This window comes from Rhinopithecus roxellana, chromosome 1 (assembly GCF_007565055.1).
Source record: "Rhinopithecus roxellana isolate Shanxi Qingling chromosome 1, ASM756505v1, whole genome shotgun sequence".
Classification (NCBI taxonomy): Eukaryota; Metazoa; Chordata; class Mammalia; order Primates; family Cercopithecidae; genus Rhinopithecus; species Rhinopithecus roxellana.
The window spans coordinates 33290745-33351816 of record NC_044549.1 but is presented as its reverse complement, the minus strand read 5'-3'; the positions used below and the strand labels follow the sequence as shown (position 1 = coordinate 33351816).

Genomic DNA, 61072 nt, shown 5'->3' with positions numbered 1-61072 from the left:
GTGTTCTGGCCCTATACTGGGAGTAAAGTAAAAAGATATTTAAGATCCACCCTCTACCTTCAGGGAGGTTAGAGACCAAGAGAGGAGGAGAAATATGGAGACAAATTAGCATAAGACCATTCCAGGTGTAGTGATGGAAAAACGTATTACAAATGTGTACGTTGCAGCCTAGGTTTTTCATCTTTATACAGAAACAAAGAAGTGCTGGCCCCAAGTTTTATATCCAAGTCTATTTCTGATCAGGCACAGGTAATAATTATTCAAAAGGAATGGCTGGTAAAAGTTTAAATTATATAAATGTCTTGCAATAATTTTTCTGCCACCAGAATTGTAAAAGTTCTTTTCTAAATGGTAAGCATTCATGCTTATCAGTATGCTTACCCTTACTAAATCTGTTTGTGTCTATCTTTCTGAATTGACCCAGCTAGTAGGCAATTTCCTTTTACAATGCACACCATCAACTTCCCTCATACTATATGTCTACTGCTTTATCAATAATATTTCTAAACTATTTTTCAGCCTCCTCTTTAATACATTTTTAGCTAGAGTTCTCAAACCGATTATGTGTGTGCGTGAGATTATAGGTGGGATATAGCAGGTATATAAGATGATGTTGGTGTCCCTCCCAAATCACTTTTATCAGCAATTACACCCATCCCCAAGCTGTTGTAAGGGCTGGCAGCTAGTGGATCACAGGTGTCTACCCGTGTACTTTCCTGGAGAATAGCTCTCAGATGACGGGTCCCACCAGATGTTCACGCAACATAAGTGTTCTGGCCCTATACTGGGAATAAAGTGAAAAGATATTTAAGATCCACTCTCCCACCACAGCCTACAGCTAATGACTGACTAACTGATGCTACGTTATGATAGACCAACCCTTTGCGTCAAGGAGGAACCATCTCTGTTGGGCAATTTATGCTCCAGGGCACCCCTACCTGACTAATGTAATAAGAAACTGTAGCTTCATCTACAAAAACAGAAATCTCTTGGAATGGTTTCAGTAAGGTTGCTTGAGGACAGAGGCAAATACAAAGCTGGCAAGTGGATTACATTCTTTCATTACTGGTATTCCCCGGGGGCCACAGATAGGCTTTAACTGGATTGAGATGGCACTACAATGAGTTTGCTTGTCTGGTAAGAGAAGAAACCTCCAAGAATACTTTGTAAGGTTCTGGAAAAGCAAAGTGTCCATCAATTTTGTCCACTTGAATGTATTTCTTTTGATTAAGGTACATGCTTTTCTTCTACCAGTGTATAGAAGTGAACATCTCTACCCTGGGCAACAAGAGCGAAACTCCATCTCAAGAAAGAAAAATGTTATGTGGTTACACCACATTGTCTTTCATGCTCAGAGCAGTGATTTCACTGAAAAATTGGAGTGGGATTTAAATCCTTGTTTCTCAACAGGCATTGAAAAAATACTTTCAGAGTTATTCATTCAAATGACTGAATATTAGAGGAAATAAAGTGAAGACTTCACTGGAAATATTACCAAAGATCTGGAGATGAGAAGGAGGGGTGGGGGAAAATGAAATTACACAACTTTGTAAATTTCTCACTTCACAAAATTTTTTCATTTTGCCTTATCTACTGATACCAGGCCTGGGTTGAAATTTACATGTGCCCAAGAAAGGTGATATAAATGAATAAGACACAATATGCCATTTCTCTTGACAATATATAATTTTACAGGTATGCTTGGCTAGATCATAACTTTACCCCCATGTAGCCAAATTTGGGTAACTATAAATGTGATTCTGTTTCCAAGGGGCAGGGCTAAACCTATTTTTCTTTATCTTTCAAATACTATGAAGTCTTCTTGGTTGTGAGGCCAAAGAGAAAGATAGCATAGCTTCTGTTATTACTACCTATGTGGGTAAATGGTACATCTACTGAGAAAAAAAAAATTAGCTATGGAATGGGGAAACGTGTGTTTAGTTAAAAGGCAGTAGTTGGAAACAATGAGAGATCATAGTGGAAGGAAAGGGCGCTTGTCAATGGGTCACAATCCCAGGGAGAAGTGCAATCGTGCTATTTCCATAAGAGCATTTCAGAGTGAGAGAATAATACTCTTAGCTATCTCTTTCAGAACTAGCACTGGCTCATGCTGGGAAGGTTTAGCACATGGACTCTTTTATTTAAAAAGTAGAACTTTCTCAGAAGCCACTCAACAGAATTTCTTATAGCTCATGGCCCAAAATTGAGTGCTATAGTTATTACCACGTGCAAGGGAGTTGTGGGAACACAACTACATTCTGTAGTAAGTAGCATTAAGAAAAAAGAGTTGAAAATAGCTGTGGTTTTGCCCCATTGAAAACATCTTCCACCAGGGGTGGGAAGGGGTGGTGATCAGATGTACATTTTTGAAAGGTCATTGTATCTGTAGCATAGATGATGGACAAGAAACTTGCAGAACTGGAGTTAGGGAAACCAGTTAACAGACTTTTATGCGGGGAGAGGGTATGCAGTGATGGGTATTGAAAAGGAGGTAATATATGAGTGATATGGAGGTATACTTGTTAGAACTTGGCTGCTAGATATGTGGGACTAAGAAGAGGGAGAAATAAAGGAGGACTCCTCAGGTTTTGAACAAGGTAAGTGATGCTAATAGAAAAGGAGAATGTTGAGGATGGAAACGATTCATTCAGTTGTTTATGCTTATCTAATTTCACTTATTTCTCATTTTCTGCCTTTTGATACCTCTCATTATTTATGGACCATTGTGTCCTAAAATAAAGTAAAATGGGTCTGAAATGTTATGGCAAATGAGACATTTATTATAATAAAAAAAATCCTGTAACAGTAGTGTCATGAGAATCTTTATGTAGATTTTAGAATTACAAGGTTCATAGTTACTTCCAGGATTCCTGTTTTAGGCCCTGCAGCTTGCTACATCCCAGAAGGACCCTGTGAGGGTCAAATGAGATAATTATGAGAAAAATCTCTTGTAAGCTGCAAAATTCTATGCACATATACATGATTATAAGAAATCATTTTGGACAGATATCTAATGGGAGAAATACATAATCTCTGATTATTAATGTGCCTGAAAATGAAAGTGAATTTTTACTCCACTCCATTCAACATTGAATGTTACGTGAAAAATAATTATAATTCTCTACTCCTTTCTCACCAAAGGGGAAGAGAAGTGATACAACTGCCCAGTGAAGTTGTGACATGGAATCAAACTTCTGGGTTTGCTCTTACTTTGGATCTGTGACAGGATCATTCTGGTCTGCTCTCCTGTTCCTGGTGGTGATGGAGCAGACCTTGTCCCCTTCTTTCTCTCTCTCTCTCTGTGTGCACATGTGTCTGTGAGACAATATAGGAGGATCTCAGTTTAATTCTACATAAAGTATTAGAAAACTCATTGTGGCTCTGTATTAAGCTACATGCTCCAATCTAGCTTTTGATTGCAATAAATTAACCTTTTGATTTTTTTTTTTTTTTTTTCAGACGGAGTTTTGCTCTGTTGCCCAGGCTAGAGTGCAGTGGCGCAATCTCGGCTCACTGCAAGCTCTGCCTCCCTGGTTCAGGCCATTCTCCTGCCTCAGCCTTCTGAGTAGCTGGGACTACTGGTGCCCACCACCACGCCCGGCTAATTTTTTGTATTTTTAGTAGAGACGGGTTTTCATCGTTTTAGCCAGGATGGTCTCGATCTCCTGGCCTTGTGATCTGCCCGCCTCGGCTTCCCAATAGGCATGAGCCACCGCACCCGGCTGACCCTTTTGGTTTTTATCAGTCAAGCTATGAGTCTAACTCTAACTGCCCAACTTAAAAGGGAAAGAAGAGGGTTATCTATCTATCCTAGACCTCTATACTATCAAAAACATCTCTATTGGTGATTCTAAAAGCCTCAGCCAATAATTGGCTTTGAGTACAATCTACTTCATGTCTCTACAGATTAGCCTATTCTGGACATTTCATATAAATGAAATCATACAAGATATGACCTTTTAGTCTAGTTTCTTTCACTTAACACAATGTTTTCAAGGTTTATCTGTGCTGTAGCATACATCAGTCTTCTTTCCTCTTAATGACTGAATAATATTCTATTGCTTGGATCTGCCATATTTTGTTTATTCATTCATTAGTAGATGAACATTTGAATTGTTTCTACCTTTTAGCTATCCGAATATTGCTGCTTACAGCATATGTTGTCATTAACCTTAAACTATACTTGCATTATCACATATCTATCCATCCAACAATCAATTTATGTTACTGATATATTTCAAGGTAATTTGTAAATATCAATTTATCCATCAAAAATATTCTTCCAGTTAAATACTTTCATGTTGTCAACATTAACTAGATGTAACATTTTTTAGAGTTTTTAAATATAAAATTGCATGCAATAAAAGGTGCATTTGTTGAGTAGAAAAAATGCATAGACCTGGGTAAATGAATCTCATATTGAGATATGAACCACTACTCTCACTCCAGAAATTTCCTTATGTCCCCTCCCAGCCAATATTCCATACCCCCGGAGACAACTGTAGTTTTTATTTTTTTCACCATAAATATGAACTAGTACATACCAGGGTTTTTAAAAAATGAGTTTCTGTCTTGAAGCTATATAACTCCTTCATTTTTAATGTTTATTTATTTCACTGAACTTCTTTCTTATCTCTTACTTCATATTTAGCATGTTTTGTGTTTTCCCTTTTTTTGCCTTTTTTTCTATTCCCCTCAACTTATGTACATGTTTTGCATTCTCATTCTGTTCTATAAAATTAATTTTTTGGCCTACATAATTAAATGTATATTTTTTCTAAAAATGTCTAATCAGTAGCTACATCCACCAACTGAACAAAACAAGAAAATTGATGCATTTAAAAATGTATATTACATGGGTATACTGCACCCATGTAACAAACCTGCATATATACCAACCATACATATCTAAAATATAGGGAGGATAAGCCCAACAGGTAGTTTTTTAACACATGCCCCCTCCCTCTGTCTCCCCTCTAGTAGTCCATCGTGTCTATTGTTCCCATGTTTATGTCCCATGTATACTCAGTGTTTAGCTCCCACTTGTGAGAACATGCAGTATTTGGTTTTCTGCTCCTACATTAATTTGCTTTGAATTATGACCTCCAACTCTATCCATGTTGCTGCAGAGTACGTGATTTCATTCTTTTTTATGGCTGTATTCTGTGGTGTATATGAACCATGTTTTCTTTATCCAGCCCACCATTGATGGGGACCTAGGTTGACTGCATGTATTTGTGATTGTGAATAGCATGACGATAAACATATGAGTACCTGTGTCTTTTGGTATAATGATACATTTTCCTGTGGATATATACCCAGTAATGGAATTGCTGGGTATAATGGTAGCTCTGTTTTAACTTCTTTGAGAAATCTCCAAATTGCTTTCCACAGTGTCTGAACTAATTTACATTCCTATCAATAGTCTATAAGCATTCCCTTTTCTCTGCAGCCCCACCAACATCTGTTGTTTTTTGGACTTTAATAAAGCCATTCTGACTGGTGTGAGGTGGTATCTCATGGTTTTAATTTTTACTTCTCTAATAATTGGTACTGATGACAATTTTTCATGTTTATTGGCCACTTGTATGTCTTCCTTTGAGAAGTGTCTCTTCATGTCCTTTGCCAATTTTTTAATGAGGCTAATTTTTGCTTGTTGATTTGTTTAAGCTCCTTAGAAATTCTGGATATTAGATCTTTATCAGATGCACACTTTATGAATATTTTCTCCCACTCGGTAGGTTGTCTGTTTACTCTGTTGATAGCTTCCTTTGCTCTGCAGAAGCTCTTTAGTTTAATGAGGTTCCACTTGTCAATTTTTGGTTTTGTTGCAATTGCTTTAGAGGACTTAGTCAAAAATTATTTGCTCACACCGATATTGAGAAGAGTATTTCCTAGGATTTTTTTCCAGGATTTTTTTTTTTCTTTTTTTTTTTTGAGACAGAGTCTCGCGCTGTCGCCCAGGCTGGAGTGCAGTGGCCGGATCTCGGCTCACTGCAAGCTCCGCCTCCCGGGTTCACGCCATTCTCCTGCCTCAGTCTCCCGAGTAGCTGGGACTACAGGCGCCCGCCACCTCGCCCGGCTAGTTTTTTTGTATTTTTTAGTAGAGACGGGGTTTCACCGTGTTAGCCAGGATGGCCTCGATCTTCTGAACTCGTGATCCACCCATCTCGGCCTCCCAAAGTGCTGGGATTACAGGCTTGAGCCACCGCGCCCGGCCTTTTTTCCAGGATTTTTATACATTAAGATTTTACATTTCAACATTTAATCCATCTTGAGTTAATTTTGTATACAGTGAAAAGTAAGGGTCCAGTATGATTCTTCTGCATATAGGTAGCCAGTTAACGCCATTCATTGAATAGGGAATCCTTTCCCCATTGCTTGTTTTTGTCTACCTTGTTGAAGATCAGACTGTTGTAGGTGTGCAGCTTTATTTCTGAGTTTTCTATTCTGTTCCACTGGTCTATGTGTCAGTTTTTGTACCACTACCGTGGTGTTTTTGGTTGCTGTACTCTTGTAGTATAATTTCATGTTGTGATGCTTTCAGCTTTGTCCTTTTTGCTTAGGATTTCTTTGGCTATTCAGGCTCTTTATTGGTTTCCTGTGAATTTTAGAGTAGGTTTTTCTAAGTCTGTGAAAAATGACACTGGTTATTTGATAGAAATAGCATTGAATCTGTAAATGGCTTTGGGGAGAATGCCCATTTTAATAATATTGATTCTTCCAGTCTAGAGCATGGAAAGTTTCCCCATGTTTTTGTTTCATCTCTAATTTATTTCAGCAGTGTTTTATAGTTCTCCTTGTAGACATCTATCAACTCCTTGATTAACTATATTCCTAGGTATTTCATTTCCTTTGCGGCTTTTGTAAATGAGATTGCATTCTCAATTTGGTTCTCAGCCTGAATATTATTGGTGTATAGAAATGCTGCTGATTTTTTGTACGTTGATTTTGTATCCTGAAACCTTGCTAAATTAATTTTTCAGTTCTAGGAAATTTTTGGCAGAGTCTTTAGGGTTTCCTAAGTATAGAATAATGTTAGTGAAGAAAGATAGATTGACTTGTTCTTTTCCTATTTGGGTGCCTTTTATTTCTTGTTCTTTCTTGACTGCTCTGGCTAGGACTTCCAGTACTTGTTGAATAGGAGGGCATCCTTGTCTTGCTCCAGTTTTTAAGTGGAATGCTTCCAGCTTTTGCCTGTTCAGTATGGTGTTGGCTGTGGGTTTTTCATAGATGGTTCTTATTAATTTGAGGTATGTTCCTTTGGTGCCTAGTCTGTTGAGGGTTTTTACATGAAGGGATGTTTGAATTACCAAAAGCTTTCTCTGCATCTGTTGAGATAATCATATTTTTTTTCCTTTTAATTCCATTTATGTGGTCAATCACATTCATTGATTTGGATATGTTAAACCAACCTTGCATCCCAGGAATAAAGCCTACTCGATAGTGATGAATTAGCTTTTTGATATGCTGCTGGATTCAATTTGCTAGTATTTTGTGGAGGATTTTTTTAAACCTATGTTCATTAGGGATATTGGTCTGAAGTCTTCTTTTTCTATTGTATCTCTACCAGATTTTGGTATTAGAATGATGCTGGCTTCATAAAAGGAGTTAAGGAGGAGCTCTTTCTCCTCAAGTTTTTGGAATAGTTTCAGTAGAATTGGTACCACTTCTTTGTACATCTGGTAGAATTCAGCTGTAAACCTGTATGGCTTAGGGCTTTCTTTGCTTGGTAGGGCTTTTGGATTGTTGTTAATTTAAAATCTATTTATCTAGCATAAGAATAGTGACTCCTGCCATTCTTTGTTTTCAATTTGTGTGGTAGATCTTTCTCCTTCCCTTTACTTTGTGGCTGTGTCTGTTATTACATGTGAGATGAGCCTCTTAAAGACAGCAGAGAGTTAGATCTTGTCTTTTTATCCAACTTGTCACTCAATGCCTTTTAAGTGGGGCATTTAGACCATTTACATTCAAGGTTAGTATTGGTATGTAAGATTTTGACCCTGTCATCATGTTGTTATCTGGTTTTTAGCTGGCTGGGGGGGATAGTCTGTTCATTTGGAGGTCAGGGGACACTCTGTCTTTTAAATTGCCAGGATTCTTTGCTGATTCTTTCTCATTGAGAAGGTTGGTCTTCCTTTAACTGTGGCACCAAATAAGCATCATCATCTATCTTTGTTTCCGGGTGCTTTCAGAGGCTCAAGGCTCTGTATAGGATCTTTAATTGTGGCTGGATTTTTGCCTAGGGTCTGACAGGCTTTGTATACTGGCAAAATATTTTTGGTGTTGTAATTTCGAGTGTGAACCAGTAGATGGAGCTTAAGAGTGTTGGTCAGCAGATAGGCTCTTAGCCATACAGTTCTCTGTGTATTTCAGCACATTCACAGTAGTACTCTGTGATGGCAGTGAGAAAGATAGGTGACCCCCCAACAAGGTCTGCTCCAGGGCCTTGGAGAAGCCCTCTTTGATTACTGGCACCTCATTCATATTTCCTTTGTTAGGCACTCTGGGCAGCAGGGTTCCCTCAGGTACTGGTTGTGGCTGGCATTCAGGTCACACCCTTTTGGATTGGCCCTGTAGAAAGAGGCGCAACTCACTCCCCTGTCAGCCCACCAACCTGAGTGCCTCATCCCTCAAAGTGTTCTGGGAGTGGGGCACCTCTCCTGCTTGGGCACTGCCAAAGCCAGTGAGCCTTGTCTGGCTAGAGGCAGTGGGGGTGGGTGGAGTGGCATGGACTACCATCTGCATGTTTTCTGGGGGAATACAGGGCTGTGCCCACCTGCAGAATTCAGGCAGGAGAGGGGCTGCTGTGCTGGAAGCCCAAGCTGGTGAGTCCCCTCTGGCTAGCAGCAGTGTGGGTCGGAGGAATCTCCCAGTTCATCACCTGAGTGTTTCCTGGGGGGACACAGAGCTGTGCCCACTGGCAGAGTTCAGGCAGGGCTGGGTCTGCTGTACTGGAAGCAGGAGTCAAGCCTTGTCTGGCAGGGAGGAGTGAAGCAATCTGACTGCCCCCAGCACCACAACTGTGGCCTCTATTGGTGTTATGGCAGTTGGTGCCATGTTGTTCAGGTGTTTAAGGCCTAAGGGACCCCCCATGGTTTTGAGTGGTACCTCTGCAAAAATTCTGGCAACTTTCTATATCAGTCTAGAGGCCCAGGGTAGGGTGGGGGTGAAGGGGGTTCTCCTGTTTCCTGAATTACACAGGTTCCTGTGGTAAGTGTGGATTCCCTGGAAACTCTTACTCCCTCACCCTGTCCCTGTATAAGGAAGCTTCTCTTGGCTCCATGTTAGTCCTGGGTGGGCAGCTGCCCAGCTTCACTACTTTCTGTTCTCTGTGTGCCCTCTCTCTGACTTGATGGATCCTGACATGGATTCTTGGATGATCCACTTAAAGAGTCAGTATTTACTTGCTACTTTGTTTCTTCTCCATTAGAGTGGCACACACTAGCTGCTGCTAGTCAGCCATCTTGAACCACCTCAGAATTTTTTTTTTTCTGGTATAAATCTTCAGAAAATTCGTGCAGAAAGAGTTTTGGTGACAAATATTCTAAATTTTTACATATATATTTTTATTTTATCTTCCTAATTTGACTTTGATTAGAATTCTAGTATTAAATTCTAGTGTAGCTCTCTTGAAAATTTGAAGATATTTTTCATTATTTATTGCTCTCAGAGTTTCTGAGAAGATTGATGTCAATTCATTCTTATTCATTTGTAGGTAACTTTTCTTGTTATATGAAAACTCTTAGAATTTCTCCCCATAATTTTGTGTGTTCTGAAATAACACGATAGGTAGTGTGTTTCCATTTTTTCTTGTTTGGCTTTTAGTAGAACTTTTAAGTTTCAGGACTCATGTCTTTCCCTGCTCAAGGTAATTCTCTTCTATTATTTCTTTAAATAACATCTCCTCCTCATTTGGTCTATTCTTATTTTTGGTAGCTCCCATGAAATGGCTGTTGAAATTCTGTGTCTAGTCTGCAAAGTCTTTTAAGTTTTATTTCATATATTCCCTCTCTTTGTCTCTTTGTATGCATTCTAGGGCAATTCTTTGTCTCACTCTGCTAGCTTACTACATCAGCCTTCAGTTGGGTCTGCTCTACTTTTTAAACTGTCTCTTAAGGTTGTGATTTCAACAACCACATTTTTAATTTTCACAATAAATAATTTGTATTTTTTTTAACTTATTCTGAGAATGCTAAGTATGCTTCCTCCCCAGCCCCCTCCCCCCCAAAAAAAAGCTCTGTTTAGGTTGCTCTATTAATTCTATTTTTCCCTCTGTAGGTTCTTGGGTTAATTGACTTTACTCTTTCTCTATGTGTTGGCTTCCCTCAAACATCTCATTATTCCCGTAGTGAAGACTTTATCTTTGATTGTGTGTTATAGGTGTTTGTGCAGCCCACCAGGGCATTATTTTGTTGAAAGTGTGTGGGAAGGATAGCACGCTGAAAGGACAGCACCGCAGTATGTATTTTTCTGAGCGTGGCTGCTCTTCATTTCTTTTACAAATCACAGTCACTTGCACATTGTCCATTCTCCATTCTCTCTAATCTAATCTTCCTCATGTTTTAAGCAATCACTCCCATTGCATGACTAGTCAATAGGGTAGGGGTTGGTCAGCTTGGCTGTTCCTACTAATCACCATGTTTATTGCCTCTTCTACTCATCAATCTCCAGGTATAAAGTTTCTTTGTATAAAATCTCACATTTTTAATAGTTTAATCATATACAGATTTTGGATTATGGCTTTTTAAAAAATCAATTTGACTCCTATTACTTTTGTCCTTTAAGGATTTTTCCCAGTTCTGGTCCTCTGAGAGAGAGGGAGAGAGGGAGAGAGGGAAAGAGACAGAGAGAGAGAAAGACAGAGAGAGAGAGAAGGCGCATTCTTATTTTCAAGTGTAGCTATGGTGTACTCACACCCTTATAAACACATCTATCTATCTATCTATTATCTATCTATCTATCTATCTATCTATCTATCTATCTATCTATCTATCATCTTACCACTTCTTCTGGCAAGAACTATAATTCTTTTTTTTTTTCTTTTTTTTTTTGAGATGAAGTCTTACTCTGCTGCCCAGGCTGGAGTGCAGTGGTGTGATCTCGGCTCATTGCAACCTCTGTCTCCTGGATTCAAGCGATTCTCCTGTTTCAGCCTCCTGAGAAGCTGGGACTACAGATGCATGCTGCCACGCCTGGCTAATTTTATATTTTTAGTAGAAACAGGGTTTCACCATGTTGGCCAGGGTGGTCTTGATCTCCTGACCTCATGATCCCCCCGCCTCAGCCTCCCAAACTGCTGGGATTACAGGCATGAGCCACTGCGTCTGACCAAGAACTGTAACTCTTTTATCTCAGTATTTCTAGTTTCTTCCACAGTGACTCCTCAAAAGGTGGTTGTAGATTTGGAAATAAATATAATTGAGTGGGCCTGTCATTCTCTGTCATGGGAAATCAGGCCATTTACAAGATAAATGCTTTAAGGGAAGCTTTCAATTTGAATTCCAGTGATATAACTTTCCTATCTACCTACGTTTTGTCTTACCAACACAACATTCATATTGATAATACATGGAAACAAATTTACTTTAATGCTCAAAAGTTGTATTTTGATACACATGTTCTTATTTGGTCCTTACAACCACCATCTGAGGCAAAAGTCCCGACCTCCATCTTTCAGTTGAGTAAACCGAGGCTCAGAGGGGACTAGTACAAGAATATGTTTTGGAAAGCAGCTGATGAACACAGACGTTTGGGAGCAAATTAAGTGCACCATCTTCCATAGAAAGATGGATATGTGCTTTCCTATTCCTTAAAACACTGGCCTACTGCAGATAGCAAAAGTTTAATAAAATATTAAAAACAAAATTTTATCAATTTTAAAGTAAGAGGGAAAAGAGAAAGAAATCAGTAAATGGACAAAATAAAATATAATACATAGAGGCAATTTTAGATTTTTTGTTGTTCATTTTAATGTAGTATTCACTTGTGTGAAGTTTGTGGTCAAATCTCTACAAGATGTTTTTTTGGTTACTGAATGGAAATGTTTTTAATCTAAAATTTGCCATGGAAAATGGTTTCATTCTATCAGCATATTAACCGAATTATATCCTTGACTACTAGTACCTGATGTCAAGGGAAAATATTACAAAAGAAAGTAAAAATTCTCAGTTCAGTTGAGTTTCCATAACCCTCCTACTTATGTTAGTCATGTATTTTCCCTCTTTTAGAAGTGGTATACTTAGTATATTAGAGCCATTCCTAATTTTAACAGTTTATTAGCAGTTAAAGGCCTCATAAAGTATTTGAATGAGACATCAGAGAATTTGTCTCACATATGATTAAAAACTCAAAATTAGTGTGTTATCATCTTATGGTTTATGATCACCAAGTCCACTCTAATCATAAACTTAGAGTGAATCTTAGTTCTAATCATAAACTAAGTTTAGCTGAATAATTCACTTTCATGTTATCAACTACTAAACTACAAATAATATTTGCAAAGACTACCCATATTATATTTGTTTAGTCCATATTTTTATTAATTAGTTCACCAAATATTGAATAGCATGTAAAGATACTGTGCTTACAGTGGGGACACAGAAGTGAATAGGACAGTAGCTCTTCTTTAAGAATTTTGTTGTCTAGTGGGAAGAAGGTAGGACTGCCAGATTTAACAAATAAAAATGCAGGATGCCCAGTTAACTTTAAACTTAAAGATAAGGCCAGGCACAGTGGCTGATGCCTGTAATCCCAGCACTTTGGGAGGCCAAGGTGGGTGAATCACTTGAGGTCAGGAGTTCGAGACTAGCCTGACCAACATGGTGAAACCCCGTCTCTACTACAAATACAAAAATTAGCTGGGTGTGGTGATGTGTGCCTGTAGTTCCCAGCTACTCAGGGAGGCTGAAGCAGGATAATTGCTTGAACCCAAGAGGCAAAGTTTGCAGTGAACTGAGATCACGCCACTAGCTCCAGCCTGAGCAACAAAGTGAGACTCTGTCTCAAAAAATAAAAAAAAAAACAATAAACTTAAGGTTAAATAAATAAATGTTTAGTATGTGTATTAGTCTGTTTCATGCTGCTGATAAAGACATACCCATGACTGGGAAGAAAAATAGGTTTAATGGACTTACAGTTCCACGTGGCTAGAGAGGCTTCACAATGATGGCAGAAGGCAAGGCGGAGTAAGTCACGTCTTACATGGATGACAGCAGGAAAAGAGAGAGTTTGTGCAGGGGAACTCTTTATAAAATCATCAGATCTTATGAGACTTATTCACTATCGCAAGAACACCATGGAAGACTTCCCCCATGATTCAGTTACCTCCCACCAGGTCCCTCTTATGATATGTGGGAATTCAAGATGAGATGTGGGTGGAGACACAGCCAAACTGTATAATTCCACCCCTGGCCCCTCCCAAATCTCATGTCCTCACCTTTCAAAACCAATTATGCTTTCCCAACAGTCCCCCAAAGTCTTAAACTCATTTCAGCATTAACTCAAAAGTCCACAGTCCAAAGTCTCAACCAAGACAAGTTCTTCCATCCATGAGCCTGTAAAATCAAAAGCAAGTTAGTTACTTCTTAGATACAAAGGGGGTACAGGCATTGGGTAAGTACAACCATTCCAAATGGAAGAAATTGGCCAAAACAGAGGCTACAAGCCCCATGCAAGTCCAAAATCCAGCAGGGTAGTCAAATCTTAAAGCTCCGAAATGGTCTCCTTTGACTCCATGTCTCACATCCAGGTCACACTGATGCAAGAAGTGGGTTCCTATGGTCTTGGGCAGTTCCATCCCTATGGTACAGCTTTTTGCAAGGTACAACCTTCCTCCAGCTGCCTTCAGAGGCTTGTGTCAAATGTCTGCCACTTTTCCAGATGCACGGTGCAAGCTGTTGGTGGATCTACCATTCTGGGGTCTGGAAGAGAGTGATCATCTTCTCACAGCTCCACTAGGTGGTGCCCCAGTAGGGACACTGTGTGGGGGTTCCAATCCCACATTTCCTTTCTGCACTGCCCTAGCAGAGGTTCTGCATGAGGACCCCACCCCTGTAGAAAACTTCTGCCTGGGCATCCAGACGCTTCCATACAACTTCTGAAATCTAGGTGGAGGTTCCCAAACCTCAGTTCTTGACTTCTGTTCACTCACAGGCTCACCACCACATGGAAGCTGCCAAGGCTTGGGGCTTGTAGCCTCTGAAGCTATGGTCCAAGCACTATGTCGTCCCCTTTCAGCCATGGCTGGAGCAGCTGGGACACAGAGCACCAAAACCCCAGGCTGTCCACAGCACAGAAACCCTGGGACTGGGCCCACTAAACCACTTTTTCCTCCTAGGCCTCCAGGCCTGTGATGGGAGAAACTGCCATGAAGACCTCTGACATGCTCTGGAAGCATTTTCCCCGTTGTCTTGGGGATTCACATTCAGCTCTTCATTACTTATGCAAGTTTCTGCAGCAGGCTTAAATTTCTCATCAGAAAATGGGATTTTATTTTCTATCACATTGTCAGGCTGCAAATTTTCTGAACTTTTATGATCTACTTCTCTTATAAAACCAAATGCCTTTAACAGTACCTAAGTTATCTCTATAATGCTTTGTTGCTTAGAATTTTTTTCTACCAGATGCCTTAAAACATCTCTCTCAAGTTGAAGGTTCCACAAATCTATAGAGCAGGGGCAAGATGACACCAGTCTATTTGCTAAAACAGAACAAGAGTCTCCTTTGCTCCAGTTCCCAACAAATTCCTCATCTCCATCTGAGACTACCTCAGCCTGGATTTCATTGTCCATATCATTGTCAGCATTTTGGTGAAAACCATTCAACAAGTCTCTAGGGAGCTCCAAACTTTCTAACATTTTCCTGTCTTCTCCTGAGCCTTCCAAACTGTTCCAATCCCTGCCTGTTATCCAGTTCCCAAGTTGCTTACACATTTTTGGGTATCTTTTCAGCATCACCCCACTCTACTGGTAGCAATTTACTGTATTAGTCTGTTTTCACACTGCTGATAAAGCCATACCCAAGGCTGGGAAAAAAATAAGTTTAATAGCCAGTTTCATGTGGCTAGGGAGGCCTCACAATCATGGTGGAAGGCAAGGAGGGGCAAGTCATGTCTTACATGGATGGCAACAGGCAAAAAGAGAGTTTGTGCAGGGGAACTCCTCTTTATAAAATCATCAGATCTCATGAGACTTATTCACTATCATGAGAACAGCATGGGAAAGACTTGCCCTCATGATTCAGTTACCTCCCACTGGGTCCCTCCCATGACATGTGGAAATTCAAGATGAGATTTGGATGGAGACACAGCCAAACCATATCAGTATGTCTATGTAGAATTTGGAATATACTATAAACCTTTCTGTTCTTTTCCTGAAATTTGAATTTAACTCAGAAATTTGTATTTTATCTGGGAACCCTAGGAGAGAGTCAAGGAAAAAGATTGTTATACAACTCTTTTAATAAGTGATATAACATGGCTAAGTCTAAAGAATGGTAGAAATATATAGCTCTTTGATAATTAAGGGTTTTCTTTTCCTTTTTAGATTTTCATATATGCTAGAAGAGAATGTGATTTTTTTTCTGCAATTTGACAAGGTTAGTGATCTGCAAAATGTCCTGAGAAGAGAGCATCTTCTTAGATAAAAATGATGCACATATAAATATGTGTAGGAATTCTTCAACCATACTGAAATTGACTGCATTACAAGAACATCGAACCCAGTTTATAGTAATATGAGATGATTTTTCAGGATGAAGCCTGTTAAAAATGTTCCTTTAATGTGTTTCTATATGGCAATCATGGAAAAAAAACATGTTTTACTATTCTGAAAATACAATAGAAGATAAATTTCTTTCAGAGTGCTAATAGCACTCTCTGAAATTCTGGGCCTTGAACCTTTTAGAAATAATGTCCAGAGAAGGAATGTTAAAGCTAGAAGATCAACTGGGCTCACCTGGTTAATGCTTCTCATGCTACAGACAAGAGAGCCAAGGCTAGCTAGGCTTAAGAGATTGTGACTGCTGCAGAAACAAATTATTCTATATCATATACAATGCTACTTTTTTTTCCCTGGCAGGCAATTATTTAATGTGGATGAGAATCATAAAAAGACTCTGAAAAACTTTTGTAAAGTTGAGGAAGGAGTGGAAAAAGAAAATATAGAAGAGGGAAACAATAAGGAAGTGATACTAGGAAAGTAAATCCATGCTGTTTTCAGATTAATTAAAAGAGAAAAACTGTGTAGTAGTTTTCCCCACTCGTATCTCTTGTCTCTGTTTTGAGACACTTATAATTATCATAATTCATTGAAAAGGTAAAAGTCTTTGTCTACTTTTTGCTGCTATAACTGAATACCCAAGGCTGAGCTATTGATTAGTTAATTGTAGAGATGGGGGTGGTCTTGCTATTTTGCCCAGGGTGGTCTCAAACTCCTGGGCTCAAGTGATTCTCGTGCCTTGGCCTCCCACAGTTCTGAGATTAAAACTTCTACTCCTGACCCCTGGATTGGGTAATTATAATGAACAGTAATTTATTTCTTGAGTTCTGAAGACGGTGAAGTCCAAGATTGAGGGGCCAACATCTTCTGAAGGACTTCTTGCTACATGACAGAAGGGCAAGAGAGTATGCAAGAAAGAATAGCAAGGGTGCCCATCCTTTTATTGGAATCCACTCCCATAATAACTAATCTACTCTCAGGATAAAGGCATTAATCCATTCATGATGTCAGAGACCTTATGATCTAGCTGTTTGGATGAACGGAGGCAAGATGGCGCACTTCCGGGTTCTTCATCCCCCCAACTTTTCCCGCGCGCGCGAAAATCCAGCCGGCAACCCGGGATGGTGCAGACCAACTAGGCATGCGCCAGGTGATGTCAATCTGAAGAGACCAAGATTTACCTGGTCGCACCTGTGGAACGCCCCCTGACACGCCCATGCCCCGCCTATTGCCCTCCCACTCCTAGAAAAGCCGCTCCGGAGGCACGCCACGCACGGCCTTCCTCAGTCCTCCACTCCTGTCGGGATGTTAGGACTGCGGGAACTCCGTCCGAGAGCTGTACGGGTGACTCTGGGGGCCCCTTTTGTCGGGGGGCCAACAGACCTCTCCCTACCCACCTTCTTCCCTTGAAGCTAGGTGACCAAAATAAACTTGCAGTTTTGCTCCTACCCTTGCCTAGTCGCTGGTTCTTTTGTACCCGCTCTGGTGGTCTTAGAAAAACAAAACACTAGCCACCTCTTAAACATCCCACCTCTTTTTTTTTTTTTTTTTTTTTGAGATGGGTCTCGCTTTGCTGCCCAGGCTGGAGTGCAGTGGTGAGATCTCTCGCTCACTGCAAGCTCTGCCTCCTGGGTTCAGGCCATTCTCCTGCCTCAGTCTCCTAAGTAGCTGGGACAACAGGCACCTGCCACCACGCCCAGCTAATTTTTTTATATTTTTAGGAGAGACGGGGTTTCACCGTGTTAGCCAGGATGGTCTCGATCTCCTGACCTCATGGTCCACCTGCCTCGGCCTCCCAAAGTGCTGGGATTACAGGAGTGAGCCACCGTGCCCGGCAACATCCCACCTCTTAAAACTGTTGCATCGGGGATTAAGTTTCTAATATGTGAATGTCAGGAGACACATTCAAGCCATAGCATTCTGTCACCATTCCCCCAAATTTATGTCCTTTTCACATACGAAATACATTAATTCCATCCCAATAGCCCTGAAGTCTTAACAACTAGCTCCAGCACCAATTCAAATATCCTAAGTCCAGAGTCTCACCAAATGACATATGCTTAAGACTCAAAGCACAATAAAACCTCAGGCAAATTTTTCTCCAGCTATGAGCCTGTAAAATCAAAACAAGTTACATGCTTTCAAAGTACAATCGTGGAACAGGCATAATGGAGGGAACCAGCCCTTCCACACCGGTGGGCGTTTCTCATCAGGTGGAACGAGAGACTTGAGAAAAGAAAGAGACACAGACAAAGTATAGAGAAAGAAAAGTGGGCCCAGGGGACCGGTGCTCAGCATAGCCTTAGCATATGCTCACCATACGGAGGACCCAGAGGACCTGAGCCGGCACCAGTCTCTGAGTTCCCTCAGTATTTATTGATCTTTATCGTTACCATCTCTGAGAGGGGAATGTGGCAGGACAATAGGGTAATAGTCGGGAGAGGGTCAGCAGGAAAACATGTGAACAAAGATCTCTGTGTCATAAATAAGTTTAAAGAAAGGTGCTGTGCCTTGATGTGCATGTATACATCCATCTCCACAAACATTTCCGTGCATTAAAGAGGAGCATTACCGCTAGCACAGCTCACCTCCAGCCCTAAGGCGGTTTTCTCCTATCTCAGTAAATAGAACATACAATCGGGTTTTACACCAAGACATTCCATTGCCCAGGGACGAGCAGGAGACAGATGCCTTCCTCTATCTCAACTGCAAAGAGCTCACTACTCCTCCTCAGCACAGACCCTTTATGGGTGTCCCTGGGGGATGGTCAGGTCTTTCCCTTCCCACGAGGCCATATTTCAGACTATCACATGGGGAGAAACCTTGGACAATACCTGGCTTTCCTACGCAGAGGTCCCTGAGGCCTTCCCCAGTGTTTGTGTCCCTGCATACTTGAGATTAGAGAATGGTGATGACTTTTAACAAGCATACTGCCTTCAAGCACTTGTTTAACAAAGCACACCCTGCATAGCCCTAAATCCATTAAACCTTGAGGAAACACAGCACAAGTCTCTGCAAGCACAGGGTTGGGGGTAAGATTACAGATTAACAGCATCTCAAGGCAGAAGAATTTTTCTTAGTACAGAACAAAATGGAGTCTCTTATGTCTGGTTCTTTCTACATAGACACAGTAACAGTCTGATATCTCTTTCTTTTCCCCACAGCATAAGATAGACAATTCTATTCCAGAAGGGAGAAATAGCCAAGAAGAAATGAGTAACAGACCCCAAACAAGTCCCAGACCCCAAAAGTAGACATTAAATTTTAAGATTCCAGGACACACTGGGGTGGGGATTGAATTCCAGAGCCACAGACAGCCTGGTCCTATGGGTTTGCTGGGCTCAGCTCATGCAGCACCTCTCATGTCTGCAGCTTTCCCACACTGACATTGCATACTGGTAGGTCTACAGATCTACAGACTTGGAAGTGGTTGCACTCCCATGAATCCACTAGACATTACCCTGGTGAGGACTCCGCAGTAGCTTTGCCCCTCTAGCAAGTTTTTCTTGGGTTTACAGGCAGCCACAACATCCTTTGAAATCTAGATGGGGGCAGCCAGGGCCCCACAACTCATGTACTCTGCAAGCCTGAAGAATTAGCACTACATGGATGCTGCCAAGACCCATATATTGCGTCCTCCAGGGTGGCAGTTGAGCTCCACCTGGGCCAGCTTGAGCCATGACTGGGGCAGCCGAGGACACTGCACTGGGGAATGTGGGAGCAAAGTCCTAAAGTGGTTCTGGGCAGCAGATCCTGAGGTCCTGCTGGTGCTTCTCTTGACCTCAAGATTCTAGCTTGCTTAGAAGATCTCTGAAATGCCTTTGGGGTCACTCTCACATTATCTTGGTAAATAGAACCTGGATTCCTTCTATCAATATTAACGTCTTCAGCAAATGGTCAATTGGCCAAACCCTTAATATTCTCTCCTGAACACACTTTTTTATTCTGCACATGGCTGTGCTGAGAATTTTCCAAATCTTTCCTTTCTGCTTCCCTTTTAATGATAAATTCCTTCTTTAAACTATTTTTCTTTTTTATTCATTTTACTGCAAGCAGCCAAAAGAAGTCACATAGCACCTTGAATGCTCCGATGCTTAGATATTTCTTCTGTCAGGTATCATAGTTCATTTTTCTGGGAGTCAGACGTGCTACCACTGGGCCACGAGGTCACGTAGTTCATTGTTCTTAAGTTCTGTCTTCCACAAAGTCCTAAAACATGGACATAAATTCCACCAATTTCTTTGCAACTGTATAAGAAGGATGGTCTTTGCTCCATTTTCCAATACCTTGTTCCTTATTTCTATCTGAGACCTAACTGGAGTGGCCTTTGCTATCTATAGTTTTACCAGCATTCTGATCATGTCCAATTATGTAATTCCTAGGAAGATTTAGGCTCTCCCTACAGTGCTTATCTTCTTACAAGCCCTCATCAGAGCTGCCCTTAGCACTCCACTCACAGCAATCTAGGCTTTTTCTAGCCTGCTTCTCCAAATTACTTCAGCCTCTGCCCATTACCCAGTTCCAAAGCCACTTCCACATTTTCAGACTTTTTTTTGTAACAACAACCCCACTTTTCAGTGCCAGTTTCTTAGTCTGTTTCATGCTGCTGTAGCAGAATACTAAAGGCTAGGTAATTTATGATTAATAAAAATGTATTTTTCATAGTTCTGGAGGCTGACAAGTCTAAGACTGAGGGGCTAAAATCTTGTGACGGCTTTCTTAATGCATCACATGGTGGAAGGTAGAAAGGCAAGAGAGCATGCATGAGAGAGTGGGAAGAGGGTAGAACTGATCCTTTTATCAAAAGCCCACTCCCATGATAACTAGCTCACTCAGCAATATTTATCCACTGCCGAGGGCAAAACCCTCATGACCTAATCACCTTTTAAAGGACCCATCTCTCAACAGTGTTGCATTAGGAATTAATTTTCCAACACTTGAATTTGGGGGCTCACATTTAAACCAAAGTAGTAACCTGAACTGTTCTAAACCAGAAGATCTGTCAGGGGACATAGGGTACCAAGTTGGCAGAACTGAAAATATATTTTAAAAAATTTGTCCGGGTGCAGTGGCTCACGCCTGTAATCCCAGCACTTTGGGAGGCCGAGGCGGTTGGATCATGAGGTCCGGAGATTGAGACCATCCTGGCTAACACGGTGAAACTCCGTCTCCACTAAACAAAATATAAAAAATTAGCCAGGCGCCTGTAGTCCCAGCTACTCGGGAGGCTAAGGCAGGAGAATGGTGTAAACCCAGTAGGCGGAGTTGTACTGCAGACTGGGTGACAGAGTGAGACTCCATCTCAAAAAAAATAAATAAAATAAAATAAATGTATTATCTATATTTTGACTTAATGTAAAGAAATTTAGGAATTGCTGTTATTAACTCTGTGGAAATTTTCTATGATTTATTTCTGAATTTGATTAATTAATTATTATTATTTATTTTTCCCTCACCTATAATTGCATTATTTCCTAACTCCATTCCTACCCTGACTTTGGAGTGCTTTACAAATCCTGGGGATCTTTAAGAAATTTGATGCCCTCCACTAAGATTTGGATATAGTTTACTTGTCCCCTTCAAGTCTCATGTTGAAATTTGATCCCCAACATTGGAGGTGGGGACTGATGGAAGGTGTTTGGATCATAGAGGTGGATCCCTTGTGAATAGCTTTGTGCCATTCTTGTGAATGTCAGTGAGTTCTCATTCTTAATTTCTGCAAAAACTGGCTGTTGAAAGGAGTCTGGCACTTCCTCCTCTTTCTTGCTTCCTCTCTGTCATGTGATGCCTTCTCCACTTCACCTTCTCCCATTGAGGAGAAGCTTTCGGAGGCCCTCACCAGGTGCAAATGCTGATACCATGCTTGATACTGATACAATGCTTCTTGTACAACCTGCAGAACTGTGAGTCAAGTAAACCTCTTTTCTTTATTAATCGCCCAACCTCAGGTATTCTTTTACAGCAACATAAATGAACTAAGACACCCTCGTATTCTTGTTAGTTACTAGGTAATCTCATTTTATTTTATTTTCTCCCCATTTCTTTGGTATTCTAAACATCCATGAGGATATTGCATGGGCTTTCATTCATTTATTGTTTTTGGCATTCGATGGTAGCATTCAGTGTTTCACTTCTGCAAAATTAGTGTCTCAATTTTTTTGATGTTTTTTTCTTTGATAAGTTATTTCTGTCAATTTGTTTTTTGGAAATTTCTTTGCATCTCACTGGGTCTTCTAAATTAATTTTCTTTTTCTTTCATGTTTTGCTCAGTTTTAATCTCTTCTTTCTTCTTTCCAGATATATCTTAGGTTTTATCTTTCTATCTTTAATTGATTCTTTTATTTTTATTTCTTTTTGTTTTTATCATACTTTTAATTTCCAACAGTTTTTTGTCTTTCTTCGTGGCCTCCACTGCTTATTTTATGTAAATGAAAACTCTTCAAGTTTCTCTACAGAAGCTAACTAGAATTTTGTCTGTTCTTAAGTTTTCTTTTAAAAAAAAAAAAATCCTTCTTTCTCCTAAGTTAAATGATTAGAGGTTTTTCTTCTTTTTGTTTTTAGCTTTATCTTTCTTTCATGTTACCAAATTTCCTCTAATAGTTGGTAGTAATGCATGACACTTGGCTGCTCTGGAAAGGTAGGTGGGCTTATTAACTGATAGTCTTCACATTATAGAAACAGAAGGGAGCAGGCCATGTATGTTTCAAGACCCCCAGTACCCACATGTAGAGGTCTTTGCTCTGGAAAAATTGATGTCTGATTGCTCTGCCTTAGGTAGTCTCAGATACTTCATTAACCTCTTTGTGAAAGAACCCTTTGATTTAAAAAAAATTTTTATTTTATTTTTATGTTTTTACACAGGATACAGTTATCTGACTGTCCATGTTTCTACATGTGGTTGGAAAAGTTAGGGAATGTAGTATGAACTCAATTGTCCTGGACTCAGAGTTTCATTCAGACAACTTCATAGTTTGAATTCTGGGCCTCTCCAGAGTCCTGCCTCAAAACGTATTGCATTCCCCTCTTCTAGAGCCTCTCTCCTCTAGGCTACCTTTTCTTTATCCTGTTACATCATTTACTCCTTTATTTATTTTTTATCTGTCATAACTTTTTAAAAACTTTTTTTTTAACGTGCTCATCTTTTCTCCTTAATTGGTTGCATATTTATAATACTTTAAGTTATTTTATTTTTTCAGTGGAAACTCAGGGATTATGAAAGACAAGCATGTATGGCAAATCTTTCATCTTGAAATAGAAACCTATTATGAAATTTTTCTGAAGCCAGAATATTTGGAAAATATTAGTACAACAGTACATGGATACAGGATAAATCTACCAGTTATTTCAAAAGTTGGGCAAAGTGTTATGTTTTGAGGCACCTGGTTAACATAAAATATATTTTAAAATTTATCAATTTGTCATCAGACACAAATATTTCATTAAATATGTAGTATGCCAGTTCAGAGAAAGATTTTTCTATCCTGTTTGGCAAGTAGATTGTTTGGTTCACCTTTCAAACTGTGTCATCAGAGACTCCACTCTTTTTATTTATTTTCTTTGCTATACTTAGCTGCTCTGTAGGAAATTGCCTTCATGTGATGATTGCCTTTAAGTACAGTTTCAAGAAAGCTATTCCAGACCAGAAATACCAGAAAGCCTCATGGACCAGATTAAAATGCTTGGATTACATGGTTTATTAAATCAACTTAAAAACACACAGCAAGAAACAAGTGGAAAGAGTTAAGGTAAGTTAACATACTTAAGTTAGAAAAGTCCAAAAGAGAAGCTAAAAAAAGAACGATTGGGTTATTTTCAGACAATTTAATGCAACAGAAAATAATCCTAGGTATGATAATAGAGCCCTAGGATAACACTGTATTATGGTTTAAGCAAATCACTAATATTCATAATAGTGACCAGAAATGGAAATGAAAATATATGATTGTATTCTTTAGGTTTACAAGAAGGCAAAACAGGTTTATGATCTATTTTAGGAAGAATTCCATTCAATATGCTTTTTAAAAATCTAGGTGACTAAAACTTTGACTTTTTCATGAGAGTACAGACTAGGATTTCTTTTTTAGCTCTGTCACTCACTGTGTGACACTGCATAATCTAAATCATATATCTGAGCTCTCATTTCTTCAGCTATGAAATGGTAAAAGTAATAAATTTCTGATATACTTATGATAATTCAATAAAATTATTCATGTATGATGCTTAGGATAATATTATTTGCTATTATTAATATTACTAAAATGTTTTTCTTCAGTTTTTATGAGTTCATTGTATGTATAATTTTAATGGTTAAAAAATATTTTGTCATACAGTTTTAATTTAAACTACTCAATCAATCTCAATCAGATACTGGCAGGAGTTTTTGTCTGTTTTTGTTTTTCAGAAATGGGTGACATTAAGCTAAAATTTATAAGAAAATGTAAAAGTTTAGAAATGGGCAAGGCAAGCCTGAGGAAGAAGAAGAAAAAAAGCTAGAGGACTTGTACTAAACATAAAGATCTCTTAAAAACTATAATTAATTATATTCTCATGTGATGCATTATATTTAGCAGTTAAGACAGTGTGGCTCAAATATAGATTAAAATTACTAATGGCACAGAATAGAGAGTTCAGAAACAGATTCACCTGATTTATGAAAAATGTGATATTGCGGTGCAGTGAGAAGTGGATGGGACCATTGGATGTTCACATGGAAAAAGCATATATCAACTTCTTCCTCACAAAAATAAATTTCAGAACAATTACATATCAATGTGAGAGATAAACCTATAAGGCTTTTAGAATCATCAATGCTATATATGTGAATAAGTTTAATTTTTTTAATAGTAGAGTTTAATAGGTAAAGAGTAGAATAACCCCAGGCAGATGTTTTTTGAGAGATTAAAAGGTGTCAGGGATGGGAAGCCAGATACTCCTGGGCGACAAGTTCATGGAAATAATTAATGTGATTTTGTTACTGGGAAGAGCAGAGTCCTTGGTTCCTAGACTTACTTGCTAGAAAGAATTCCACCAAGAGACCACTTAGCCCAAAAAGAGAATTTATTGAAGCAAAATTAGAGCAGAGAGTTCATTTACAGAGACAGTACACTCTAAAAGATGGGGCATAGTGGGCTACTCACAGAGAATGAGCCATCAGTAGCCCCAAGAGTTCTGCACTGGATTTTCATGATAGATTTTTTTCTTGAAATTCTCGTCTCTGTCTTAAGTCTCCACCTTTTTCCTTCATCTAGTTTTTCCTGCTGCTGCCTTAAGTCCCTGCCTTTTCCCTGCCCAGGTCCTGCCTCAGATTGGTGGGATTCTCTCTTACTATTAGTTGGCGTGCATGTGTGGACCTGGTGTTGGACACAAATTCTACCTAATGGCTACATTTTGCTCATTACCATCACCCCAGGAAGGCGGTATAGCAGTTAAATCTGTACTTTTTATGCCTGCATATCTCTTAGGAATTTCACCTTCACCCTCTTTTCCTCTTTATCAGTGTGTAGCTAGCTACATTCCGATAGGCTAATTGCAGGGTGGGTGATTTCTGGGCGATTCTTCCCACATAAGTATTTCCCCATCTCTTTGCTTATATCCAGCATATGTGTTTCGGGTGGTCCCTAGGGTATGTGATTCTCCAGACCTCCCTTTTCCTCAGTGACTCCCCTACTCTCGCTGCTTACGTCTAGCTATCTGCCTACTATGACAATTTCTTCCTACCACAATTAATATGAAAGAGAATTCATTCATTCATTCATTCACTCACATAACAAATACTACCTGAGTGACAACTGTGTCCCAAGCATTGTTCTAGGTGCTGAGGATATAGTAATGAACAAGGCAGTTTCTCTTTTCATGGCTCATTTATGAGGCAGACAGGGAGGCAACAGAAAGCAATACATAAATAGATAAATAAATAAATGATGAAGAAATAAAATTCAGTAGTGAAATTGAGACAATGAATCAACACATTCATTGATGAAACAGAGAGTGACCAGTGGTTCTTATAGATGGAGTGGTCACGGAAGGCCTCTCTGGGGACATAGAAAGTCACCTGTCACCTGAATGGCAAGAATCCCGCTGCTAGGTATGTACCCACATGGTGTTATGAAATGTATTGGTTTTCATGCATGGATTCTGGCTTACAGCTCCCAAAGCCCTTGTTACAGTCTTTTGTTACAATGTTGGGTATGTTAGGCCTCAGAAGTGGGCCCCTGACCTTCCTCTGCCCTCCTTTCACTGGACCCAAAGCAAGACTCTAATCTTAGCTTGCCTTTCTGATGTGGGTCTTAAGGCCCTCCCATGAGGGGAGTCCCACCCTATACCCTGGGGGAAGGAATGCTGACATCATGAAAATCTAAGGGCACAGGGCTCAGAGAGTTTTTGGATACCTGAACACATGGAGGTACCTGCAAGGTGGTGTGCCCAGGGAGGGCATGGAAGCTCCACACCCCTTCCCCTACACCTCATCCCACATGTCTCTTTATTTGTATTCTTTGCAATATCCTTTATAGTAAACCAGTAAATGTAAGTCAGTGTTTCCTTGAATTTTTGGAGCTACTTCAACAAATTAATTGAACTCAAAGAGAGGGTCATGGGAACCCCAACTTGAAGTTGGTTAGTCGGAAGTTACAGAGGCCCAGACTGGTGTGGTGGGGGAAGGACTTGGGGACTGAGCCCTCAACTTGTAGGATATGACACGATCTCTGGGTAGTGTTGAACTGAATTAACAGCTGATGTCTGCTGCCTGGTGTGCAGGGAAAAGAATCGCACACGTATGGTCACAGAAGTCTCCTGTGTTGACCATTGTGGTGTGAGAGTACAGGAAAAATAAGATTAAAGAGTTTTCTCTACACACCCCAGAAGATAGGAAATCAGTATATCAGAGAGAGATCTACCCTCCACTGTTTTTTGCAGCAGTTTTCACAATAGCCAAGATTTGGAAGCAACCTAAGTGTCCATCAAGAGATGAATGGAGAAAGAAAATGCATATTTACACAAGGGAGCACTATTCAGCCATTAAAAAGAATGAGATCCTGTCATTTGTAACCACATGGATGAAATTGGAGGTCATCATGTGAAGTGAAATAAGTCAGACACAAAAAGACAAACTTCGCATGTTCTCACTTACTTGTGGGACCTAAAAATTAAAACAATTGAACTAATAGAGATAGAGAGGGTAGAAGGATAGTTACCAGATGCTGGGAAGAATGAGGGGGGATTGTGGGAGGGAAGTGAGGATCGTTAATACATACAAAATAATAATTAGAAAGAATGAATAAGGCCGGGCACGGTGGCTCAAGCCTGTAATCCCAGCACTTTGGGAGGCCGAGACGGGCGGATCACGAGGTCAGGAGATCAAGACCATCCTGGCTAACATGGTGAAACCCCGTCTCTACTAAAAATACAAAAAACTAGCCGGGCGACCTGGCGGGCGCCTGTAGTCCCAGCTACTCGGGAGGCTGAGGCAGGAGAATGGCGTGAATCCGGGAGGCGGAGCTTGCAGTGAGCTGAGATCCGGCCACTGCACTCCAGCCTGGGCGACAGAGCGAGACTCCATCTCAAAAAAAAAAAAAAAAAAAAAAAAAAAAAAAGAATGAATAAGACCTAATATTTGATAAGACAGCAGGGTGACTATAGTCAATAATAGTTTAATTGTACATTTTAAAATAACAAAAAGAGTATAATAGGTTGTAACACAAAGGATAAATGCTTGAGGTGATGGATACCCCATTTTCCCAGTGTAATTATTATGCATTGCATGCCTCTATCAAACTATTTCATGTACCCCATAAGTATATACACTTACTATATACCCATGAAAATTAAAAGTTAAAAAAAAAAAAACCAGCTGACACAGCTCTAGAGAAAAAAAACATTTCTTGCAATGATATCATTCTATGCAAAGGTCCACAGGTAGAAAAGAGCCTAGCAATTCAGGAACCAAAAAGAAAACCAGTGTGGCCGAAGTGTCATGACAAGGAGATGAATGGTATTCCATGATGTTGAAGAGGTAACTAGGGGGCTGCTGATGTGAGTAAAAAGTTTGTGGGTGCCGGGCGCGGTGGCTCAAGCCTGTAATCCCAGCACTTTGGGAGGCTGAGACGGGCGGATCACGAGGTCAGGAGATCGAGACCATCCTGGCTAACACGGTGAAACCCCGTCTCTACTAAAAAATACAAAAAACTAGCCGGGTGAGGTGGCAGCGCCTGTAGTCCCAGCTACTCGGGAGGCTGAGGCAGGAGAATGGCGTGAACCCGGGAGGCGGAGCTTGCAGTGAGCCGAGATCCAGCCACAGCACTCCAGCCTGGGTGACAGAGCGAGACTCCGTCTCAAAAAAAAAAAAAAAAAAAAAAAAGTTTGTGGGCTTTTTTTTTCTTTTTTTTTTTGAGACGGAGTCTCGCTCTGTCGCCCAGGCTGGAGTGCAGTGGTGCGATCTCGGCTCACTGCAAGCTCCGCCTCCTGGCTTCAAGCGATTCCCCTGCTTCAGCCTCCCGAGTAGCTGGGACTACAGGAGTGCGCCACCATGCCCAGTTCATTTTTGTATTTTCAGTAGACACAGGGTTTCACCATGTTGACCAGGATGATCTCAATCTCTTGACCTCGTGATCTGCCCGCCTCAGCCTCCCAGTGTTGGGATTATAGGCGTGAGCCACTGCGCCCAGCCTGTGTTTTATTTAAAGAGTTGAAAAGGTGTTAGAGAGGAATACTACTTTACCTTCTTCATTTTTCCATAGAAGGAAGAAAATTTCTACTTTGTTTTCTCAAACAGAAGAGAGTTAGAGTAACAATTCCAGATTCTGTATGACTTATCTAATTGAAGAATTCTGGATAAGAAACTGAGATCACAATACTATTTTTCAATATTCTGGTAGACCACTGTGTTTTTAGGTACCAACAAGACATTGATATTCTTTTGATGTAATAACATTAAGATTAAAAAAAGAACCACTAACATCTTTAGATGTCTTAATATACTACACTAAAATGTTTAATCAGACATTTGATTTATTATAAAACATTCTTCTATACATCCAAAATTCTTCTAAACAAGAACAACAAAAGTCAATTGAGCATACATAGGGTATCATAAACATAAAAATTCTTACTCTGGTTTAAAAACTTTCTAAACAAGTGAAATATGAACATGACAAAGTTGAAATTAATTCAGGTGTTAATCAGTTTCTAGAAAATAAAAAAAAGAACTAAAAACATTTTCTTTGGAAAAAAACACACACTACAGCTTGCTCTCAATGTATTACTGAAAAAAATGAAAGCTTTCAAAAAGATCTTCTCAAACGTCTCTAGCAAGAAGGTGAATTAACCAGAGGAAAATATTGAAATCACTTATAAATGTCTTATTTCCCGCAAAAAGAGTTTTTGATAGATGCTTTTTTTTTTTTAACAAAAAATCACTACATGCACGGATTTTAGCGAAATGGCAGAATGGGAGGGCCCCAGCCCCACACCCTTCACAGAAATTCTCTAGTCTTCTTACAGAGTTAGTAACTACTCACAGACAAGAATGCCTTTGTGAGAAGTCTAGATCACTGGGATAAAATTGCAGCGCCCAGTAGAGCATAGAAACAGAAAAGCTATATTAAAAGAGGTAAGAGGAATGATTTCACTTTGGCCCGTGTTGCACCTCCAGCAAGCCAGCACAGAGCCATGCCAAGGAAGATCCCCTTGGCCTATCACTTCTCCAGTGGGAGAAAGAGAGACTGAGGTGGCTGTTCAATTTCCCCAGCATATCAGAGACATACAGAAAAGCCCCAAATTGGTTTCACTTCATATGGAATACTCGGGGAATTGGCCTGGATAGACTGACAGGAGAGAGCTATGAACAAAGAAAGAGAATTGTGGGAATTTCAGCAGCAGCATGCAGATCTTTGTGGAGTCTCCCTATTTCCACCAGTGACCTTACCCAAACAGGGCCCCACTGGCAGCCTCGCCCAACCAGAGTCCACTCATCCAGCCCTGCCTAAGTGTGAAGGTCCTCCAACTGGCCCTATCCAACGATGCAGCACACTCAGTGGCTCTACCTGACTAGAGAGTCCAGACAGTAGCCCTGTCATGCCAGGGAGCCCAGCCAGCAGCCCTGACAGATCAGGGAGCACTTCCAGCACCCTGCTCAATCAGGGAGCATGACCAGCAGTCCCACCTGAATGCAGAGCCTAACTAGAAGCCCTGCTCACCTGAATGCAGAGCCCAGATAGCAGCCCTGTCAGACCACAGAGCCCAGCCAGATGTCCCATCTTACTGTGGAGCTCCACCAGTGTCCCTGTCTAACTACAGGGCTCTTCCAACTGGTCCCGCCTGACTTTGAAGCCCAGCCACTGACCTTGCCTGACTGTAGAAATCCCCCTAGACAGCCATACTCAACTTTGGACATTCCCCCAACTAGCCCCAACTGACCATGCTGCTGAGTCAGCTGATCCTGCCAGATAGCAGAGCACAACCAGTGGGCACCACTCAGCCATAGAGCACTGGCAGTGGGTCCTACTTGACCAGGGACCCTGGAGGCACAACATGCCTGATCCTATGTGCCACCATCTGGCTTAGCCAAAACTGCACGCTAAACTACATGGAAAAGGTCTGACCCTGACAAAACCAATCTACAAAGTCTAAAGAAGTAAGCACTTCCTCAAAAGTACAGTACAGTTGCAGGATACAAAATCAACACACAAAAATTAGCAGCATTTCTATTTACAAACAACAAACTATGAAAAAAGGAAAGAACACAATCTCATGTACAATTAGCAACAGAAAAAATAAAATACACAGGAATAAACTTAACCAAAATGGTGAAAGACTTGTCAACTGAAAATTATAATATGTTGACGAAGGAAATGAAAGAGGAAGCATATAAATAGAAAGACATCTGTGTTCTTGGTATGGAAGAATTAATATTGTTAAAATGTTCATTAACACCCAAAGTTATCTACAGAGTCAATGCCATCTCTATCAAAATTCCAAGGGCATTTTTCGATATGAGTGCCAGGAACACAAAATTGGGGAAGACTTGTTTCTTCAATAAACGGTGTTGGTAAAATGACATCCACATCTGAAAAAAATGAAGTTGGACCCTTATCTTTCATCATTCACAAAAATCAACTCAAAATGAATCAAAGATTTGACTACAAGATCTGAAACCACACAATTCCTAGAAGAAAACAGAGAGAGAAAGTTTCTTAATATTGACCTCAGCAATTGTTTCTTAGATATGACATCAAAAGCACAGGCAACACAGCAGAAATAGACAAATAGAACTACATAAAATGAAAAAGCTTCTGCATGACAAAAAAACAATCAACAGAGTGAAAGTGACCTATAGAATGAGAGAAAATATTTGCAAGTTATGTATATGATATGGGGCTACTTTAAAAAATATATATAAGCAGTTTCTAAAACTCAATAGCACAAACCAAATAATGTGTTTAAAAAAATGGGCAAAGACCTTGAATAGAGAAACATTTCTCTAGAAAAGACATACTTGTATGGAAGAATTAATACGGTTAAAGTGTTCATAACACCTATATATTATGTACCATAATAATATGTAAATAAAAGGGTAAACTGGGCACAGGGTATATAGGAACACTGTATAGTCTTCTCAGTTTATCTGTAAATCTAAAACTGTTCTAAAAGATGAAGTCTATTTTAAAAATAAGTAATTCTACAGAATTTAAAAAATTGACCATTTTAAAATTGATCATTGACATGTGATCCATTGACATGTGACCAACTCTTTTCTGATGATCAAATAATATTTCAATATTATGTTTTTACAATTAAATGTATTTTATGCAGTGTTTAGTTTTTAAAATAATTACTCTATTAAACTTTATCTGATATTATTTTATATAAAATTAAATATTCTTAACTATAGTTGTTAAACTGTAATTGTTTTATAAGCTGACTTAGACATGTCTGGAGCCTGAGGAAAAGAAGCCAGTAGAGAGACTGCTATAAAACCCAGGAGAAGGAACAATGGGTGGTATGGAATCCTGGGGAACAGAGACACACCAGGACTAGGAGTGAGCTGTCGAAAGGAGAAGGGCCATCTTCAGAGTCGAGGGAAAGAAGAGAGGATAGGAGAGGAAGAAGAGAAAAATGTGACTGTGCCTACGCTTGAATGTGTCTACTGTGGCGTATCCTCCTGTGTTAGGGACATAAACATCTTACTCTGCATTCCTTTGTGAGAATGGCAGTAACAGAGGAAATGTCACTGTGCCCAAGGAATAGCTTCAGAAGGCTCTAAAATTAGATCCCAAGGTATGAGGTCATCATATGCTTGGAAGTTCCAGTCAGTTGAAGTATTTGAAATACAGCACTGATTCTGTGGACACTGCTGCATGGCTTAGGCATTGCAAAGAGACTGAAGCATGTGGGGATTCGTTTAATACCCCAAAAACTTTGCAGCTTTGGGAGCAGCAGGACACTGCAGCACTTTAGATAGGAAGGCACTGTTCTTATAGTCAGTGTTGGCAAACATGGTCATGGGGAGGTATCTATTACAAGTGGATCTCAGGCATGAGATATATCAACCTCAAAGAATACCTGGGAAACCTTCTCGATATGCTTCAAGAAATTGGAAGAAATTTTGACTAGGGTTCAGGGAGGCAGGGTCTGACAAAGTTCCAAGTCAGGCATGGGGAGATGAACAATTGGCAAAATTTATATTATCAAGGTTAGTGTTACCATGTTTTTACCCACAGGTTCATGAGATTAGAGGACCTTTAGACAACATGAATTTCAGCTAGTTATTTTTAGTTGTTTCTTCCTAAAATCAAAATCACCCTTCAGCATTTGTTATAAAGACTTAAATCCTAAATTACAAACAAGAATACAATAGCACAATTCATGTGACAGCCACGCGTAGTTTTAGTGATGTTTGTTCTCCGTGAAGCGAAGCTATCTCAGCTAGGGGGCTGAAGACTTGTGTACTGTCTGGACTAGGCAGAGGTGAATTTGATTGAATGTGTAAGACAGCGCTAATTGTTACCATATTTAGCTGTGTGTGTTTCTTTCTGTCTAAAATATCAACTTATGCTTGCCTTTAATCTCATCCTCAATTAATTGCAATGCTCAAAAACTCCTCCTAGTGTCATTATATTGTCATAAAATATTCTGAATCACAGGCTTAGAGAGAGAAAAGTTCTAACTTCTCTTAAAGAAACAATGTCTGAAAATCTTTTCATTTGTATTGTTCCTCATGAAATGACTTTGTGTTGATTGTGCATATTATTCCTACATTCTGAGACTTAGATTTATAGTTTATGAGTTGTCCTTCTAAAGGTATACTGTTCATATGCCAGTGACTCCCCAGCTTATACAGTAGTTATGCCTTATTGGTGAGGGATGCGTTCAAAGACTCCTTGTGGATGCCTGAAACCTGTTACCAAACCCCATATATCTCTAGTGCGCATCTAAATCTGTGTTTAGATGAACAGAACCAGTTTTGTACCCGATTATCTTCACCAAGATGTATGGTATAAATCTCAAACTTGTCATATTTAACACAAAGTTCTTAATTTCCTTCCTTTTTCAAGCCCACTTCTGCTGTGTTTTCTGTTTAAGTAAATGACAATCATCCATTTAGTTATGTCAAAAACCTAGGAATTATCCTTGACTTCTCTCTTACTCTTTCTGCACTTTAAATGCATCAGCTAGTACTGTCTTCAAGAATGTATCCTTTTTACCCACTCCTCACCATCTCCTTTACTCTCCCCCTTGTCCAAGCCACTATACTTCCACCCTGCTGTGAAAGCAGTTTTCCAACCCTCCTTACTCTCCTTTTGACCACTTAATATACATTCTTCACTAAGTAGCCAGAGCAATCTTTGAAAAATGTAACTTACCATATGTCACTCCCCATTTGAAATGTTCCTATTAGGATTTTAAGAAGATACGAGCCGGACGCGGTGGCTCAAGCCTGTAATCCCAGCACTTTGGGAGGCCGAGACGGACGGATCACAAGGTCAGGAGATCGAGACCATCCTGGCTAACACGGTGAAACCCCGTCTCTACTAAAAAATACAAAAAACTAGCCAGGCGAGGTGGCGGGCGCCTGTAGTCCCAGCTACTCAGGAGGCTGAGGCAGGAGAATGGCGTGAACCCGGAAGGCGGAGCTTGCAGTGAGCTGAGATCCGGCCACTGCACTCCAGCCTGGGTGGCAGAGCGAGACTCCGTCTCAAAAAAAAAAAAAAAAAAAAAAAAAAAAAAAAACAAAAAACTAGCCGGGTGAGGTGGCGGGCGCCTGTAGTCCCAGCTACTCGGGAGGCTGAGGCAGGAGAATGGCGGGAACCCGGGAGGCGGAGCTTGCAGTGAGCTGAGATCCGGCCACCGCACTCCAGCCTGGGCGGCAGAGCGAGACTGCGTCTCAAAAAAAAAAAAAAAAAAGAAATGTTTCTATTAGGATTTTAAGAAGATATTAAATAACTTCTCATTTTCTCAGCTCTAAAATCTGGATTCAATTGAGAGACAGATTTGGGCAAATGAGATAAAATATTCGTTTTGTATTGATAAATGCTTGGATTGGCAGACGTTGCCTTGTATTGAGTATGGTCGTAAAGACACCACTAATATTTAACTTATCTACCTATTTATTTTCTCTCACTTTAAAGTGTGGTTAGAGTTTGGAGGAAGCAATTTCATGAAGGTAGAAATAAGATTGCCCTCATAAAATATATTATGTCCTCATAAAATATATATTTATATATTACATGTAAAATATATAAATTTATTATCTGATCCTTCCCAAGAGAGATTCCGCATCCCTGTTTGCCCTTGGGCTTAATCATTAAGCCAGAACCGTAAAGAGAACAAAAAATACTACCTGTGCCCAACGTTTTATGGCCTGTGCCACTCCTCAAGTAGTCTCTCCAAAGGAGGAATGTCTGATGTGGTAAGTAAGTTTGAGAAGAAACAGGATTTTGTTGGATCCACCCCTTCTGAAATCTCTTGTCTTCCTCCCTCAAGAGATGTCTGCTCTGTTTTCCATTTGTTTGGGAACTATCTCCCCTGTCTGGTGTCCTTGCAGCTGTGCATCTGTGAATCTATGCTGGTAAGTTTTCTCCCTCAAAAACCGACTTGACGTGCTTCTCTGTTCTTACAATATCTGGCTCATATACCTGCATTTCACTAACCTAACCTACTATATTTTACGTAATTTTGTTGTTTATATGTTCATCTTTTATGCCTCACTGAGTTCCTTGAGGGTAGGAACAGTGAGTTTGTCTGTTTGGTTTTTTTTGACTCCATGTTCTCAGAACTCTGGCACAGAGTAAATACTCACAAAATATTTCTTCTTCCTTTCTTCCTTCCCTCCTTCTCCCTCTCATTTTCTCCCTTTCTCTTTCTCTCTTTATTTCTTTTGTCTATCTTTTAAATCATCAAAACAATACTTTGTATGCAGTAGGTATTTTTCTGACTAGTACATACCCAAGTATTTTTCAATATTGTTGCATAGTAATTAGTCTTAGAATTCCCACCCAGATATTTACAGAGATTTAAGTCTGATAGTGGTGTCTGTATAATGTGAAACAACATTATTTTACTCGATTGTATTATAATATCAACAGTTTGTTATATGTATCTGTTTTCACACTTTATGGACGCCTCATATTTTGACATATCTGCCTTATCTCAAATGTTATAAAACCTATCTTAAGTACTAAACAAATGACTGATACAAGCATGTTTTATCTCGATATCTGAACACTCCTCATTACTTATAATCTGTATCACCAACATTAATTTTCTGTCTCTTATTTGTTCATGCTTGTTTACATTTGGTAATAGCTATACAAGTATTAACCAGGTTGGAAGTTATGTTTAAGATGGTGAACTGATTAAGCGATAACTAAATGTATGAGCCCATATAACTAAAAATTCTGAATATGTAGCTTTTGGAGAACCTGGATGAGAAGACTATATATATCTGTGATCGGGATCTAGACGATTTTTATTTATTTTCTACTTTTGTTCACCTCTAATTAGGTTCCATTCTTAGTTATGCTCTGTCCTTGTAGTTGCAAGATGACTGCAGCTGCTCTATAACACTTATCTTTAAAACTCCACACCCAGAAGAAAAGAGAAAGAACTTGTCTCAGAAAGGTCTAAGAAAGTCTCAGAATAGAATCTCACAGATCTTGATTTCACAGACTTGGATCGTGTGTCCATTCTGGAATCAAACTGTGGCTAGAACAAATAGCGATGAATAAACTGTATTGTCAGAATGAGGATTTGGCCAAAAGTACACTCACTCCCAGAGCCAGTTATGAAATCTACTTTATACATGTAGAAAGGTAGGAGAAGGGAATCCCCAAAACAAAATCAGAGTTCCGTAACCACAAGACGAGATCTTGATTACAGGTGGCAAACCCAACAAATGTTTTTCTTTTTTTTTTTTTTGAGACGGAGTCTCGCTCTGTCACCCAGGCTGCAATGCAGTGGCCGGATCTCAGCTCACTGTAAGCTCCGCCTCCCGGGTTTACGCCATTTTCCTGCCTCAGCCTCCCGAGTAGCTGGGACTACAGGCGCCCGCCACTGCCCCCAGCTAGTTTTTTGTGTTTTTTAGTAGAGACGGGGTTTCACCGTGTTAGCCAGGATGGTCTCGATCTCCTGACCTCGTGATTCGCCCGTCTCGGCCTCCCAAAGTGCCGGGATTACAGGCTTGAGCCACCGCGCCCGGCCTACAAATGTTCATTATAGATGTCCTGATATATGGTCTCGGTAGTACATATGAAATTCACTTTGGGAAATTCACAGAAAGAGGCAGCCTTTCTCAGGAAAATTAAACTGATGTTTGGAAAGATGCCCATAGACTGCTGAGTAGGAAAGACATTTCATACTAAAAAGGCATTAACAGGTAAAGAAAACACTGGCTTCCCATATGAACCAAAAACACTAAGAATAAAAGCAGATGCCTCAACTATCAGCCATTAATCTATCACTGAGCTGTCTCTTAAGAGTGCTGTCTCCTGGGTGACAGCAACAGTACTTGTTTATTTAATTTGATAATTGTTAATAAAGTTAATAATACTGTATTGAAAATTTGAAATTTAATAAGAGAGTAGACCTTTGTTTTTACCACACACACAAAAGGTAACTATGTGAGGTGAGGGATGTGTTAACTAACTTAATTTTGGCAATAATTTCACAATGCATATGTACATCAGAGTATCATACTATACAACTTAAATATGCACAATTTTATTTGTCTATTATACCTCAGTAAAGCTGGAAAAAGTATCAGTTAAACAGTATTATGAAAGCCTGAAAGCCTTCTGTGTTGTACTTGGTACTCTGTTAAGTGGTAGGAAAAGACTTTTTTTTAAAGGATAACCCTAGGAGCCAAACATAGGATAATGATACTAATGTCCAAAGAGACCAGCTCCATCAAAGACAAAGCTCAGAAGATGCCTTGAGGTTAAAAGAATTGCTGTCCTTGACCAGGTGTGGTGGTTCACACCTATAATCCTAGCACTTTGGGAGGCCAAGGTGGGTGGATCACCTGATGTCAGGAGCTCAAGACCAGCCTGGGCAACATGAAACCCCATCTCTACTAAAAATACAAAAAATTAGTCAGGTGTAGTGGCACATGCCTATAATCCTAGCTACTCAAGAGACTGAGGCAGGAGAATCACTTGAACCTGGGAGACAGAGGTTGCAGTGAGCTGAGATCACGCCACTGCACTCCAGCCTGGGCAACAGAGCAAGACTCCATCTCAGAAAAAAAAAAAGAAAGGAAAAAAAAAAAAAAAAAAAAAACAATTGCTGCCCTTAAAGGTGAAGAGAGTCTCTTGTAGAGCTGATCACCTGGCATTCTGAGCCCTTGCAGAGGTCATAGACCTCTGGAGAGAGAAACTGAGACACGTAAGAGGATGGAAACAACTCAGTGGTGACACACTGAGGAGTCCTGCCCACAAGCAGCACACACTGATCCACCACTCAAAAACCCTAGGCCACAGCTCAGTTCCTCCTTTTAAGAAAATAAATAAATAAATATATAAATAAAAGCAGGAAACAGTCTAAGAATGACAAGAAAACAAGGAGAATGACCCACTTTTGTGCACTCCATAGGTTTTACGGCACCTCTACTTGCCAGAGTAAAATGGAAGTAATACAGTCTTTGCGCACATTTAGATTAAGGAAAAAGAGCCCTAAGGTGAACCCGTAAACTATCGAGTTCCCAGGTTCCCTTCCCTTTTTCTGTATTTTCTTTTCTGCCTGCTTTAAATCTGTTGTTACTTTTCTACTGAGATAAGAAACCATTGTTTGGATCTAACAGGTTTTGTTTGTTTGTTTTTTGCAAGCTGGCAAATTGGTATTTATCACATGGCTAACGTACTGAAGTAAAAGCTGTAGAAGCCGTGTGTGTGTGTGTATGTGTGTGTGTGTCTGTATATGTGTGTTTGTATATATTTGAAGGCCTTTATAATAGACTTCTATAATGTTATGTTCAATTGGCAATTAAATCCATTTTAATTTCCCTCCAGCTCACCAGACTGTCTCTTCTTACACTCTTTTTTTGGGGGGCAGAGTCTTACTCTGTTGCCCAGGCTGGAGTGCAGTGGTGCCATCTCTGCTCACTGAAACCTCTGCCTCCTGGGTTAAAGTGATTCTCTTGCCTCAGCCTCTCAAGTAGCTGGGATTGCAGGCACACCAGCACACCTGGCTAATTTTTGCACTTTTAGTGGAGACAAGGTTTCACCATGTTGGCCAGGCTGGTCTCGAACTCCTGACCTCAAGTGATCCAACTGTCTCGGCCTCCCACAGTGCTGGGATTACAGGCATTGGCTGCCCCACCAGGCCCTTTTCATACCTTATGATGTAAATTTTGTTATCTGATTTTTACCCGAGTTGTTTCCTCTAATACGCAAATTTAAGGCTATTTAGCTGACAACTGCCCAGGGTGAGCTTAAATAAAAAAAGGAAAAAAAAAGGAGGTCTTTATGAGTGTGTAAGATGTACTTCTATCAGCATGCCTAATACATCTATATATTTATGTGTTCAAATATACAATATTTCACTATTAAAACTATATAAAAGAGCTCTGATTAATTGGATTTTAAAAAGTGCTTAAATCAGGGCCGGGCGCGGTGGCTCAAGCCTGTAATCCCAGCACTTTGGGAGGCCGAGACGGGCGGATCACAAGGTCAGGAGATCGAGACCATCCTGGCGAACACAGTGAAACCCCGTCTCTACTAAAAATACAAAAATCTAGCCGGGCGAGGTGGCGGGCGCCTGTAGTCCCAGCTACTTGGGAGGCTGAGGCAGGAGAATGGCGGGAACCCAGGAGGCGGAGCTTGCAGTGAGCTGAGATCCGGCCACTGCACTCCAGCCTGGGAGACAGAGCAAGACTCCGCCTCAAAAAAAAAAAAAAAAAAAAAAAAAAAAAAAAAAAAAAAAGTGCTTAAATCAGATACTAAAGAAAAAAGACTAGTTAAATGCTTTTTCAAGTTCATGTGAGTTAAGTAAAATCTTTAATAAATAAGTTGGCTTTAAAATTATTGGTAAAATAATATCTTAACAATTTGCAGCATATATTTTTGTTTGCATTGATGAATCAAGCATTTTCATACTTATTCCTCTTAAATACTATAAGGTATCAAAAACCTGGCATAGCGGTTACAACTATTAACCCAGCCCAAAACAGAACGATCTTTACTTTTGTAATCTTTAATAAATAAGAATGAGTATTGATTTAATCAAAATAGCTACATCTTAAATTTAGTAAGATTACTATAACTTCTAATCTTGTGGTTTTAGGCGGTCTAGTTCACAGGCAGTAAGGTTTGCTATTGTCTTTGTTTCAAAGCTAAACTATAAACCAGGTTCTTACCAAAGTTAGTTCAGCCTATGCCCAGGAATGAACAAGTACAGCTTGGAGGTTAAAAGCAAGATGGAGCCAGGTAGGTCAAATCTTTGGAATCTGAAGATTTAATTTAGAAAGTTATATTAAATTAAATAATAGATATTTCATTAAGTATTTTCCAATAAAACTCTATTTGTAGAAAAACATTCTTTCTAAGAAAAAAGTGTGCCCTTAAAAAGGTGAACAATTTTTGTCTAATTCAAAGCTTATTTAGAGGTCATGTATGAAACAAGGTAAAAGGAACCAGGAAATAAAGCAGATGTAAAGAAAGTTATAAAAATAAAGAGGTGGTTTTTTGGTAAGAAAGCTTAAAGAGAAATAATTTTATATGAGAAAGAATCTTGTATGGTAAATTTAGTCCTAGAGTAAAATGACTGGTTGTTTAAGAAAAAGGGATGTTCGGCCGGGCGCGGTGGCTCAAGCCTGTAATCCCAGCACTTTGGGAGGCCGAGACGGGCGGATCACGAGGTCAGGAGATCGAGACCATCCTGGCTAAACCGGTGAAACCCCGTCTCTACTAAAAAATACAAAAAATTAGCCGGGCGAGATGGCGGGCGCCTGTAGTCCCAGCTACTCGGGAGGCTGAGTCAGGAGAACGGCATAAACCCGGGAGGCGGAGCTTGCAGTGAGCCGAGATCGCGCCACTGCACTCCAGCCTGGGCGACGGAGCCAGACTCTGTCTCAAAAAAAAAAGAAAAAGAAAAAGAAAAAGGGATGTTCAGGACAAACCAGAAAGTTGAAGTATGATCTATGTAAGTCACAATGAGAGGATTAAAAAAAAACCCCAAAGCCCCAAAAACTTTTATATGATCAACTTGTCATATTATTATTAAGTTTTGGTTTGTTAGGAAAAACACCGAGTTTAAAAGCCTTCAAAATATTAAGGTGATTACATCTGTGTATCTCTCTGTTTGTGTGTGTGGTTTGTTGTTGTTGTTTTGATACGGAGACTCGCTCGGTCACCCAGGCTGGAGTGCAGTGGTGCGATCTCAGCTCACTGCAACCTCCACCTCCCAGATTCAAGCCATTCTCCTGCTTCAGCCTCCCAGGTAGCTGGGACTATAGGCGTGTGCCATCACATCTGGATAATTTTTCTATTTTTAGTAGACACAGTATATTGGCCAGGCTGGTCTCAAACTACTTGTGACATTGAGTTATAGGGCTCTGACTCCTGGGTCTAAAAAGGACACCAAATCCACTAAATTTTAAACGCTGACAGTAATTAAAGCCCCAGCTTCAGGCCTGGTAGAAGATGCCATCAAAATAAACTGCATTCCTGAAACACAGAGCCGGAAATGAAAGCTATTCCATTCCTCAAGGCCCCAGGACTATCACGGAAGAGGTGGGCGTGTGAGATTGTAAGGGCCCATTCTGAGAGACAAAATAGTTCAGTTTCTCTATGAGTTAATCGTTAATGTCAAAGGCACACTGATACCTGTGTGTGATTAACAAGGTTTTCTTGAAGTGTTAACTGACTAAAAGTAAAGGTTATAAAGGTTATAAAAGACTTACGGAAGTTTTTTTTTTTTTGTGAGACGGAGTCTCGCTCTATCGCCCAGGCTGGAGTGCAGTGGCCGGATCTCAGCTCACTGCAAGCTCCGCCTCCCGGGTTCACGCCATTCTCCTGCCTCAGCCTCCCGAGTAGCTGGGACTACAGGCGTCCGCCACCTCGCCCGGCTAGTTTTTTTTGTATTTTTTAGTAGAGACGGGGTTTCACCGTGTTAGCCAGGATGGTCTCCATCTCCTGACCTCGTGATCCGCCCGTCTCGGCCTCCCAAAGTGCTGGGATTACAGCCTTGAGCCACCGCGCCCGGCCCACGGAAGTTATATCTTATGGTCAAGATTAAACTTTTATAGACTGTTTATAAAATTTTGAAAAAAAAATTTAGGTGGCTTCATGCTGTTTTATTAGGACTTATTGTTTTGAAAATTAAGTCTCCTCTCCCAGAGAATGAAGATCCTTGCCTTTTTTTTGAAATCCTTGAGTTATCACTTTGGTCAGATGAATGACTTATTTTACAATGACCTGTGATATCAAGTATTTTAAACATTTGATATTTGACAAACTTTCCAAAACCAAATGATAAATTGTGTCTTTTTTCCGACCTAATTTGTCCTTTAAGGTATTAGGTTCCCTAAATTCCAAAAATGACATAATTTGGCATATTTGGTTTAAAAATTATACAGGAAACATTGTCAAATATGAAATGGTGTTTGGTTTTCTTTGGGCTGTATTTGTATAAATATGTTATTGGTATGTGTTTCAAAATCATGAGAAACTCCTATAATTCTGATATTACTTAGTGTACATTATCAGTAATAATTTTAATTGTTAAATTATTGTGTGCCTCAGAGGTAACAAATTTCCTTGTCAATGGTGTCTTTGATAATGGCTGACCTAAAACTTTTTGTCATCCGTGGACAGTTCTTGTCTTGTTTTGATCCTCTATAGAAGGTGATTTTATAATCAGCTATAGAACTCTAACAGGTGTCCTTAAATGAAGATTTCTGATAACTTTGGAGACTATGACATTCCACAAGAGGAACAATTTTCAGGACTCTCATGGAGAGCTAAAATAATCATGAATATCAAGCAGAATAGGAGTGAACTGTGCAAACTGAACTAGAAGAAGACTAAAGTAATCTTTTTAGCTTTTTGCTTAAAATGTTGCTGATCCTTTGTTTTGTTTTTCGGATCAAGAAGACTTTTCTTTATGCTATTTACAGCTTTTAATAGTTGAGGAAAGTCTACTCCTATGAACAAAGTTTGGAGCATATTTGCTTCTCTCTGCCTGATTTCTACAGAATTTGGAAACTATTTGTGCATATTCTTAACTTATGACAATACAGTTATTTGCATAAGTGCAATAATAATCTGTTTTCATTTGTAAAAGGACACAGTTGGCAAAACTGATTATTTTACCAACACTCTGACTGAAAGGATCTGATTTCCTTTAAGGAATCAAACTTGATTTATGCAGCAATAAAAGCCCCTTGGAAAACCGGCCTCCTACCTTTGTCTACACAGCCCCTGTACAGGGTTCCTGACTTGTAGTAAGTAAAGAATGTCACTTTCTAACAGGCCCAGGAGCCCCAAGTTTGTCTGGGAACCTCAAGAGGAGAGGATCACCCAACTCATAGGTATTTGATGGTGTCAGGTCTCTGAGCCCAAGCCTGCCTGTATTCATCCAGATGGCCTGAAGCAAGTGAAGACTCACAGAAGAAGTGAAAATGGCCAGTTCCTGCCTTAACTGATGACATTACCTTGTGCAATTCCTTCTCCTGGCTCATCCTGGCTCAAAAGCTCCCCCACTGAGCACCCTGGGATCCCCACACCTGCCAGCCAGAGAATGACCCCCTTTGACTGTAATTTTCCACTGCCTTCCCAAATCCTATAAAACGGCCCCACCCCTATCTCCCTTCACTGACTGTCTTTTCAGACTCAGCCCGCCTGCACCCAGGTGATTAAAAAGCTTTATTGCTCACGCAAAGCCTGTATTGTGGTCTCTTCACACGGATGTGCATGAAAGACGACACAAATCCATGGCTGGGCTCAGCCTTTAAAAAGTCTTATCTGAGATTCCTTCAATGGAACAAAGTTGCATCAAAGCCAATTTAAAAGCCTATATAAAAAAATAATTATTCTTGCTGCACTGTGTACAAATAATCAGGCCAAGTATAATAAAGCAAATCGGTCTTACCATGATCTGTCTTTAGTAAAAATGGGAAACGAGAGAGAGAAAAAATATGTTTCAAAAACTATAGTACACCTGTTGTTAGATTCTAGTCTGTCCGAATTTTTTTGAGTTTTTACTATTTTCCACAGTTTGAACCGAATTCTAATTTTTTGTGGCTACCAGGCATTGAAATAATGTTTTAATTTTTTTCCTTCTTTTTTACCCCTAATTTTTCCCAATTTGGAGTCTTGAAAACTAAGCTCTGCTCTCATAAAGCCCTGTGAACTGAAACTAGACAACTTAAACTTCAGAAGTAAATAACAACCTATTTACATAGATAAGCCACTTTCATACCTGCCTACTGATGTATGAACTTCAGAGTCATGTGGCCTATATCAATTTAACAGGATTTTTTTTTTGTTTGTTGCTGTTTTTCTCCCTTCCTCCCCCTATTTTCTCTTAATAAAACATGAGATTTCACAACTTTCTACAAATGAGCTTTCCTAGTAACTCGGGACCTACCTGTCTAGAAATAAACCAGCCTAGCCAAGAGAGATCAGATGAAAGCTGGAACCACGACTCATTTTCTTCTAAAATGTTTTCTCCAGAAGATTTTTTAAAAAGCAAAGGGAAGAAATGTGAAAGGAAAATATCTTGGGTCCCCCAAATCACTAGGCTAAAGAGAAAAGTCAAGCTGCGAACTGCTTAGAGCAAACCTGCCTCCCATTCTATTCAAAGTCATCCCTCTGCTCACTGAGATAAATGCATACCTGATTGCCTCATTCGGAAAGGCAAAAGAAACTCAAAAGAATGCAATCGTTTTTCTCTCACCTACCTGTGACCAGGAAACCCCTTCCTTGCCTGGAGTTGTCCCACTTTTGCTTTGAGTTGTCCCACCTTTCTGGACTGAACCAGTGTTCATTTTATATATGTTGATTGATGTCTCATGTCTCCCTAAAATGTATAAAAGCAAGCTGTGCTCTGACCACCTTGGGCGCATGTCATCAGGACCCCCTGAGGCTGTGTCATGGGCATGCGTCCTCAACCTTGGCACAATACACTCTGTAAATTAACTGAGACCTGTCTCAGATTGTTGGGGTTCACAGTTCACAACCTTAAATGGATCATGACTGGGAATAGTTAGTTGCTTAGCTTTAGTGTTCAGTGAGGAGTGGCCCAGCTCATAGTCTCGGATAGTAGTAATAATCTGAAACCTGGGGAAAGACAGGGAATTTTTCTGATAGCCTGACAACCTGTTAGGGAAGCCATGCCTGTTACAGGATGATGGGTCATAGTCAGGTGAGAATTCATATGTCTGTAATTTCCTGAAGTGATTAATTTGGATTTTCCAATTATTCAACAAGTCATAATAATAAGACTAATCAGAATATGTCACATCAACAGCCTGATATAATAACTTGTGTATATACTCTTCCTGTAAGATCAATCCAAGGACCTACCTGGGGGATATTGCAGACTTCCATGTTTGACTTTTTTTTTTTTTTTTTTTTGAGACAGAGTCTTACTCTGTCACCCAGGCAGGAGTGCAGTGGTACTATCTTGGCTCACTGCAAGCTCCGCCTCCTGGGTTCCCGTCATTCTCCTGCCTCAGTCTCCCAAGTAGCTAGGACTACAGGCGCCCGCCACCACACCCGGCTAATTATTTTGTTGCATTTTTAGTAGAGACGGGGTTTTACCGTGTTAGCTGGGATGGTCTTGATCTCCCGACCTCGTGATCCGACTGCCTCAGTCTCCCAAAGTGCTGGGATTACAGGCATGAGCCACCATGCCTGGCCTTACATTTGATATTAAGTCAATAATATTGAAATGATAAAACTTTCAGTAAGGATAAAGGAAAATATGAAAATATAGCTCTATTTTGAGAGAAGCAACAAGGACAAATTTCTTAGGAAAGAAATCATGTTGCAAAAATTGTAATGTTCTTTATCATAGAAACCATAAGCATTTTGACACATTATAGAGGCTCATATATATATATGCAGTATATGTATTGTTAATTTCAGAGTTAAGAAGTTTATTTTCAGTTAATAGGGACTAGCTAATTTAATCAAATAGAGAATAACTTCCTCAGAACATGGATCAGAACTTATTTATAATAACTCATAATTTGTCTACTTTTAAGCTATAATTTCTTTAAAGGAATTTGAACCTTGTAGATTTGCGGAGGAATTTGAAAAATTAGAACTATTTCTGGTTTAGGACCAGCCAGGAAGAAAATAAATGAGTTAGTCAAAGTTTAAAAATAATAAATTCACTCAAAATGGAAAGTTCTAAATTTTTCTGTCATTCATTTGTCCAACTAATAAATATTTACTGAAAACCACTATGTGTAAGTTACTGGGTTCCGGTAGTTGACAATAGGGAGAAAGCCCAGAGAGAAGTGGTGAGCCTCTATAATGTGCTAAATTGCTTATGGTGTCTATGTTATAAAGAACATTACAGCAGGCCGGGCGCGGTGGCTCAAGCCTGTAATCCCAGCACTTTGGGAGGCCGAGACGGGCGGTTCACAAGGTCAGGAGATCGAGACCATCCTGGCTAACACGGTGAAACCCCGTCTCTACTAAAGAATGCAAAAAACTAGTCGGGCGACGAGGCGGGCGCCTGTAGTCCCAGCTACTTGGGAGGCGGAGGCAGGAGAATGGCGTGAACCTGGGAGGCGGGTGGCGTGAACCTGGGAGGCGGATGGCGTGAACCTGGGAGGCGGAGCTTGCAGTGAGCTGAGATCCGGCCACCGCACTCCAGCCTGGGCGACAGAGCCAGACTCCGTCTCAAAAAAAAAAAAAAAAAAGAACATTACAGCAATATGATTTTTTTCCCAATAAATTTGTCCTTGTTGCTTCTCTCAAAACAGTGATTTAGAAGTAGCTCTCCAGATTAATTTTAAAAATTACTTTCTAAAGTATCTGTTTTTGTATCGTTGAAAATTCCCACGCAGTAATGTAATCTTTCCTCTCCTTTCTCAATACAGACACTCAATTTAACTTGCAAAAATATTCATTTTGACTCATCGTATCTGCTTGTTATTCACTCGAGTGAATCTGTCACAATCGCATTTCTCTATCAAGGACCTCAGTCAAGAACACTACTACTAAACTGTTAGGAATAAAGTCTCTTCATGAATGTATGTTCTATACCTTTGCAGGCCTCAATGTGGCAGGCCTCAGGTTTCTAAGCGATACCAAACCATACTTAAAACTATCCTAACTGCTGACTTGAAAACATTAATTTTTGTATTTTGACTTCTCTCATATGTTTATTGCTGTACCTTTCACAGTACTTATTTTTCCTTGTTTTTTTTTAACAATTTTTCTACCAAGTCATACTATTAATACAATCAAACTAGATTTCTGATTGCTCAAATAATAGCATTAATCAGTATGATTCTAACTTTACAAAGTTAGTTGCCTATCTTGTAAGTGACCTTCAATATTTTCATTAAGGCTACATAGAATGATGAGAATAATTGTGACTTATCATATGTATGGTATTTCTATTATTTTCTAGAATTATAATCATATACATTTTTTTAAAGTTGAAGGAGATTCAACTTCACCCTTCTCCCCAAACAGGGATTCTTTCTATGTGAGATAAAATAATTTTTAATTTGGAAGCAGGAGAAAAAGTTGGGTAAATTTTTTAATATAAGAAATTTGATTTTTTTTTCCATTTCTTAGTTTATGGTATGAGATTCATCTCAGTGCATTCTTAATCGTGACTACTAAGGCAACCAATTGAACCCATTTAAAATAAGGAGATAAATAATGTTTCATTATTTTATTATTGAAATCAAAAGCAAGTTAAGCCTTCATAGTGAATTACCCTTCATTATACTAAGCTTCTCTCCTCCCTTTTAGTCATCTTCCTCAGGGTAACCTCACATGTTCCAGGTCTTACACATACTCATCGTATTCAGGGAACTGAGACTCCACACACCTCATTATGTGGCTGGAATATGCTGAAACTGCCTCCACAAACTCGTTATTCTGGACCAAGACTTATGGCCTAAAGTGAAGGACATTTCCAAAGAAATTTTCTCCTCTCTGATGCCGCTCCTGCTGCAATGCAATGACCCTGGCTATGTACAAGACATACTTTGGCTTGCTCCTGGGAAACCTTTAGACAAAGCCTCTACTCTAAAGATCACTGAACTGTTGCTACCATCGCCGACTTCGAGCACTTTGTCCCCATTTATTTCCAAGGTCAGACCTAATGTCAAGACTTTCTTGAAGGAGAAGTGGGGAGTCTCAGCTACTGCCTCCAGAAAGGCAGATGTTTTCATTGTTTGCTGCAACTTGTTTTTCTTATAGTGGTTTCTCAAGATATGCAGGAAGAAAGAAAAACAAATACCTCAACTCGCCCTAGGAAAGTGACAGACTGATGACACTTCCATCACAAAACAGGCCTGGACTATGAGGAAATTGCCTCCTTTAACACAGCCATTTTAAAACCAGTCTAAGTTTCGCCTTCCTAGGCATACTCCCACTACGTTGTGTTTAAAATTTTTTTTGTATTATTTTATTTATTTATTTATTTATTTATTTATTTATTTATTTTTATTTATTTTTTGAGACGAAGTCTCGCTCTGTTACCCAGGCTGGAGTGCAGTGGCTCGATCTTGGCTCACTGCAAGCTCCATCTCCCAGGTTCATGCCATTCTCCTGCCTCAGCCTCCAGAGCAGCTGGGACTAGAGCCACCCACCACCACACCTGGCTACTTTTTTGTATTTTTAGTAGAGACAGGGTTTCACCATGTTGGCCAGGATGGTCTTGATCTCTTGACCTTATGATCCGCCCACCTCGGCCTCCCAAAATGTTGGGATTACAGGCGTGAGCCATAACTCCCGGCCCTACAATAGTTTAATACACATTTTCATTTATTGGAGAAATGTGTCGTTGCTTAAGTTGTTCTGTTTAAACAATCTGAGACAGGCCTCATTTAATTTAGAAAGTTTATTTTGCCAAAGTTGAGGATGCATGCCTGTGACACAGCCTCAGGAGATTCTGACAACATGTGTCCAAGGTGGTCAGAACACAGTTTGGTTTTATACATTTTAGGGAGATACGAGATGTCAATCAACATATGTAAGATGAACATTGGTTCAGTCTGGAAAGTTGGGACAACTTTAAGCAAAGGCAGGAAGACTTGAAGTCAGGAGGGGCCTTCCAGGTCATAGGCAGATAAGAGAAAAATGATTACATTCTTTTGAGTTTCTGATTAGCCTCTCCAAAGAAGGCAATCAGATATGCATTTATCTCAGTGAGTGGAGGGGTGATTTTAAATAGAATGGGAGGCAGGTTTGCCCTAAGCAGTTTCCACTTGACTTTTCCCTTTAGTGATTTAGGGGCCCCAGGATTTATTTTCCTTTCACACTCCTAGGTACAGTGCCTAGTCAAAAAAAAAAAAAAAAAAAGCCCCAAGTCTACAAAGTCACAGTGACAGTCACAAACATAATTTTCCCATGGTGCTCTGCATCCCACTTTATAATGACAACTGCACACTCTGATGTTAGTCTTGCATCACCTGAAACTTCTTTACCCCTAGGTGCTATGGGTTTATGAGAACATAAATGATACATAGTTAGAGAATCACCAGCTGAATAGACTCCAACATTGTCTACCATGGAAGAAACATTTATTCTCCACCTTGTGCCATGACACTACTTTTGTTTGGACCTATTGAGGTAAATTTATTTTATTGGGTTTTCATGAGCTTGGGACACAGAGAATGCATGTCAAGAAGCAGAAGGGAGGAAAGAAAAGAGAAGCAGTGTTATGGTCTGCTGTGCTTTCTTACTTAATACTGAAAGCAATGCAAAGAATGATTCACAGCTGGGGACACTGGGATATGAAAAGTGATAGGCTGGGCGCAGTGGCTCAAGCCTGTAATCCCAGCACTTTGGGAGGCCGAGACGGGCAGATCACGAGGTCAGAAGATCGAGGCCATCCTGGCTAACACGGTGAAACCCCGTCTCTACTAAAAAATACAAAAAAACTAGCCGGGCGAGGTGGCAGGCGCCTGTAGTCCCAGCTACTCGGGAGACTGAGGCAGGAGAATGTCGTGAACCTGGGAGGTGGAGCTTGCAGTGAGCCGAGATCCGGCCACTGCACTCCAGCCTGGGCGACAGCGCGAGACTCCGTCTCAAAAAAAAAAAAAAAAAAGAAAAGAAAAAAGAAAAAAAAAAGAAAAGTGATAACCCTATGATCACATAGTACATTGCAGATCTTGGATTTAAACTGATGTTTTAAGTGACTCAGAAACCCTTCATGTTATTTACACTACCCATTTCTATCCTGCCAAATATCTCTGATAATACCCAGACTCTTTTTTGGATTAAAACTCTGAATTCTCTTTCTGATCTCTATCATTTAAATCATAAATACTTAGTATGAACACCATAAGTGCTAAAGCATTAAAAAGTCATTAACCTCAAATTAATAAGGCACTTTAGTGTTTGAAAATTCTTGTACATATATTACCTCTTGTCTTTTCTTTAATAGCAGTATAAGATGAATATTTTAATGTCATCTCTTTTAAAAATTAGGAGGCTAAGGTCTAGGGAGACAATTTGTGAGAGACAGCATGATGACAGTGGAGCCAGAATGTGAACTTGGGTCTTTTGGCGCCAAGTCCAGATTAGCTGTATTGCCCTACTACAGTCAGTATTTTGTTGAGGAAACATCTGTAGCCTCGCTTTCCTGGGGTACAGCATCAGGGGAAGGACAACAAAGGGTATGCATGCATTCTCAGTGATGTTCAACAGTGGTTTCCTTCCACTAACGACTTGCAGAGTTCTCTCCTCTTAATTTCCTTCCTTTTCTCCAGTGAGAGTCTAGAAGTCATTTATATTCACTATGTCAGGTGTTTGAGCTTAATTTTCTTAACTATATTCTGCTGTTCTCTCTTTACTTTCTTATGGACTCATTCAATGAGAAATTCAAACACAGTCAAACTGTCAAAGGCATTCAAACCAGAGCAATTCCATCTTGAGAGGGCTAGGAAAAAATGAAGCTGGGGCTTGCTGGGCTTCATTCCCAGAAAGTTAGGTATTCCTAGCCTCCAGATGTTTATGGTTAAGGGAACAGATTACTAATCAGGCCCAGGCTTGGGAGTATCCTGATATCCCGATATCTTTTTTTTTTTTTTTTTTTTTGAGGTGGAGTCTTGTTCTGTCGCCCACGCTGCTGAAGCACAGTGGTGGGATCTCTGCTCACTGCAGCCTCTGCCGCCCTGGTTCAAGCGATTCTCCTGCTGCAGCCTCCCGAGTAGCTGGGACTATAGTTGTGTACCACCACGCCTGGCTAATTATTGTATTTTTAGTAGAGATGGGGGTTTCACCATGTTGACCAGATTGGTCTCGAACTCCTGATCACAGGTGATCCTCCCACCCTGGCCTCCCAAAGTGCTGGGATTACAGGTGTGAGCCACCGTGCCCAGCCAATATCCCAATATCTTCAGAACAGAAGCGTTCTTAGTTTTGCTTTAAAGGTAATACTGATTCTTGCAAAATATAGTAATTAAAAAATCCTGTTTCACAAATCCTTGTAACAGAGTGTGTCTCCTCATCGATCATTTTTTGTGTTATATATAAACAAGTATTGTAGCTAGGGTGAACACATTCTCCTCTTACTTTCAGAAACATCCTACTCTGTCCTACTCTGTCTACAGTAGAATGTTTTTTCACCACTTTATTTTCTTAATAAACTTCCTTTTGCTTTGCACTGTGGATTTGCTTTGCACTGTGGATTTGCATGAGATCCAAGAACCCTCTCTTGGGACCTGGATCAGGACTCCTTTCCTATAACAAAACCATGTGCAGTGTGAGTGCAGGAGCATTGTTGCTGCTTGGAGAACTGCTGAGCCTAACTGTTGCAAAAACACATTCTGCTGGCTGCCATCATTGTCAAAGTGTGTCAAACTGGGGAAGTCTCTCTGTCTACTCATACATGCATATTGGAGCTCTTGCTCTACTTGGGTTACCTTTTCTTTCTATTTTCTTAGTTTTCTTGCAATATTATGCATGTCTAAATTCCTTATTAGCAAACGGAGACCTTTGCTCTTGGCTGGGTGCTGAGTCTGATAGCTACATGGAGTTCCACAAAAGAATAGGTTGCAGGGCAAAGGGGAAACTGAAGGCATAATCTTGGGGGAAAGTGGAGTTGAAAGTCAAGGGGTCCAAATAAAGAATCCCTTCAAAGGTCAGGGAGTGAGTCAGGAGAGAAAACTATTTATTAACATATTTTAACAAGCATCTTGTTAAACTATTTTGTTATTTACCTCTCCTGACTCCTGTGGGCATATGAAATTGCACCTCCCACTTTAGAGACACAAACAAGTTTTGTTCTCATTCCTTTCCTTTTCACTTAGGAATCTCAATTTCAGTGCTACAAAACTTACATTAATCCTCAAGTAATTCCTCCCCTTCTTCCCAGATTCCTGAGGACCCTATTTGGCTCTTATAACCATAACCATGTTTCTAAACATTGAACTATTAAATAAAGCTACAGACATTAAACGAAATAATATGAAGCATCTCATGAGGCAGCACACGATTAATTTCCAAATGTGTATCGAAAATTTTAAGTTAGGAGACTGAGTTAGAAATGATTGATTTTTTAAAAAGGAAAACAGAACTTTTTTCTTTTCTTTTCATAACTTTGGTAAATCTAAAATTACATTGTTTGGGGCCATGAATGTCTATTATGTAACACTTGGTTTTAGGGGCATGAAAATCTATTGTATAACACTTGGCATGCTTATTTAAACAACTTGGTTGATATATTTAGGATATAATATATGTTCATCTTGTCTAAAAAAATATGGAGAAAGGAAGTCCCTCCACCTTGCCATCTCTTATTTTTCGTTTGAAGAAGTTAGGAAACAATAGGAACCAAAAGCCTAGAGAAAATAATATGAATGTTTTTCTTTTTATCCCCAGGTCCATATCTCTCTAATGACTAGCCAAGGAAAACAGAGAGACTGGTTCTAGAGGAATTTCCTAGTGGAGGTGGAGTAAAGGTGGAAGGAGAGTTTACCCTAGTTAGAAAAGTATGCATATGAGCACAAACACGCAGCGTCACAGGCTGTAACAGAGACTTTTGGGCCAGGGATGGGGAGAAAGGCAAGCTTGAGGTGATAAGGATCTTACTTTCCTTTTAAAAGTGCTCCAATCTAGCTTCAAAAATCATGATTTTTTTCCTTTGACAAATTCTGTCTCCAGTTAAAACATATTTATCAATCTACTCAAATATTTATAAGAGCCCCTTCCCTCATGTGACAGATTTGTATGTACATGTGATAAATGATATGCATCTAATACACACTCTAAACCAGACAAGAGAAAAGAAGCCATTTACACATATCTGTGATTAACATATTTTATGAACCAAAAATTAAAACAAAAAATTGAAAATAGAACTACTCTTGAAAATCCAGGGCAGATAATTACTCTGGGAATAGTGAGCATGTTCGTTTCAGGCAAAAACAAGAAGGATTCATTTATTTCAGAGAGGAACCACAGGTGCAACAACTTTCCCAGAGGTGGGATTTGAAAGAACCCTGATGCTAACAATATGGTGCAAAGAATAAAGCTACAGGAGTCATCTCACTTGAAATTAAGAACACAATGACAGGGTAAGTAGAACACAGCACCTGTCATATAATGAAAGTTCAATAAATGCTCATGGAATGATGGATAGAATAAATCAAAGTCATTATGACACATAATAAAGGTGCCCTGGTTTGGCAGTAAATGCAATGTTTGATGGCACATTAGATACATTTCTGGTTCCCACATATTATTTCTAAAAGATATCAAGATAAAAACAAAACTCCAACAATTTAGACAAAGAAATATATACTAAGATTGCCCTCCTAGGTGTTTGAACAATGTAAATAGTTGGCAATGTTCTATTCCTTAAGCTTTTGAGAGAAGCACCACATGTTTATGATTTTACTCTTGATTTCTTATCAAGCTTTTCTTATATATTCATATTAGTTCAAAATAGTTTTTTAATAGAAAACATCCCAAAATGTATTACTTTGGGCTTTGAGCCATCAATCTCAATTTTGCTAAAGATGCAATCCATTGTATTCTTGAATAACACTAATTTACTCTATTTTAACTCAATGAAAAATAATTATATTTATTTATTTATCCAAGCTTCCTCTCCTCTCTTGTTCTGCTTTTCAAAGATGTTTTTCTTGTAAAACAAGATGAGGGTCAAACAATCTCCAGGATACTAAGACATTTGGTGGAATGTCTGAAAAAGGGCAGAAACTACAAAATGTATTTTTTTAAATAGTGGTTATTATAATTTAGAAAGTATTTAGGCCCCTGTGAAGGAAGAAAAATAATTTATAACCCTTTAAATGATTAGTGCTCCTGGTTCTTTGCAAAGGCATTGTGTGAACAAAATGGACTATGTCAGTATCCTTTGCCAATCTCTAGTATCAGAGGAGGAATTAAAGATGAAGGTGAGGAGGGGCAGGCAGTTAAACTTCTAGAAACCCTCCTAAGTGGATGATCTAGGGGTGTCATGGAATCCATTCTGCTGGCATGTGGGGGGATTTTACTAGCCAGCTAATTTCTCCACTTTTCTGCCCATAGTGAAGTTTTGTGAAATGTCTGAACATATAATAAAATGCTATTTATTGAATGTCCCTTAGGACTCAAGACACTAATACAACTCTATGGAAAATTTTATGGAGCCAACTTAACCTGCTAATATCTGCCATTGGCTTCAGATCTGGTAAACACATGGTTTACACTAAGAAGGTGATCCTTTCTCAACACTTCAACCACCTGTTAGTTCCTGGATCTGAATTCCTTGTCAAAACTTCCTATAGTTTGATCAGAATTTGGACACTGGGTCAGCTACTGCCCACTAACCTGCTAACACCTTCTCTGTGATTAACTCCTAGAAAATTCAACATTATCTGCCAAGAAAGCCAGGTTTAAAATGTTTTTAATCAATAACACATTTTTTAAGAATTTAGGGATGCCAAGGTGGGCTTCATTCCATGTCTGCCCAGAAGTCACCCTGACAGAAAAATGCAATGCCTTAACTGCCCTTACTTAATTAAAATTATACACTTTGGGAGGCTGAGGTGGGCAGATCACGAGGTCAGGGGTTTGAGACCACCCTGACTGACATGGTGAAACTCCATCTCTACTAAAAATACAAAAATTAGCCAGGCATGGTGGTGTGACAGAGCAAGACTCCATCTCAAAAAAAAAAGATGAGAAACTAGAAGCTTTCCTACTAAGATCAGGAACAAGGCAAGGATGTCCCCTCAAACCACTCCTTTTCAACATTATACAGAAAGTCCTAACTAATGCAATAAGACAAGAAAAGGAAATAAAAGACATACAAATTGAGAAGTAGGAAATTAAACTATGTTTGTTGATAGATAACATAGTTGTCTATATAGAAAATTCAGTACAATTGACAACAACAAAAAATTTGAACTAGTACGTGATTATAGACAAGGTTGCAGGATGCAAGGCTAATTAATATACAAAAGTCAATTGCTTTTATATATATAAGCAATTAACAAATGAAATTGAAATTAAAGATATAATACCATTTACATGTATAGAAAAATTATAAAACTCTGATGCAAACAACCAAAGGAAAACATAATAAATGCAGAGATATTTTATGTTTGTGGATAGAAAAACTCAATATTGTAAATATAATGGTTTTTTCTGACTTGATCTATACATTAAATGCAAAGTCAAAATTCCAACAGGTTATTTTGTGGATGTAAACAAACTTATTCTAAAGTTTATATAAAGAGGCAAAAGACCCAAATAGCCAACACAGTATTAAAGGAGAAGGACAAAGTCAGAGGATGGACACTACCCAACTTCAAGACAGGCTATAAAGTTACAGTAATCAAGACAGTGAGTATTGCTAAAAAGAATAGACAAATAGATCAACGGAGCAGAACAGAGAGCCCAGAAATGAATCCACATAAATATAGTCAATAGATCATTCACAAAGGAACAAAGGTGATACAATAGAACAAAGATACCTTTTCAACAAATGGCCCTGGACATCACATGCAAAAAAATAAAAAATAAAAAATAAAAAGAATCTGGATAGATAGAGACCTTACAATTTTAACAAAAAATAATACAAAATGAATCATATAAATGTAAAACGAAGTACTATAAAAGACCTAGAAGATAACATAAAGAAAATCTAGGTGACCCTGAGTATGGTGATGACATTATAGATATGACACCAAAACCATGATTCATGAAAACTAATTCATAAGCTAGACTTCATTAGAATTAAAAGTTTCTGCTCTGTCGAGGCCACTTACAAAGAATAAGAAGATGATCCCACAGACTGGGAGAAAATATATGCAAAACACTTATCTGATAAAAAAAAGACTATTATCCAAAATATACCCACCCCCCAAAAAAAACCCTCTTAAAACTCAACAATAAGAAAGTGAACAACAATAAGAAAGTGAACAACCAGATTAGAAAATGGGCAAAAGATCTGAACAGACATCTTACCAAAAAAGATATAGATGACTAATAAGCACATAAAAAGATGTTCAACATCATATGTTATCAGGGAAATGTGACTCAAAATGATAAGATACCTCTATACACCTATTTGAATGGCAAAAATTCGAAACACTGAGAACACCAAATGCTGGTGAGAATGTGGAGCAACAGGGACTCTCCTTTAGTGCAGATGGCAATGAAAAATGGTATAGCCAACTTGGAAGACAGTTTGGTAGTTTCTTCTGAACATATAATTCAAAAATCACACTGCTTGGAATTTTCTCATATTAGTTAAAAACACGTCTACACAAAAATCTGCAGGCAGATATTTATAGCAGCTTTATTAATAATTACCAAAACATGGAAGAAACCAAGATGTCCTTCAATAGGTGAATGGTTAAGTAAACTGTGGCATATCTGTTCAATGGAATATTATTCACCATTAAAAAGAAATGCACTGTCACACAGTGAAAATTACTATGTGAAGCAAGTCAAACTAAAAAAGCTGCAAACTGTATGGTTCCAACTGCATTCTGGAACAGGCAAAACTATGAAGACATTAAAAAGATCAGTGGTTGTCTGGGGTTAGGGAAGAAGAGGGAATGAAATCAGCAGAGCACCGAGAATTTTTAGGGCAGTGATACTATTCTGCATAATCCTACAACGATGGCTACATGTCATTATACATTTGCAAAACCTACAGAACATGCAACACCAAGAGTGAACCCTAAGGTATAGTATGAACTTTGGGTGACAATGATATGTCAATGTCATATGGAGTTTGATTATAACAAATATACAACTCTTATGTGGGCTATTGCTGGGGGGGAAGCCATGTGTATGTGGGGGCAGGGAGCATGTGGGAAATCACTGTACCTTCTGCTCAGCTTTGCTATACACCTAAAACTAAAAACTAAAATCTATTTTAAAACCTAAAGAACAAAATCTATTAAAAAATAGAATTGATATTTGCAGCACCTGAAGTGCCTCTAAGAAATCTTACAGTCATCTGAAACAGTTTGGTACTCACCAAGTGAAACTGTCGTTCATTACATAACTAATAATATCACTGAAATCCACAATACAATCAAAATAAATTGAGGACACCTCTCTTGAGAAACTTTACTAAATCTTTGCAAACATATTCTTTCCATTCCTAAATGTAACCTTATGGACCAACTATTATTTTTAATTTAACCTACTTTATATATAAGAAGTCTTTTAAACTCATTGACATATAAGGAAACAGATGTACAAAGAAGATCAGTGGGTTGCTCGAGGTCACAGAGCTAGTAAGAGAAGACAGCATCAATCCAATGCTCTTTCATGACACCCTGGAACTCCCTTATCCTGATCTCTTTCTTTGGGCAAGACCTATGACACCCAGCATGAGGAAAAAGAACTAACTACACTCAGTGCATCTGTGCCTTTGGATGACTGCACTGTGAGCTTTCCAGGGGCTGCCACTTCCTCTGCCTTGGGTTCTGAAGGGCACCAGCCAGGCCTCTCCTGAGTGGGAGGCGAACACAAGTCTGGCTCTGTCCAGGAAGGTCTTCACTGCCCCATGGATGGACTAAAGTGAAGAATGCTGAAGAAGCCACTGAAATAATGTTCTCAAACTTCCTGCTTTTCATTCTTGCGTCCACAGGGTGTTCTCACAGTGGCTATTATGTGAAAATACTGTTTTGGGCACAGGAGGTACAGGAGGAAACAAGACAGGGAAGGTTCACATTTGAAGCAGAGAAAACAGCAAATGTGAAAGCCTTGAGTTGGGAACAAGCAGATGCCTGTGGCCAGGCAGGAGGAGGAGCCCCCAGGAACCACCAGTGGCAGGGCAGAGGTGTACTTAGTTTACATTTTATTCCATCGAAACATTTCCTCCTGATCATTTCTTTTCATTCCTGCTCATCTGTTGACCTCAACTCAGATGGAAGCCTTGCAGCTGGAAGGCAGAAGAGGGGAGGAGGCCTTACATGGTACCACTGACTGTCAGGAAATGAGCATATTTGGTTAACAAGAGAGGGATGAGGAGGGAGAAACAATCCAGCTCTGTTTCCCAAGCCACAGAGCTAGCACCAGGCTCTGCTGAAGAAAGCACAAACAAAAGATTTATTTGTTTCCCAGCGGCACTGCCCACTAAGGCCTCTTCACAGAAAAGCGATCTGAAGAAGCCAATGAGATTTATTTTTACCATACCGAGTATGTGTGTGGAAACTGAGAGGCATCTGGGGGAGTTATTTTTTAGCTGACTGTTACATAGCTTCCCAGCTAAGGAGTTTTGGCATCTACCTCCTTATGAATTCCTGCTTTATCCTTCATGCTTCAAGACTAAAGCTCTTGCAGTTTCCTGAACAACGTTATCCCTCTCTTCTATTCAGTCTCAGTCTGTTTTGGCTCACTTTTTCAGATTCTTTATTTTTGACCTCAGCATTACTTTCATCAGAAAGATTTTTTGGCTCTGTCCCAGAGTGACATCAATTGGACTTTTTTGGAAAAGATTCATAGAGGCTTCTGTGTGCAGAAAACAATACTTACAGTACTCTGTGTTATCAATGACATTCATTCAACTACAATCATAAATGGAAAACTTTGCTTTTCTTAAGCTTTTAAACATAATTGAAAAACATTTGGTATTAATCTATAAATGTAAACACTTTTCGGTTAAATTAAGCACAACTTTTCCTTTGGTTGGCCTATATATATGTATTTCACAAACAAAATGTGTATAAACTTTTAGGTACTATATATAAGCTTAAATTATTTCATATTTTAAATATACAGTTGACTCGTGAAAAAGGCAGATGTTAAGGACATTATCTCCCTTCACAGTCAAAAATCTATATATTACTTGACTCTCCAAAAACTTAACTGCTCATAGACTACTGCTGACTGGAAGAATTACTGATAATATAAACACTCAATTAACACATATTTTGTATGTTGTGTGTATTATATACTATATTCTTATAATAAGGTAGGATAGAGAAAAGGAATGTTATTAAGCTATTCCTAAGAGAAAATATATTTACTATTCATTAAGTGGATCATCATAAAGGTCTTCATCCTTGTCTTCACACTGAGTAGGTTGAGGAAGAGAGGAAAGAGGAAGGGTTGGTCTTGCTGTCTCAGGGGTGACAGAGCTGAAAGAGGTGGAAGAAATGGAAGGAGGAGCGGCAGGTACACTGGTGTAGCTTTACAGAAATACATAAATTCTGTCTGACATTTTTGCTTTTTCATTTCTCCAAAGATGTTTCCATACAGTACCAATCCTTCCACCATTTTCTTTGATTTCAGTGCCTGTATCATAGAAGGTTCCATGTTGTACTAAAAGTCAGAAGCAGTCTTAAATAATTGTAACCCTTCTGTCAGATTGTCTAATGTCAATTTGTTTTCTGACACTGCTTCTCCTATGCCCTCTTCCTCATTGTCTCACACAGGTTTGGAAGTACTCATCTCCATCAAGTTGTCTTCTGTTAATTCTTCTGATGTGGTACCTATGCGTTCTTGAACTTCTTCAGGATTCATATCTTGAAACCTCTCATCCCCGCACCATTTTTGCCATATCCACAATCTCTTTCAAGATTCCTTTGACTGGTCCTGCCACAAATCCTGTGAAATCATGCACCACATCTGGACACAGTTTTCTCCAGCAAAAATTTATTTGTGTGGGCCTGATTGCTTTCACAGCATTTTCTATAACAACAATGGCATCTTCAGTGGGGTAATCTTCCAAACTTTCATGATGTGCTGTCTGTTAGGATTCTCCTCTATAGTGCTGACAATCGTGACATAGACTACCGTGAATAATGAGCCTTAAAGGTCCTTGTGAAACCCTGATCTAAAAGCTGAATTAGAGATGCTGAGTTCGTGGCCAAATAGACCACTTTGATGCCTTCGGTGTAGAACTCATAGAATTCTAGGTGGCCAGGGACATTGTCCACTATCAAACTAACTTCATAAAAAAGCCCCTTGCTGGCAAAGTACTTCCCGATTTCAGGAACAAAGAATAGATAGAACCAATCAGAAAAAGAGTTCTCATTTTCTGGGCCTTCTTGTTGGAATACAACCAAAAGACTGACAGCTGGTCTTTACATTTTCCTTCAAGACTTGGGTGTTAATAACTTTGTAGATAAGGACAGTCCTGATCATAAACCCAACTGCTTTTGCACAAAACAGTAGCATTAGCCTATCCCTTCCTGCCTTAAATCCTGGTGCTTGCTTTTCTTCCTTACTAGTAAATATCTTTTGTGACATTTCTCCCCGACCCCCCAAAATGGGGCATTTTCATCTGCAATAAAAATCTCCTCAGAAAAATGTCTTTTATCCTCAGCGGTTTTCTTAACAGTGTCTGGAAATTTGCTGCCTCTTAGTTTGCAAAAGCTACTTCTCCTGTTATCTTGTTACTTTTTAAGCCACACTTCTTTCTAAAATTATCAAATTATCCCTGCTGGCATTAAGTTCTCTGCATTTAGATCTTTCACCTTCCTTTTGCTTAAAGTTATCATATAATGACTTTGCTTTTTCTTGAATCATGTTAGAGTCTATACATGTGCCTTTCTTATAGCAATCCTGCACCCACATAAAAGGTGCATTTTCAATAGGATATAAAAAGGTATTTTGCAAAAAGTGCAAGGTTTTGGTACTTGCTGGCCTAGCTGCAGTGATGGCTTCATATCTTTTCTTTTCTTCTCTTTTTTTTTCTTTTCTTTTCCAATGAGGCTTATACTAGATTCATTTATCCTGAAGTGGGAGGAAACCTCAGTTGTAGACCCCAATCTATGGGACATATGAAACAATTCAACTTTTTTTGGTAATGTCATGACTCTTCTCTGTTTCTTGGGAGCACTTCCAGCAGCACTATTGGCTGTTTGTATGGGTCCTGTGGTGTTATTGAAGGTTTATGGTATTGCACTGAAAAATGAGTGAGAACTTCAAAAGGTCACTTTTTACTGGGATACGCGATTTATTGATGAGACAAACTGCTCACTTGGAGGTAATTAGCATCACATCACATTTCAAGCAGGTACAATGCTTGAGCTCACTGCAATAGCAATGAGAGGTGGCTACGAAATTATTACAGAAATGCAACATGTACTATAGTTAATTTTATGCAGTTGTATTTTGATAGTACATCTCAATTTGTTTACATTTTTCTCAACTGAGAATGGTGCCATGTAGTCTTTAAGTGTTTGTATGTGTAAATGTAGACAAACTTTAACTTTTTATAATAGATTTGTGTATATTTTATATAGT

General features: G+C 39.4%; 1 long non-coding RNA gene across 1 annotated transcript; it reads left to right on the top strand.

Moving 5' to 3' along the window:
- Positions 1-21520: 21520 nt before the first annotated feature.
- Positions 21521-33718, top strand: LOC115894222. The gene is made up of 4 exons (XR_004054256.1): positions 21521-21622; positions 23290-23464; positions 25727-25803; positions 33613-33718. It is a non-coding gene; the product is annotated as an uncharacterized LOC115894222 (long non-coding RNA).
- The last annotated feature ends 27354 nt before the right edge of the window (positions 33719-61072 follow it).